General features: G+C 43.1%; 1 protein-coding gene across 1 annotated transcript; it reads right to left on the minus strand.

Annotated features, from left to right (window-relative positions):
• Nucleotides 1-8,528: 8,528 nt before the first annotated feature.
• LOC118387814 (AF4/FMR2 family member 1-like) lies at nt 8,529-49,668 on the minus strand. Its single transcript, XM_052504645.1, has 12 exons — nt 49,470-49,668; nt 43,404-43,521; nt 39,300-40,157; nt 24,511-24,552; nt 23,940-24,026; nt 21,937-21,973; nt 18,827-18,887; nt 14,221-14,383; nt 13,063-14,013; nt 11,527-11,621; nt 8,838-9,072; nt 8,529-8,637 (listed from the first exon to the last, which is right to left on the minus strand). The coding sequence occupies exons 1-12, from the start codon at nt 49,484-49,486 to the stop codon at nt 8,545-8,547; spliced, it is 2,757 nt and encodes a 918-aa protein (XP_052360605.1). The 5' UTR covers nt 49,487-49,668; the 3' UTR covers nt 8,529-8,544.
• Between the last annotated feature and the right edge of the window lie 1,948 nt (nt 49,669-51,616).

Consider the following 51,616-nt stretch of genomic DNA (forward strand, 5'->3'; position numbering starts at 1 on the left):
TCCATTAGGTGATGTTTTTCACTATAGAATCTTATTGCAAATGCACGTGCATTGTTGTGCAACTGGTAACCCAAAAATAAAAATATGGTTGTAAATGCATTTACCGGTCATTCTGATATTAATGCTCGCTATGGGAACACAGGATGGCCGGGCAGTGATAGTTGTACATTTCCATCACTCGTTGTGTTGATTTCATCATGTCCATTAGGTGATGTTTTTACACTATAGAATCATATTGCAAGTGCGCGCATTTGCAATATGTTTCAATGTGCATTTACCATATGAAATTTGACATGCTCAAAAATGCAAAATTGACTGGTCTGATGGACACAGGATGGCCGAGCAGTGATAGTTGTACATTTCCATCACTCGTTGTGTTGATTTCATCATGTCCATTAGGTGATGTTTTTACACTATAGAATCATATTGCAAGTGCGCGCGCATTTGCAATATGTTTCAATGTGCATTTACCATATGAAATTTGACATGCTCAAAAATGCAAAATTGACTGGTCTGATGAACACAGGATGGCTGAGCAGTGATAGTTGTACATTTCCATCACCTGTTGTGTTGATTTCATCATGTCCATTTGTTTATGTTTTCTCACTTTGCAAAGTCACTGTGCATTTGCAATATGGTTCAATGGGCAGGTACCATCACGAATTTGTCATGCTATAAAAATCCTGCAGGAATGTGAAATTGACTGGTCTGATGAACACAGGATGGCCGAGCAGTGATAGTTGTACATTTCCATCACTCGTTGTGTTGATTTCATCATGTCCATTAGGTGATGTTTTTACACTATAGAATCATATTGCAAGTGCGCGCGCATTTGCAATATGTTTCAATGTGCATTTACCATATGAAATTTGACATGCTCAAAAATGCAAAATTGACTGGTCTGATGGACACAGGATGGCCGAGCAGTGATAGTTGTACATTTCCATCACTCGTTGTGTTGATTTCATCATGTCCATTAGGTGATGTTTTTCACTATAGAATCATATTGCAAATGCACGTGCATTGTTGTGCAACTGGTAACCCAAAAATAAAAATATGGTTGTAAATGCATTTACCGGTCATTCTGATATTAATGCTCGCTATGGGAACACAGGATGGCCGGGCAGTGATAGTTGTACATTTCCATCACTCGTTGTGTTGATTTCATCATGTCCATTAGGTGATGTTTTACACTATAGAATCATATTGCAAGTGCGCGCGCATTTGCAATATGTTTCAATGTGCATTTACCATATGAAATTTGACATGCTCAAAAATGCAAAATTGACTGGTCTGATGGACACAGGATGGCCGAGCAGTGATAGTTGTACATTTCCATCACTCGTTGTGTTGATTTCATCATGTCCATTAGGTGATGTTTTTACACTATAGAATCATATTGCAAGTGCGCGCATTTGCAATGTTTCAATGTGCATTTACCATATGAAATTTGACATGCTCAAAAATGCAAAATTGACTGGTCTGATGGACACAGGATGGCCGAGCAGTGATAGTTGTACATTTCCATCACTCGTTGTGTTGATTTCATCATGTCCATTAGGTGATGTTTTTACACTATAGAATCATATTGCAAGTGCGCGCGCATTTGCAATATGTTTCAATGTGCATTTACCATATGAAATTTGACATGCTCAAAAATGCAAAATTGACTGGTCTGATGAACACAGGATGGCTGAGCAGTGATAGTTGTACATTTCCATCACTCGTTGTGTTGATTTCATCATGTCCATTTGTTTATGTTTTCTCACTTTTGCAAAGTCACTGTGCATTTGCAATATGGTTCAATGGGCAGGTACCATCACGAATTTGTCATGCTATAAAAATCCTGCAGGAATGTGAAATTGACTGGCCCGATGAACTCGGGATAGCTGGGCAGTGATTCTGGTTCATCTCCATGGCTCGTTAGGGTTGATTTCAGAATGTCACTTTTGGTGATGGTCCCTCTCCGTTTAAACATATTGCTAATGTACAAAAGTCAACTAGCAAGTCAGTGTCCATCAGTCAATTAGATGTCATTTTGACACCAAACTGATACCAATTGACACCAAACCCACTTTTTCCAACTCATTTAGAAGCCAACTATCATATATGTCAGAGCAGGCCCATAATTCACAGCGCCTTTAGTTTAAAACATAATAAAAACGTAAAACACATAGTTACGTTCTAGCTGCGGGTCCAGGTCAGACATTATGTGAAGGCCTATGTGAGGCGACCCCGAATCCCGAGTTTCGGCTCGATAGGTCCTTCGGTGCCCGAGTAAAACCCTAATTGGTGCTGAAAATCCACTTTTTTCCATGCCTTGCTATGGGGTCCTTGAATGAGCTATCGGACCGAAACGTTGGGGTCCGTCTCTATGGGCCGAGCCGGTTCCAATGCACCTAGTCTTGTGTCTCTGAGACTTTTCTAAATGTCGCCATTTTCGTAATGGTCAAAATGAATTGAAATCATTGCAAATGTACGAGGCTATTTCTCGGTCCGAGAACCTTCTAGAGCCACCTAACTCACCACGCACTATCGACCCGAGGTCTAGAACAGGTTTCTAAAGTTTCGGAACTCTAGGTCTGACGGTTCTTTTTTAGCTCGAACAAAGCTAACTATTGGAGGCACTGTCTGTCTCTACAACCCCCAATACGTCCCTCCTTCCAAGTTGTGTGTCTGTGTGATTTAGTTTTCCTTTGAAATTTTATGGGAAAAATGACTGATTTACAGTTCATGGGGTTGCCTAATCACACATATGAAGTTTTGGACAGATCTGACTTTTTAACCCCTCGAAACAGCCCCTGAGACACCAATTAAGGCACTTCCGGTTGGCACAGGAAGCTATAAGTCAACACATATCCTCACTGGGCTATGCTTTTACAGAATCCTGTGTTTTAAGTCCTTACGTTAAGAATTGACTGATTTACACAGGGTTGAATGCACTATGTCTATCAAACTGCAGGCAGGTAATGGAAAAACACTTTTAGGGTGATTTTAACCACTTCCGGTTGGTCCAGGAAGCCTAGAATCAACACAGGTAGACCTCATACTGGCCTGATGGACTGTTATCAAAGACAGGTTCATACGGCATTCATAACCCATATAGACTTCAGGTTGAATTTAGGGGTGCAGGCAATGTATTCCTATGGGGAGAGAAGTCAATGCAAACTATTTGAAGTAAACACCTTCTTTTAACTATTAAGGGTTAATGCCACACGGTCAACGTTAGGCTTGCACGGATCGGAAGGACCTTAGGAACGTACCTGAGGTCGAATTGTGCTTCTCACCCTAACGGTTCTCTCACTGTCACCCAAAAGCAAATGACGTTGTGGGGCAGGCTTCATTTTGGGCCTACTTTTCTAATGGTCGCTGCGCTCAGACCGAGCGAGCTACGGTCAAGCGGGATATCTCGTTGAACTCGGCACGGCCTAGAGATTATGTTTATGCCATTGCCTGCTCTCTGTGTCTTTGAGAACCGCACTTTTCACTCCAGCCTTGCTGTGTGTGCGTGTAAGAGCTTTTCTTTGACATCTGTTGGGAGAAATGACTGATTTACAGTTCATGAGGGTTACCTAGTCACACATATGAAGTTTTGAAAAGATCTGACCTTTTTAACCCTTGGAAACTGCCACTGTGACATCATTAAAGGCACTTCCGGTTGGCACAGGAAGCTATAAGTAAACCCATGTCTTGATTGACATAGAAACTTACAGAATCCTGAGTTTTAAGTCCTTACGTTAAGAATTGACTGATTTACACAGGGTTGAATGCACTATGTCTATCAAACTGCAGGCAGGTAATGGAAAAACAATTTTAGGGTGATTTTAACCACTTCCGGTTGGTCCAGGAAGCCTAGAATCAACACAGGTAGACCTCATACTGGCCTGATGGACTGTTACCAAAGACAGGTTCATACGGCATTCATAACCCATATAGACTTCAGGTTGAATTTAGGGGTGCAGGCAATGTATTCCTATGGGGAGAGAAATCAATGCAAACTATTTGAAGTAAACACCTTCTTTTAACTATTAAGGGTTAATGCCACACGGTCAAGGTTAGGCTTGCACGGATCGGAAGGACCTTAGGAACGTACCTGAGGTCGAATTGTGCTTCTCACCCTAACGGTTCTCTCACTGTCACCCAAAAGCAAATGACGTTGTGGGGCAGGCTTCATTTTGGGCCTACTTTTCTAATGGTCGCTGCGCTCAGACCGAGCGAGCTACGGTCAAGCGGGATATCTCGTTGAACTCGGCACGGCCTAGACATTATGTTTATGCCATTGCCTGCTCTCTGTGTCTTTAAGAACCACACTTTTTCACTCCATCCTTGCTGTGTGTGCGTGTGAGAGCTTTTCTTTGACATCTGCTGGGAGAAATGACTGATTTACAGTTTAGGAGGGTTACCTGGTCACACATATGAAGTTTTGGAGAGATGTGACTTTTCTAACCCTTCAAAACAGACAGTGTGACCCAATTAAAGGCACTTCCGGTTGGCACAGGAAGCTATAAGTAAACACATGTCTTGATTGACATAGCCACTTACAGAATCCTGAGTTTCAAGTCTTTAAGTTAAGAATTGACTGATCTACACAGGGTTGAATGCACTATGTCTATCAAACTGCATGCAGTGTATGGATCAACACTGATAAGGTGATTTCAACCACTTCCGGTTGCTTCAGGAAGCTTATAATTGGCACAGGTAGACCTCATAGTGGTCTGATGGACTGTCATAGAAGACAGGTTCATAAGTCATTCATAACCCACATAGGCTTCAGGTTGAATTTAGGGGTGCAGGCAATGTATTCCTATGGGGAGAGAAGTCAATGCAAACTCTTTGAAGTAAACACCTTATTTTAACTATTAAGGGTTAATGCCACATGGTCAAGGTTAGGCTTGCACGGATCGGGAGGACCTCAGGAACGTACCTGAGGTCGAATTGTGCTTCTCACCCTAACGGTTCTCTCACTGTCACCCAAAAGCAAATGACATTGAGGGCCAGGCTTCCTTTGCGCCTTTTTTTTTCAAGGTCGCTGCACTCAGAGCGAGCTACGGTCAAGCGGGGCGTCTCGTTGAACTCTGCACAGCCTGGAGACTATGGTGATGCCATTTTTTGTGTTGATTTCAGAATGCCATTTTGGTGATGGTCCCTCTCCGTTTAAACATATTGCTAATGTACAAAAGTCAACTAGCAAGTCAGTGTCCACCAGTCAATTAGATGTCATTCTGACACCAAACTGATACCAATTGACACCAAACCCACTTTTTCCAACTCATTTAGAAGCCAACTATCACATATGTCAGAGCAGGCCCATAATTCACAGCGCCATTAGTTTAAAACATAATAAAAACGTAAAACACATAGTTACGTTCTAGCTGCGGGTCCAGGTCAGACATTATGTGAAGGCCTATGTGAGGCGACCCCGAATCCCGAGTTTCGGCTCGATAGGTCCTTCGGTGCCCGAGTAAAACCCTAATTGGTGCTGAAAATCCATTTTTTCAATGCCTTGCTATGGGGTCCTTGAATGAGCTATCGGACCGAAACGTTGTGGTCCGTCTCTATGGCCCGAGCCGGTTTCAATGCACCTAGTCTTGTGTCTCTGAGACTTTTCTAAATGTCGCCATTTTCGTAATGGTCAAAATGAATTGAAGACATTGCAAATGTACGAGGCTATTTCTCGGTCCGAGAACCTTCTAGAGCCACCTAACTCACCACGCACTATCGACCCGAGGCCTAGAACAGGTTTCTAAAGTTTCGGAACTCTAGGTCTGACGGTTCTTTTAGCTCGAACAAAGCTAACTATTGGAGGCACTGTCTGTCTCTACAACCCCCAATACGTCCCTCCTTCCAAGTTGTGTGTCTGTGTGATTTAGTTTTCCTTTGAAATTTTATGGGAAAAATGACTGATTTACAGTTCATGGGGGTTGCCTAATCACACATATGAAGTTTTGGACAGATCTGACTTTTTAACCCCTCGAAACAGCCCCTGAGACACCAATTAAGGCACTTCCGGTTGTCACAGGAAGCTATAAGTCAACACATATCCTCACTGGGCTATGCTTTTACAGAATCCTGAGTTTTAAGTCCTTACGTTAAGAATTGACTGATTTACACAGGGTTGAATGCACTATGTCTATCAAACTGCAGGCAGGTAATGGGAAAACACTTTTAGGGTGATTTTAACCACTTCCGGTTGGTCCAGGAAGCTTAGAATCAACACAGGTAGACCTCATACTGGCCTGATGGACTGTTACCAAAGACAGGTTCATACGGCATTCATAACCCATATAGACTTCAGGTTGAATTTAGGGGTAAAGGCAATGTATTCCTATGGGGAGAGAAATCAATGCAAACTTTTGAAGTAAACACCATCTTTTAACTATTAAGGGTTAATGCCACACTGTCAACGTTAGGCTTGCACGGATCGGAAGGACCTTAGGAACATACCTGAGGTCGAATTGTGCTTCTCACCCTAACGGTTCTCTCACTGTCACCCAAAAGCAAATGACGTTGTGGGGCAGGCTTCATTTTGGGCCTACTTTTCTAATGGTCGCTGCGCTCAGACCGAGCGAGCTACGGTCAAGCGGGATATCTCGTTGAACTCGGCACGGCCTAGACATTATGTTTATGCCATTGCCTGCTCTCTGTGTCTTTAAGAACCACACTTTTTCACTCCATCCTTGCTGTGTGTGCGTGTGAGAGCTTTTCTTTGACATCTGCTGGGAGAAATGACTGATTTACAGTTCACGAGGGTTACCTAGTCACACATATGAAGTTTTGAAAAGATCTGACCTTTTTAACCCATGGAAACTGCCACTGTGACACCATTAAAGGCACTTCCGGTTGGCACAGGAAGCTATAAATAAACTCATATCATGATTGGGGTATGCCTTTACAGAATCCCGAGTTTTAAGTCTTTACGTTAAGAACTGAGTTATTTACGGAGGGTTTAGTGAGTGTGTGTTATTTCAGAAAATCATAGAAAATCACAGAAATCTCGCAGAGCTCCGCAGCACACTTTAAAAAGATTCGTAAGAACAACCTGCAACTGGATCTGTAACCGTTGAAAAAAAACACCTATCCGTGAACATCACCAAGGTGTCGTTGTACGATTTCTCTTAAATGACGATAGATAAATGGCTGGTTCTTTTTTATTGACACCGGAGGCTCCTTGACTTTGACGTGAAGTGGAAAAATAATTTCTCTATTTTCATTTTGGACCTTTAATCCCAGATAAATGGCCATAACTCAAAAACCGTTGAGGCCTAGACGCCATCTTGTTCGGGGCCAACTGCCCATTATGCCGCCCCTACGCTCACCGAGTTTCGGCTTCTAAATATTTTCAGTTTTCGAGATAAGGCCCCGTCGTGAATCGTGATGTTTTGTAGCAATAGCCATATGATTGCTTATGCCCTCTTGTGGGAATTTCCGGGACATGGGAAAAATGACATAAATCTTATTATTTTTGTAAAACGGAAACCGAATGTCCGACAACGTTCATTTGATGACTTCCTGGTAGGTCCGGCCCTGCCGCTCGGCCCGACGCCGTCCGCGAATTTTACAAACGATTTCGGACGTCTAGTAAGGGACCGTACATTTGCAATATGGACTTTCTCACTAACCATACAGGTACTGCCGAATTCTTCCCTTAAGGTATGGTAGGATAGTCTCGAAGTGAATTCTCCAGTGATTGCACGTTGGCCAATAGAACGAATGGATGGTGGGTTACCCAATTGCTGACAAATTTCTCACAAGGCACACCTATCTCCGCACCCTGTATTTCTGTCTTTTCTTCATGCGAATGACTGGGATTTGGCCGGTTCTCGGAGAAGCTGTATATCTTTCGCGTTGGACTCATTAAAGAAAAAGATCTTTGTCCAGTTCAAGGTGTGTAATCGCTGGTCTGATATCCAGAAGCTCTTTTTGGGCATAAGAGTCGGTAGCAGCAACATTAAATACAAAGTAAGTTACAAACAATGTGAAAAAACACAAAATACCATAGTTGGTTAGGAGCCCGTAAAACGGCAGCCATCCCCTCGGGCGCCATTACTGGTGGTGGTAGTGTGATGGTTTGGGGATGCTTTGCTGCCTTAATAGAATGAACCATGAATTCTGCTCTGTATCAGAGAATTCTACAGGAGAATGTCAGGCCATCCGTCTGTGAGCTGAAGGTGAAGCGCAGCTGGGTCATACAGCAAGACAATGATCCAAAACACACAATCAAGTCTACATAAAACATCTAAAAAGCAACAAATTTGAAGTTCTGGAATGGCCTAGTCAAAGACCTAATCCCAATTGAGATGTGTCAGGACTTGAAACGAGCAGTTCATGGTTTAAAACCAACAAATGTCGCTGACTTAAAGCAGTTCTGCACGGAAGAGTGGGTCAAAATAAGAGGGCCACTGATCAACTACAGGAAGTGTTTGGCTGGAGACACTGCAGCTAAACCATTTATTGAGTGTAAGGGGGCAACCATTTTTTCACAGGGGCATAAGGTGTTGTATAACTTTTCTAATGAAATAAGTATGTAGTTATGTAAAAGGAATCTTACCTGTCCTCGACCTTGAGCAGGGGTCTGGAGGACAGGGAACCCCCGGTGAGCTGGGCAGGCACAGAGAAGGCAAAGCTGCTCTTGGGGGCCTTCAGACAAAACCAGAGGAGACAGCATATCAACACCTATTTCTCATTATTTCAGATAACCTTTATACAGGCAATTAACGATAAATACTGAGCTTCATCCTTTGAATAACATCTAACACTTCTGACGCACCTGCTGAAGCAACTCTCAGATGTGTGACTCAATTTCACATATAACATACATATTGACTCAAATCTCTTGCCTTGCCAGTCTTGGAATGCTCTGTGTGTCGTTTCCCAGTGCCCTTCTTGTGTTTGACGGGGGTGGAGGCCTCCCTGTCCTTGCTTTTGGCTGCTGAGGCAGCGTTGGGCTCTGGGGTCTCCCCTGCATGCCGCTTGCGCCTCCCCGGCTCTTTCCCAGGGTCTTGCAGAGGGACAGAAGCCCCCTTCTTCGACCGCTTCCTCTCCACCTCCTCCTCTCCAGGGTTCTTGGGCGTTCTGTGAGAGAAAAGGCCAGATGGCAAGTTAGATCAGAATGGGACAGAGGAGATACTGTGAAAGGGGAATTTCTTCTCTGAAGGGAGAATGCCCAGTCAGCAGGGTGTCGGTAGGTCCTTAAAAAAATCGTACATTCTAACAACAAAATGCGGACAAAGTCAAGGGGAGTGAATACTTTAAGGCACTATAGCTGTGTGTTTTGCCTTCCCACTTCTTCTCGTGGTAAATTAAATAGCATATAGCCTAGGCCAATATGCAAATTAATCTGATCTGATTATTCTGGATCCTATTCTGACATTTTGCACATCAAAATATCCATCATGCATTTCCTGAACATGTTAGATGAAATAGCTTACTTGGCACTTGAAAATTTCAGTCTAAGGTCTCCCGGGTGGTGCAGTGATCTAAGGCACTGCATCGCAGTGCTAGCTGTGCCACCAGAGACTCTGGGTTCGAGCCCAGGCTCTGTTGCAGCTGACCAGTGCGGCTGGCTTCCGGGTGTGGCTGGCTTCCGGGTTGGATGAGCACTGTTTTAAGAAGCAGTGCGGCTTGGTTGGGTTTCGGCGGACACATGGCTCTCGACCTTCGCCTCTCCCGAGTCCGTGTGGGATTTGTAGCGATGAGACAAGACAGTAACTACCAGCAATAGGATACCACAAAAAAGGGGGTAAAATATTTATTTTAAAGAAAATTTAAAAAGTTCAGCCTAAGCCCTCCCGCTTAGATGGCTTGCTTCGAAGTAACTGATTCACTTACCCTATATTTTTTTACCCCCTTTTTCAATCTTGTCTAATCACTGAAACTCCAACGGGCTTGTAGGCGAAGGTTGAGTCATGCGTCCTCCGAAACATAACACCCACCTGCTTAACCTGGGAAACCAGCCACACCAATGTGTCAGAGGAAACACTGATCAACTGACGACTGAGGTCAGCCTGCAGGAGCTGACCTGCCACAAGGAGTCGCTATAGATTGATGAACCAAGTAAAGCCCCCCCGGGCCAAAGCCTCCCCTAACCCGGACAATGCTGGGCAAATTGTGTGCTGCTCTATGGGACACCAGATCCCGGCCGGTTGTGATACGGCTTGGGATTGAACCCGTGTCTGTAGTTACGCCTCTAGCACTGCGACGCAGTGCCTTAGACCTCTGCACCACTCGGGAGGACCATGAGGGAATTATTTTATTAGACTTTTTGGTTTTAGGCTAATGTTTGAGCATAATAACTCCAGGAGAGCTAATGGGCATGCAGACTTATTCCAGCCCCATTCGCCAGATTCTACAAATCAACTGCTCAACAGGAACTTGACTGACACGGCCAAAATATCATATTTTTCACATTTTTGATGGTATGAGACAGAATTTTATGTTTTTGAATAACAAAAGGTTCTAAATTTGCTTAGTACGTGACACTAGGGTGGAAATACATTTGGAGGGATTTAAAATGAGTCTCTCTCCATTCTGATTGTTTTATACTGTTCAATTCAACCCCCCCACCCCAAAAAAATCAGCATTTTCATACATTTCTGCATTTCCTGCACTCATTTGAGATAATTTACACGTAGGGCTGCACAAATAAGGGCAAACATTTACGGAGGGGAATGAATATTAGCAGGTATGTGGTGCACGCAGACCTCAACATTGATATTAAATTGCATTCCAAGTGACATTAAAAAAGGTATTAACCCCAGAGTCAATTTCACAGCAAAAATCAAATTAGCAAAATAAAAAAATCCCCATCAAAATCAGTCTGTTTAAGCTAGAGATAATCAGCCATTTGCAAGGGCTCCGTCACAATCTACTGCATCCGCCAACAGAGGCAGGGGGGTATTTTAATGGCTAAAAAAGGGGTTAAAAAAAAGGGGTTAAATGTGTCCCCCAAAAATAGTTTCTTATATCTCTCAGAAATAGCACAGACACTTCAAAACAAAGTTCCGTGAGACATTTTTTGGGGACCATCTGTTTTTCAATGTATGAATCGTTTATTCAAGGTGTTGTCTGTGCAAATAGCAGTAAGCCCAAATTAAATGTTTCTGCAAATTGACATTTTTTGACCTAAATGGGTACTAAATCAAAAACCTAAATTATTCTTGGTATGGCCATCTTAAAACAATTCCATACGTTAGCTTAGTAGAACTACACCCCCCTTTAGAGGGTTAAAAAGTCTTACATTCAATTTCATGGAATCTGCAAATAGTCAGACACCCAGTCTGATACCCAGCCTTGTCTCTAGGGTGACATCCGGCCAATGGACAGCTTAAGGTGCTGGGGAAAATCACCAAACATTTTGTTTGATACATCTCTAATATCGTTGTAATGTTATTAGGTATACCAGAAGAATGTTATACCAGAAGTAGTTTGCAGCACTTTGGGGCAGAGAAGCTATGGATGGATATGCTGCAGAGCATTGAAGACACTAGTTAGGAGGAGTTAAGAACTGAGGAGTGTAGTGTTACTCACACAGACTTGCAGGAACCAGGACATGAAGAGGAGTGTTTGGGATCTTTCTCCAATTTTGGCTTCTTCCTTGGCAGGGATTTCGCATCCTTCTCAGCCTGAAAAAAAATTATAATAATAGTAATAAAAACTATACTTGCGACAGGTTTGCTGTTCTTCCCATTTAAAAAATAAATTCAGCATCTGTGGTCAAAGCACTTTTGTTACTTCTCCATGTTCACCCTCTCAAGCAGACCACGAGGTCTATAGTACTACTACTTTCACGATCTAACGCTAGTCAACCATACAGGTTGGCAGACCTCTCAGGGGCAGTGACGCACAGCCTAGATAAGAGCCTTTTGAAGGAGAACAGGCTGCCCTGAATACCTCAACAGAAGAGAGCCAAAGAAAACAAGGATCAGACATATACTGTACAAATTATTTTCAGGCAAATCTAGAATTACAGCTGGGATACTGCACACTTAGCACATAATGCAAAACAGGATGTTTGATTCAATGAGGGAACTAAAATGCTTAAAATACACTGAATACATGACTCAACATACAGGAAGCAGGACAGAACAGCAGCCTCTGGCAAAACAACGGATGGGTGCCTATGCATTTATGTAAACAGTTGGTGCACGATATCTAAGGAAGTCTCGAGGTTTTGCTCGCCTGAGGTAGAGTATCTCATGATAAGCTGTAGACAGCACTATCGACCTAGAAAGTGTATCTGTATTTTTCATAGCTGTCTACACATAGTTGAAGTCGGAAGTCTACATACACTTAGGTGGGAGTCATTAAAACTCATTTTTCAACCACTCCACAAATGTATTGTTAACAAACCATAGTTTTGGCAAGTCGGTTAGGACAGCTACTTTGTGGATGACAAGTAATTTCCCAACAATTGTTTAAATTCAGATTATTTCACTGTATCACAATTCCAGCAACTCAGGAGACTGAAAAGATTTGGCATGGGTCCTCAGATCCTCAAAAGGTTTTACAGCGGCACCATCAAGAGCATCCTGACGGGTTGCATCACCGCCTGGTATGGTAACTGCTCAGCCTCCAACCGCAAGGCACTACAGAGGGTAGTGCGTACGGCCCAGTACATCACCGGGGCCAAGCTTCCTGCCATCCAGGAACTCTATACCAGGCCGTGTCAGAGGAAGGCCCTAAAAATTGTCAAAGACTCCAGCCACCCTAGTCATAGACTGTTCTCTCTGCTACCGCACGGCAAGCAGTACCGGAGTGCCAAGTCTAAGAGGCTCCTAAATAGCTTATACCCCCAGGTCATAAGACTCCTGAATAGTTAATCAAATAGCTACCCAGACTATTTGGGTAGCCATAGACTTGTCACACAATGCAATCGTTAAGTGATGTAACAGGAAGGTGACATTGTGTATGGGACATGGCTATGAGTGGGGACAAGGTAAGGAGTGGGACATAATATTCCTGTATAGAAGAGCTGCTGAACCCAAACCAGTTCATAAAAACAAAAACCTGCTAATATCCGCAACAGTATGCATCCTATGTCACAAAACAAACAAAAACACTCACCGGTCTCTTTTTGCAGACTTTGGTAGTGATGGGGGAAGCAGGGTCCCTGTCTCCCCTCTCTGGGGCTGTGTTGGGTCTCTTCCTGCTGGTTGGTTCCTGGCCTCCATGAGAAGGCCTGGAGCCCTGGGGAGGGACCCTGGACAGCAGATTGAGCTCAATCTTCACCAGCAGGGCATGTGGAGGTCCCTGGGGGCCCCTGGAAGCTTTGGCTGAGGACTCCCGTTTGGCCTGGTGTGCTGCAGCTGCAGAGTAGCTCCTGGGCGTTTTCTGGCCCTTCTGAGGGGCCGGGAGGGTCTCTTTCCTGACACTGACGGAGGTTTCCACCACCCGGGCAGGGCTGGGACTGCGAGACCTCTCCCTCTTACAGTCCAGCATCAGAGTCATCTTGGGACCACTGCTTCCAGACTCTGGTTGTTTAGTCTTCCTCTTCTCCAAAGAGTTGCGCTTGGCAGGCTTCTTACTGTCCGTTATGGCGCTGCCACTCTTGCTGCTGTGCCCGGTTTTCGTTTTGACCTTTGGCCTGTCTGTGAACGAGGGGTCTTTGTCGCGGGGGGCCACCTCCACACTCTCCACCCGCAGCCCAGCCTGGGAGTCCTCAGAACGGGGAGCCTTAACTGGTCTGGAGGGATGTTTGTTCCCCACAGTTTTTCTCTGGCTGCTGCTGTCCCCAACAGGTGAGACGGCCGGGGACTTGTGGCGGACATGCTGTTTGCAGGCAACGTCCTCACTTCCTGGAGGCTTGGCTTCACTATCGCTGAACTCTGGGTATTGTGGTGGTGTGTGGGATTTGTAGTCCCTGGGAGGAATGGCCTCCTCCTCTGAGTCATGGCTCTGCTGCTGTTTCGGTAAAGGGCTTTGGACAGTGTCACTCTGGCTCTCTGTGATGGGGTTCTGCTGGCTCACTCTGATCCAGTTATTCAGCTGCCAGTTAGTCACCACGGGGCCTTCAGCCTGGACAGAGACAATATATGAACAATGTAAAGAAACATATAGGACCCGGTATAAACCTTAAGCCTAGTCCTGGACTCCAAAGCCATTTGAATGAAGATTCTGTGTACAGGGAAACTGGCCCATGGTGAACGCATGATCAATCAAAGACAAAGCAAGTTATTTAAGTGTTCCAAGTGTATGACTAAGTAGTGTGCTGTGTGTTTGTACCTTGGGTACTGGTGGGCTGCTGCTCCTGATGGGTTGTGGGGCCTCCTCTGTCCCACTCTCACTGCTCTCACTGTCTGAGTCTGACCCTGAGCTGCTCTCAGAGTCACTGGAGCTGGCTGACTCCACCCCACTGGAATGTGTTGCTACAACCGTACTGAAGGACCTGAGAGACAGAAAGCATAGTTATTACAACCAGAGAACGCAGAGACAGAAAAGTGTTAGAAAGCAGTTCAGTTAATTTATCTGGACTTTTACAGGAATGTGTGAGAAAATAGAGAAAGGTGTAAAAGCAGTAACTATTAACAAACTGTATAATAATACAGGTGAATAAATGGTTTAGATGGAGAGTTGTTCTCTATCACAATACAACATCACCCTCCCTGCCACATCCCTATAATCCCTCAGAGGTTAGGCCTCTTTACACACACACACACACACACACACACACACACACACACACACACACACACACACACACACACACACACACACACACACACACACACACACACACACACACACACACACACACACACACACACACACACACACACACGGCCCGAGCAGGACCCCTTCCAAGCTAAACACAGCAGCCTCCAGGATCGCTGAGCTCCTTTCTCCTGCTGTAACACTCAACCAGATGTGCTCTCAGAGCCACACACTCACCAGGCAGGGCAGGAGGAACTATTACTATCATGGCTTTAACTACTATGCTAACAAATAGGCCAAGCTGTTCTGTACTCCTGATAATATCGGTGGTGTGAATACATTAGAAGAGAGAGAGGGTCGCACATTACATGAACTAGGCATAGGCCTTGCTTACATGTGTCTTTCAAACAAGGATATCAGTTTGAGTGTGACTGACTACGTCTTAGCTTTCCGTTTGTCCAAAATATGTTTTATATTGTTGTTCTACTGTACACTGAAACGGCCTTGTTAACACCAGAACCGCCATTGTCAAAACGGCCACTGACGTTTGATATTGTACAACAACAAAAAATAAGATTCCTACCTTAACGGGCCAAGACAAATGCGTTGTAGGACGTTGGTACGAAGCCAGGCGCTAATGTGTCTTTCTCTTCCCTGAATGACGTAAATTGGGCACGTTAATTCACAACATAATTTGAATTAACTGAATGATGAGGTTGAAGAGGGTGATTTAATTTAAATCGAAATTTACACAATTGTGTAATGAATAATTGTGTCCACTGTGGTGAGGTCTAATTATTGGAATTAATGGCATGTAATCTCTCCTTGGCGAGATTCCAAATCAGACAATACAGGGTAGGATTCAATGATTAAAATTACTTTTCTGAACTTTTTATGGATATATTTCCACTAATATTTCTTTATGAAATTAATTTTTTATATTTGTGTTATGCACCATTTATCAAGCATTTTTTGAAAATTATTTGACTGCCTGCCTTGCGGGTTGATATCATTCCCTTTTCCACTGAACAAAAATATAAATGCAAAATGCAACAAATTAAAAGATTTTACTGAATTTATAAAAGAAAGTAAGTCGTCAGTCAATTGAAATAAATTAATTAGGCCCTAATCTATGGATTTCACATGACTGGGAATACAGATATGCATCTGTTGGTCACAGATGCCTTTTTTAAAAAGTAGTGGCGTGGATCAGATAACCAGTCAGTATCTGGGGTGACCACTATTTGCCTCATGTAGCGCAACACGTCTCCTTCGCATAGAGTTGATCTGGCTGTTGATTGTGGCCTGTGGAATGTTGTCCCACCTATATTCCAAGATGGCATAGCAGTTCAGACGTCTTTTGTCCTCGTCTTGTCGTGTCCCGTATATATATATATATTTACAACTTTTTATATCATCTTCAAAACACTCTCCTGCAACCCGCCTCACCAATTTATATTTATTTTTTAAAATTATTATTTACCTCAAATCTGTAATCCTCCAAGAAGCTAACCAGAAACTAGCCAGAAGCTAGCCAGGAGCTAATCCAGAAGCTAATCCAGAAGCTACTCAGAAGCTAGTTAGCTTCTTTACTGGCTAATCGTTAGTATTCAGCTAACCACGGTTTGTGGTCATCAGCTATCCTTTAGCTCGAAAATCTATCGCCAGTTTTGTACGGCGCAGCGCGGCTCGGAACGGAACATACCGGACCAATTTTTCTCTCCATGTCCCTGGATTTGAACCGTTAACTCTGGACATTCATACCTGGATCTCACAGCTAGCTAGCTGCTATACGTTTGAGTATCGGCTTTCGTCGATTCCGGAGCAAACATAAATTATTCCGGAGCAAGCCAGCTGAAGAGTTCCATCAATCACTCCTGGGCTACAATCACCTATCCGGACCCGTTTTACTGCCTACGCGGAGCCCCACCGGGCCTTCACAACTGGACTGCCGACGTTATCTACCCGAAGGAGTTATCCGGCTGGCTCCTCCGCCGCGACGTTACCTGAACGCCCATCTGCGGCCCGCTAACCGTTAGCTGTCTTATCGGCTGCTATCTGAATAGACAATCGGACAATTTATTTATTTTTATTATTATTTTATTTTTTCTTCTTGGGCCTCTATAACTATATCTATTGTTTTTTTGTTGTTGTTGTGTGATTTGGATTAATCCCCTCTACCACACGGAACCCCACTAATCTACTGACGGAAAGCAAGAGGTGGCTAATAACAGACCTCCATCCTATGCTAGCTTGCTACCGATGGCCTGGCTAGCTGTCTAAATCACCGTGACCCCCAACCAACCTCTCTACTCACTGGACCCTTTTGATCACTCGACTAAGCATGATTCTCCTTAATGTCAATATGCCTTGTCCATTGCTGTTCTGGTTAGTGTTTATTGGCTTATTTCACTGTAGAGCCTCTAGTCCTGCTCACTATACCTTATCCAACCTATTAGTTCCACCACCCACACATGCAATGACATCTCCTGGTTTCAATGATGTTTCTAGAGACAATATCTCTCTCTTCATCACTCAATACCTAGGTTTACTTCCACTGTATTCACATCCTACCATACCTTTGTCTGGACAGTATACCTTGATGCTATTTTATCACCCCCAGAAACCTCCTTTTACTCTCTGTTCCAGATGTTCTAGACGACCAATTCTTATTTCTTTTAGCCGTACCCTTATTCTACTCCTCCTCTGTTCCTCTGGCGATGTAGAGGTAAATCCAGGCCCTGCCGTGCCTAGTTCCACTCCTATTCCCCAGGCTCTCTCTTTTGCCGACTTCTGTAACCGTAATAGCCTTGGTTTCATGCATGTTAACATTAGAAGCCTCCTCCCTAAGTTTGTTCTATTCACTGCTTTAGCACACTCTGCCAACCCAGATGTTCTAGCTGTGACTGAATCCTGGCATCTGTGCATTCAAATGATTGATTGATAAAAATGTAATTGTGTTGCTTGTCCGTAGCTTATGCCTGCCCATACCATAGCCCCACCGCCATAATGGGGCACTCTGTTCACAACGTTGACATCAGCAAACCACTCGGCCACACGAAGTCATACACGCTTTCTGCCATCTGTCCGGCACAGTTGAAACTGGGATTCATCCGTGACGAGCTCACTTCTCCAGCGTGCCAGTGGCAAGCGAAGTGAGCATTTGCCCACTGAAGTCGGTAATGACACCAAGCTGCAGGCAGGTCAACACCCTGGTGAGGACAACGAGCACGCAGATGAGCTTCCATGAAACGGTTTCTGACAGTTGGAAAACCCACAATTTCAGCAGCTGTCCAAGGTGGCTGGTCTCAGACAATCCTGCAGGTGAAGAAGCCGCATGGGGAGGTCCTGGGCTGACATGGTCTGCAGTTGTGAGGCTGGTTGGACATACGGCTTATGGCATAGAAATTAACATTAAATTATCTGGCAACAGCTCTGGTAGACATTCCTGCAGTATGCCAATTGTACACTCCCTCAAAACTTGAGACATTGGTAGCATCGTGTTGTGACACAACTGCACATTTTAGAGTGACCTTTTGTTGTCCTGAGCACAAGGTGCACCTCTAACGCTCATGCTGTTTAATCAGCTTCTTGATATGCAACACCTGTCTGGTGGATGGATTATATTGGCAAAGGAGAAATGGTCACTAACAGGAATGTAAACAAATTTGTGCACAACATTAGTGAGAAATAAGCCTTGTGTGTATGGAAAATGTTTGGGATCTTTTATTTCAGCTACAATACATAGGAAGGATTTTAGATAGAAAATGGTGAAACTGTGCTGTGATATGATACAGTCTGCCGGTGACTGTGTAATAGGAGAAAAAGCGACACGAGACTTGTCTGTGGCACGCATGTGAAGAATACAACCACACAGACACGTGAGTAGACTTCTGCTATGTGTCCCTGCTGCTGCAGCCTCTCTCTAATCTGATAGCAGGATGATATCTCTGAAGAGTCTATGAGGTAATCTAATACACAGTCTGCACTGATCTGGACTAACTGCATAACGAACGCACACACACTACCTCCACCACCTGGATGTTCTTTCAGGCCAAAAGGGTCACTGCGACCTTTTCAATACCAACGGGAGACAAAGGCTTGGGGTGCACTATGGCCCCTCTTTGGGGACATTAGTACACATTAGGGACATGACAGAGGGTGAAAGGATACTCACGATGAGCTCTGTTGACAGATGAGTCTGGAGGAAGAGGCTAGCGGAGGTGATCCATAGTGTTCTGGGAAGAGAAAAAAACAACATCTTTACTAAAACAGATGGGACACACCCCCTTACCAATATTCCCTCTAAACTGGGCACACTCGGGACTGCCCTGCAGAAGAAATATCAGCCTGCGCACAAGATTGGAAGTCAATTAAGGGGGAAAACTCTGGAAAGTTAACTTGGTCAACATTTCCCTTTACTGTGGGAATTGTGATCGAATCAACACAATATTAGCCACTTCCAATGCAACATACCGAAACTAACAAACTATGCAATACTTAGTATGTAAAAGATTTTGCTGTAGGCAGAATGCATCCGAGTAGGATTCTACTGCACGAGCGGTCGTGAGTAGAGCTGCATGAGCGGTCGTGAATAGATGTGCTGGTTTTTAGATCAGTGCGAGAGCTGCATTTAGCCATGTGTGCACATTTGTTATTTTTGTTTGAAATTAAAATGTAACCTTTATTTAACTAGGGCAAGTCAGTTAAGAACAAATTCGTATTCACAATGATGGTCTATCGTTCATATTCTTTGCTACTTAGCCCAGTTATAAATACACCACATGGACAAAAGTACGTGGACACCTGGACGTCGAACATCTCATTCCAAAATCATGGGCATTACGATGGAGTTGGTCGCCCCTTTGCTGCTATAACAGCTTTCCACTAGATGTTGGAACATTGCTGCGTGGACTTGCTTCGATTCAGCCACAAGAGCATTAGTGAGGTTGGGCAATTAGGCCTGGCTCGCAGTTGGCGTTCCAATTCATCCGAAAGGTGTTAGATGGAGTTGAGGTCCATGCAGGCCAGTCAAGTTCATCCACACCGATTTCAACAAACCATTTCTGTATGGACCTCGCTTTGTGCATGGTGGCATTGTCATGCTGAAACAGGAAAGGACCTTCCCCAAACTGTTGCCACAAATATGGAAGCACAGAATCATCTAGAATATCATTGTACGCTATAGCTGGTGATGACACCTTTCCAACAAGTCACAGCTGATTCCCAACTAGTGCGGTTAGAAGAGGGAAAGAATAGGTCAATAAAACCTTAATAAAGAGAGGCCCAGAGCCTAGAGCTGAACTCATCTGGGAGGTTTATTATTTATTGGCAGGCCAGTTCAATGGATGGGAGACGAATAACACGGCTGTGACCAATGACTTTCTAACTCTGGGGGACGAGTGGCTCGAGTGTTTGTGACGGAGTCTGGTGGAAATGAAGAGAAAGAGAGCGATGGAAAAAGATAAATTGACACAGAGTGCCACTGAGGATAACAGCGGACGATATTGCCACTCCTATTTGTCATATTTTCAATTTAAGCCTACTAGAATGTGTGTGCCTCCAGGCTTGGAGGGAAGCAAAAGTCATTCCATTACCTAAAAATAGTAAAGCCCTCTTTACTGGCTCAAACAGCCGACCAAATCAGCCTGTTTGACAAGATACTACGCTACTTTACAGCAAACAAACAAACTTTCAGCATGCTTATAGGGAAGGACATTCAACAAGCACTTTCACAAATGACTGATGATTGGCTGAGAGAAATTGATGATAAAAAGTTGTGGGGGCTGTTTTGTTAGACTTCAGTGCGGCTTTTGACATCATAGATCATAGTCTGCTGCTGGAAAAACTTGTGTTATGGCTTTACACCTGCTGCTATATTGTGGCTAATGAGTTACCTGTCTAACAGAACAGAGGGTGTTATTTAAATGGAAGCCTCTCCAACATAATCCATGTAGAATCAGGAATTCCCCAGGGCAGCTGTCTAGGCCCATTAGTTTTTCAATTTTTACTAATGACATGCCACTCGCTTTGAGTAAAGCCAGTGTGTCTATGTATGCAGATGACTCAACACTATACATGTCAGCTACTACAGCGACTGAAATGACTGAAACAATTAACAAAGAGTTGCAGTAAGTTGCAGTGGGTAGCAAGGAATAAGTTAGTACTAAATGTTTCTAAAACTAAAAGCATTGTACTTGGGACAAATCATTCACTAAACCCTAAACCTCAACTAAATCTTGTCATGAATAATGTGGATATTGAGCAAGTTGAGGTTACTAAACTGCTTGGTGTAACCCTGGATTGTAAACTTTTATGGTCAAAACATATTGATACAACAGTATCTAAAATGGGGAGAAGTATGTTTATAATAAAGTGCTGCTCTACCTTCTTAACAGCGCTATCAATGTCCTACAGGCCTTTTGTCACACCTGGACTACTGTTCAGTCCTATGGCTAGGTACCACAAAAAAAATACTTAGGAAAATTACAATTGGCTCAGAACAGAGCAGCACGGCTGGCCCCTAGATGAACACAGAGAGCTAATATAAATAATATGCATGTCAATCTCACCTGGTACAAAGTGGAGGAGAAAACGACTTTCTCACTACTTGTATTTATGAGAGATAATGACATGTTGAATGCACCGAGCTGTCAGTTTGAACTACTGGCGCACAGCTCGGACACTCATGCATACCCCACAAGAGGTCTCTTCACAGTCCCCAAGTCCAGAACAGACTATGGGAGGTGCACATGGAACTGATGCAAGCAGTAAAATCTGATTTCAAAAACAGATAGAAATACACCTTATGGAACAGCGGGGACTGTGAAGCAACACAAACATAAGGCACAGACACATGCACACACACGCGATAACCGACGCACTATACACACACACACTTACGCATGGAGTTTGTACTGTTGATGTGAGTGAGTGAGTGAGTGAGTGAGTGAGTGAGTGAGTGAGTGAGTGAGTGAGTGAGTGAGTGAGTGAGTGAGTGAGTTACACATAGAAACAAATGTAGACAGAAAAAGCGAGATGGAGAGAGAAAGAGATACTAAAAAAAGAGTGAGAGCAAGCCCAGCTGGCATTTATAGCACAATCATGAAAACGGGGCTGCAGAGAGAGAGCGACCCTCATCAACTGTCACATTAGCTAATAAATCCTAATTTGAGAGGCCAGGGGGCAGTTTGTTCTCAGAGAAACACTCCTAAACTAGTGTTTTAAACTTGATGCATGTAACATGATATAGTGAGTGTAGACTCCCATTCCCCCACATTAACTTACTTTGTCCTGGAAATGCAGGTGGGACGTGCTGTGCTTCCTGTGAGGGGACAAAGTAGAGGCAAACAGCCTTAGTGAACACACACACACAGTGAACACACTCACAGATATGATTTTCCACACAGGATTTACAGTAAGTTGTCTGTGAAAAAAAATATATAATAATTTAACTGGGAAATGTTTATAAGACCTTGTTTCAAACAGTCCCATTTTTACCACGTTCTTTCCGGCATAAGCCTTTTATATCCTGTGCGCATGCACCATTGAAGAGTGGAAGTAGGGGTGGGCGTTAATTTTAATAATTCCATTGAATATACACCATCACAATGAAATCCATTAATTATTTTAGGCAGGTCGTAAGAAAGATCAAACTAATCAAATGTATTTTCAAAATAATAAATAAAGCTTAATTACATTTTTTTTTTAAAGAAAAAAAACTTTTCTGTGCAGCCTATAGGCTTAGATGGCTGAGCTATGCAAACAAAATCAATAGTTTGTATCTGTCAATCATCACGTAAGATAGTTAAAATCCCCTGCAAGGATCATTTATATATCCTGAAATATACATTTAAGTCTATGAATCTCCTCTTTAAATTCTTGACATAACAAGTTGTTGTTTTGTTTGTTATTGGATGCATAGATATTCCCTAATAAAAAAAAAACATTTCCAAAATAAATACAAAAAAAACAAGATTATTCATCTACATTTAGATATGTGGGCCATACTTTTTTAATGGTAGGCTCAGAGTGTGAACTTTCCAAAAGTCGTTATGTATTACAGAGATTGGTCCTTTCAGGAGACCAGATAATCTGTTTACAAATTCCCATCATTGGATGGTTCGACACCCGAGTTCCCCATGGAACTCAATAGGCCAGCATAGCTGACATAAACTGTAGATAAAACAAATAAAAGAGTTACTTAGTAATATAAATGCTTCTTTAAGATCTTGGAATGTCTCCAAACCATTAATATCCATGATATTGCCATTGGTTGATGTAAAAGGCCATCCTCCAGATGGCAAGGCATTATTGGAGTCTGGGCATGCCAGTTGCATCATTTTTCAATTTTGCACCAAATAGAAATCGTGTGAGAAATAACAGGACCCAAGTATAGTTTAAAATTGTTTAAGAGCTGGATCAATGAACACTACTTCCACCATATTCCTCTTTATTCTCAGCCAAGGAGTGGAAGAGTTATATCTAAACCAACTTATAAAATTGGTCAAAATGCTAGAGCGTGGAAATACAATTTAAAGTTTGGAACGGATAGCCCTCCAGCTCCTATAGGCTAAGTTAGAAACCAATAACTTATTAGCTAAATATAAGGGCCTTAAAATATTTACCTGTCAAAGTCAAAATGAAAAGGCTTTGTGCAAATTGCCAAAGCTAAATGCCAAAGCATTTCTGTGACAATAGACAACAGCTCAAGGATAGAACTACATAAATGTAAAATAATTGCATCTCTGTAAAGCTTTCTGATTGCCAAGGAGGAGTTTGACGTCAGAAAACAATAGAATGTTCATGATTTAACACATGACAAAGCCGGTAAAATGAAAGGCAACCTTTTATACTGAGGCGTTGGCGGGACTTTTAAACATAATACCGGTTGGCGGAAATAGAAATACAGGCTTTGTTCCCGGCAATACCTTTCAGATGTAAAGAAAAGTTGGTGACATGCTAAAATTGGTGGGTTTTCGTCTTGGTATGAACGGGATAACAACAAACACAGTGAACGCACATACAGTAAACACAGACACAAAGAGGTGTTTTATGCATTCCCTTGTAATCTATGACAACACCGATGATTAATGGACATAATGCATGTGGTGTAGGTGTTGTGCAACACTGTTTGACTAAGTGGAACATGCGTAAGACAAGGGGAAATTTATTTGGGGAGTCTAAGTTGCTAATAGGCAAATACCTAAAGCTCAAAATGGAGTATAGAGAAACAAAAGGAGCTGAGTTGTAAAGGTTTTAGCAGCTCAGTGAGCTGAGAGGGACCTCACCTTGACTGGGAAGGAGAACTTGGAGGGCTCAGCTGTGCTGGGTGTGTGGATGGCAGTCAGGAGAGGAGGCCAAGAGTGGGTCATTTCCTGAAGGAGAGAGAGGCAGAGAGAGCTCAAGCGAAAGAAAGTTGTGAAAATAAGTATTAGCTAGGCCATTAGAGCCCCATAGTAAAGACAGATGGCCAGGTCTCTCGTGCAAAAATAGATTTTTAAATCTCAATGAGACTCACCGTTGTGTACTAAAGTTCACCATGCCCTCCTACCAAGTCAATGTCTAAGACCCAGAGAGGAGGACTACTACACAGCAGAACCTTTATGACCGATTCATATAGCACATTAAGCGCTCTTCTGTCCTCAATGCAGAATGCATACTACAGTAGCTAGCTCTGTAAACTTGGGTTGGCTTTAACACAGGAATGTGAAAAGCAGCTGTGTGCTCAGCGACCGATCCCTCTTTAGCAACCCAACATTCATCATGATGATAATAACACTAACAAACAAATTGACCAACCACCACCTCAACTCTGTAGGATTGGTCACAGCTGTAAGTAAAGATTTAGGAACAACTTACCCTCAGAATGTCCTCCACACAGTGAGCTTTATTTGACAGAGTCTGGAAGGCAAAGAGAGGAGCAGAACACAGTTTGAGTGACACAGAAATCAGCCAAGAGGTGAAGCTTGAACAACACATACATAACATAGGCATGGTGGTCTATACTATGAAACCACTATGACCATGTGACTTTCACATGCCCACACACACACACACACACAGAGCCGCCCTCCAACAGAAGCAGAAAGGTAGGCACAGAGTGAACCCTTGTGTGACCTCACACCTGATACAGTCCAGTAAGCTTGAGGAGAAGAGCCTTCTCAGAGGTTAGACTGAGGCTTGAAGAGTGTGTGTGTGTGTGTGTATAAGTTTGTGTGTGTGTGGTCACAGAAATTCAGTTCAAGTTTGATGAATCACAGAATCTGCCCTTTTGGGTGTAGGCTTATTTTTCATATTTTACCAGCCTAAATGTCCATTTCATTCTGTTAATTCTTCAAATACAAAAATCATGTGAACAATCATTAAAACAATTACCAGAAACCTTTTCAGTTGCTAATCATTAAACAAATGTTTTTAGTGCACAGAAGTGTCAACTTTATGGCCCATATATTTATAGGAATGTGAACAAGGCATACATCCAGGAATGATGCCGTGTGATGCCACTTCAGCCGATAGTCAGCTGTGCAAGGCAGTTAAGTGAAACATTTGAATTTAAACTGATGTATTTCAGTAGCCTTATACAGTACAAACTAAGGTCATGCCTACACTTGACACTTACAGTGGTTGCTCAACTTAAAGTTGTGCGATTTTGCTGCAGGACTTTGTGGTTTAGTACAGTACCCTGTGTCACTACTTTATTGCTCCAGACCAGCGCAAGGGGGAGTTAGAGCACAGATTATGCTTTTGGGTCCCAAGGCACTACAGTGTCTCTGACAATGAATGGGCGACATAAACCAAATAGATAGAAACTGATAATTATGCACGACTTCAGTGTTACTTACTAAAACTAAAGCTTTTATTCTAAGAGAAAATTAGACTACAATTAGGGTGTGGAAATGTTAGGATGATTTTGCTCTTACTGTAGCCTACTCCCGACCGGTCATGTTGTACAGCGCCTGAGAGGTGCAGCGGTCTAAGACACTGTGTTGCTCCAGATGCTGGTTCAATACTCGTGCCGGCCTCAACTGGGAGACCCATGAGATAACTGTAGGCTTTTAGTTTCTCTCCCTCTAAAAACAGAAATAATTCTAAATAACAAAATGGCTTTATTTACAACTATGTCTCTCCCCATGTTCAAGAACAACCTTTTTCCTTGCTCAATTTACATGATTTGAAAACAAAATAATCTCCAAAACATTTGTTTTAATGCGATTATTATTATCATCATACATTTAGAATTATATAAAAGCTCTTTGTCTATTCTCACAGATATATTAACCCTGTTATTAGCAGGACAATCTAGATTTGTCATGGCTCCCGAGAGGCGCATAATGGGATTGCCTTGCAGTTCTCTTGAAGATGGACCTAGTCCATGGGGAAGGGAGGAGGTGGACCCTCACCCGACCCCACTGGGTAGCACAGAGCAACACTAAGGGACATTGCACTAATGGCGCTGAAACGTTCCTGCTGTTCTTATTGCCAGTCTACACATCCAAACTAAAACGATGTAACTAATAATGGTGTGAAAAATGCCCCTTAGATATGAATTTGGAGGACAAATCTTAAATATTAAAGCATTAGACCTCTCACTAAAAGGCGTCAGTAAAAAGTTATACTTAAAGCCGAACTGGATTTAATGAAAAATGACATGAAAAGCGCACATTTGTAAATCCCAAACTATCAAAGTATTTGGAACGGTAGATACAAATTATTTGTGACATTGTGGTTACAATAAAGAATGGAAAAAAGAGGCTGTGTTTTTTTATTTGCAGTAGTGATGGACATCTGGAGGCATTTTGCATTTCTTCATCAACATCTTTCAGCTTCGTTAACAAAATAAAGAGAAAAAAAAGACATTCAAAATGCAAGAAACAATGTGGTCCCAGAAACACCTCTCTGACATAGGGTCCAGCATATCTCTTGATGATTTCTTCCCCAAAGAAATCTCGAGCCGTGAAACCTGAAAAAGGAGGCAAAAGACAATATAGCAGTCCGTGAGGTGTAGGTTACAATATTTTATTTACCTTTTGCTTGTAAATAGCCAAAAAAAATCTAAAAAATTAATTATACATATATTTTGAACATGTCTTACCGAGCCTTTCCATAAGTCCACACAAATTTCAACTGAATTCTGACTGTGATTAGAGCGATGGCGATGTGCTGTGAAGCCAGCAGATTACATATGACCTTCGCCGATCGCTCATCATCTTCACTCATTGGTGGAAATTCGGGCGACAGCTGATGCATTGGTCCAGAGCCAGGCAGTATTGGCATGTTTACTACAGTACATACTGTAGGCGGTTTACTTGTCAGACTGCACAGTAACCTAATAAACAAACGCAGGCAGCTTCTAGCTTCAAAATGCTTTACTATACAAAATGTTTAAAATGCGTATGGTTGCCCTCATCCAACCGCAAAATGTTGGATAAAGCTGTACATTACTGTATTTCTTCATGCTTTCGTTCATAAAATTATTTTAAAAATAATCTTTCAAAATGCAGATGTTTATTTAGCTATGGATCCATAATGAATTACTATGGGAATAATATCACAGAATTACAGAAATATTGTAACAAAGTTGTCTAATGAAGGTAAACAAATTGTTGCTTACTGGAAAATACTCTTTCAAAACACACACGGTTATGTTGTACAGCGCCACTATGGCTATTAGCAGAACAATAGACTTGCCTAGGAGGGTAGGGGGAGAATTCTTTCATCAAATGTATTTCTTAGTTAGGGTGGCTGTATCACAACCGGCCATGATTGGTTGCAATTTCAGCTTAATCCACCATAAAAGACAGAACAAATAATACAACAAATAATGTGTTGAAACACAAATATACTAATTGATTTTAAAAAATTATGAATTGGAACCTTTACCATGTGGAAGGGGAAAATGTATTATTAACCCTGTTTTTCACAAGCATGGCAGGCTGTGAATTCTGTAAACAACGTTTCTAGGATGGGCTATTAGCAGGACAATATACATTGGTCATGGCTCCCGAGTGGCGCAGTGGTCTAAGGCACTGCATCTCAGTGCAACAGACATCACTCCAGTCCCTGGTTCGAATCCAGGCTGTATCACATCCACGCTGACCGTGATTGGGAGTCCCATAGGGCGGCGCACAATTGTCCCAGTGTCATCCGGGTTACGGAAGGTTTTGGCTGGCCGGGATGTCCTTCTGTTCCTCTAAAAACATTTTGGCCTTTATTCAGATTACAAAATGCTCACTTTCGGGGTTTTTTGGAAAACAAAATCATCTTAAAAATATTGTTATATATAGCCTACCCGCTGTGGATGACTATTTCAGCACCGTTCCCCGCTGTTCTGAGGCAAGCATGGAGAAACAAAAAAAAAACAAATATATTCCATGATATTTTTATGATATGTGTTGACTGAACATAAGCAAGTGATGTCTGCTAAATAATCAAGTTGATGCACAGTCATATAGCCTCAGCACCTACATAAAGCTACGTGTGGGCAACCTCATGAAACCGCAAAATGTTGGATGAAGCATATACAGTACAATTTCATCAGCATCTTTATGCTTTTGTTAACAAAATGATACAAATACTCATTCAAAATGCAGATGTTTATTTCCTTATGATCCATAAATTACTGTGGGAATAAATATCACTGAATGACAGAAATAATGGAACATAGTAGGCTAATGAAGGTAAACAAATTGTTGCCAACTGGAAAATACTATTATTTTGGCCTTCATTTTAATTAAAAATCGCGGACTTTCGTTTTTTTGAAAAACAAATATCGTTATACACTGCTCAAAAAAATAAAGGGACCACTTAAACAACACAATGTAACTCCAAGTTAATCACACTTCTGTGAAATCAAACTGTCCACTTAGGAAGCAACACTGATTGACAATAAATTGTGCATGCTGTTGTGCAAATGGAATAGACAACAGGTGGAAATTATAGGCAATTAGCAAGACACCTCCAATAAAGGAGTGGTTCTGCAGGTGGTGACAACAGACAACTTCTCAGTTCCTATGCTTCCTGGCTGATGTTTTGGTTACTTTTGAATGCTGGCTGGCAGTGCTTTCACTCTAGTGGTAGCATGAGACAGAGTCTACAACCCACACAAGTGGCTCAGGTAGTGCAGCTCATCCAGGATGGCACATCAATGCGAGCTGTGGCAAGACCATTTGCTGTTTCTGTCAGCGTAGTGTCCAGAGCATGGAGGCGCTACCAGGAGACAGGCCAGTACATCAGAAGACGCGGAGGAGGCCGTAGGAGGGCAACAACCCAGCAGCAGGACCTCTACCTCCGCCTTTGTGCAAGGAGGAGCACAGAAACAGACTCCATGAGGGTGGTATGAGGGCCCGACGTCCACAGGTGGGGGTTGTGCTTACAGCCCAACACCGTGCAGGATGTTTGGTATTCGCCAGAGAACACCAAGATTGGCAAATTCGCCACTGGCGCCCTGTGCTCTTCACAGATGAAAGCAGGTTCACACTGAACACGTGACAGACGTGACAGTCTGGAGACGCCGTGGAGAACGTTCTGCTGCCTGCAACATCCTCCAGCATGACTGGTTTGGCGGTGGGTCAATCATGGTGTGGGGTGGCATTTCTTTGGGGGGCCGCACAGCCCTCCATGTGCTCGCCAGAGGTAGCCTGACTGCCTTTAGGTACCGAGATGAGATCCTCAGACCCCTTGTGAGACCATATGCTGGTGCGGTTGGCCCTGGGTTCCTCCTAATGCAAGACAATGCTAGACCTCATGTGGCTGGAGTGTGTCAGCAGTTCCTGCAAGAGGAAGGCATTGATGCTATGGACTGGCCCGCCCGTTCCCCAGACCTGAATCCAATTGAGCCCATCTGGGACATCATGTCTCGCTCCATCCCCCAACTCCTGGACAGTCTGTGGTGCAACGTGGTTAGTCCAGGTCTGGTAGGAGATCCCTCAGGAGACCATCCGCCACCTCATCAGGAACATGCCCAGGCGTCGTAGGGAGGTCATACAGGCATGTGGAGGCCACACACACTACTGAGCCTCATTTTGACTTGTTTTAAGGACATTACATCAAAGTTGGATCAGCCTGTAGTGTGGTTTTCCACTTTAATTTTGAGTGTGACTCCAAATCCAGACCTCCATGGGTTGATAAATTTGATTTCCATTGATAATTTGTGTGATTTTGTTGTCAGCACATTCAACGATGTAAAGAAACAAGTATTTAATAAGAATATTTCATTCAGATCTAGGATGTCTTATTTTAGTGTCCCTTAATGTTTTGGAGCAGTGTATATTATCAAGTTGATGGCACAGTCATATAGCCCCGGCATCTAAATAAAGCTGAGTGACTCACTCATTCATGGCTTTGGATTAAAAATAAATAAGTGCAAATATTATTTCTGATAGTCTTTAACTTTTTATGGCTGCAGGGGCAGTATTGAGTAGCTTGGATGAAAAGGTGCCCATTGTAAACGGCCAGCTCCTCAGTCTCAGTTGCTAATATATGCATATTATTAGTATTGGATAGAAAACACTCTGAAGTTTCTAAAACTGTTTGAATTATGTCTGTGAGTATAACAGAACTCATATTGCAGGCAAAAACCTTCGTCTCAGCTTATTACATGTGTTACTTTTTCCGTAAAGTTTTTTTTTTTTAAATCTGATACAGCGGTTGCATTAAGGAGAGGTATATCTATAATTCCATTTATATAACTTGTATATAACTTGTTTAATCCGTCTTTTGGATTAAACGGGTGTCCTGACTCTCTGAGGTCATCAAAGATCCCATGGCACTTATCGTAAAAGTAGGGGTGTTAACCCCGGTGTCCTGGCTAAATTCCCAATCTGGCCCCCAAACCATCACGGTCACCTAATAACCCCCAGTTAACGATTGGCTCATTAATCCCCCTCCTCTCCCTTGTAACTATTCCCCAGGTCGTTGCTATAAATGAGAATGTGTTCTCAGTCAATTTACCTGGTAAAATAACAGATAAATAAAATCTACATTTATGATGAGTATTTCTGTTGAATGATGTGGCTATGTGAATTTGAACATGAATTACGTGCCTATTTAAGATAACTCTGTTTTTCGTACGATGTACCCAATGACTAATGAAAACTTATTATGTCCTCATTGTGGTTTTACCGACGTGTTTCATACGTCTTATTTATACACTTTTGTCATATTTATGAAATGCATATTGTACAGCAATTATTGAATGCTTCTCAAAGATGCCCTCTGGTGGTCAAACTAGCACTAACTAGCATTAATGGTAACAGTGGCTAACAAATAACATGCCTTACAATTCAGCGGCACCATGCAAGCTATGCTGCAGTACGCTGCAACTTTTAAAGGAAGAACCACATGTCGTACACGTCGATATAAAGCCTCCAAAACATGGGACATTTTCAGCTTCCAGGAATTGTGTACAGATCCTTTATAATGCTGAAACATTAGATGATGGCGGCAGATGAAGACACGACAATGGGCCATTCTCGTCGCGATATCTATGCATTCAAATTGCCATCAATAAAATGAAATTGTGTTCGCTGCCCATACTATAACCCCACCACCACGGGCACTCTGTTTTTAAAGTTGACATCAGCAAAACGCACGCCCACACAACACCATACACGTGGTCGGAGATTGTGAGGCTGGTTAAACGTATTGACAAATTCTCTAAAACGTCATTGGAGGCGGATTATGGAGAAATCAATTAACAGCTCTGGTGGGCATTCCTGCAGTCAGCATGCTAATTGCACGCTCCCTCAACATTTGCAGCATTGTGTTGTGTGACAACTGCACATTTATTTTATCCCCAGCACAAGGTGCACCTGTGTAAGGATCATGCTGTTTAATGAGCTTCTTGATATGCCACACCTGTCTCGTGGATGGATTATCTTGACAAAAAGGCAAAAATGCTCACTAACGGATATAAACCAATTTGTACACAACATTTGAGAGAAATAAAAATGTTGTGCTTATGCAACATTTCTGGCATCTTTCATTTCAGCTCATGAAGTATGGGACCAGCACTTTATAATTCTTTACAGTGTATATAAACCCCCCATGCATTGGTTGTGCCCTCCACCCCTTTACACATAAGTTAGTCAATTGCGGCAGTACTTTTAATTAAACTGCCTCCACATACCGTATTATATAGGGCCATTAGTGCATGGAATGCCATTCCATCTCATATTGCTCAAATAAAACAGCAAACCTGGTTGGGATAAAAAAAAAAAACAGTTGAAGCAATTTGACCTATATAGTTTGTGTATATGTATTGATATCTAGGCTGCGTGTGCCTTTAAAAAAATTGTATTTAGTTCGGCCTTTGTCTATTAATGTTCTGTATTACGTCATGTTTCATGTTTAGTGTGGACCTTAGGAAGAGTAGCTGCTGCTTTTGCAACAGCTAATGGAGATCCTAATAAAATACCCCAAATTTGTCGACCAGGCATTTTTTTGTTTAACCAGGGCCTTATGGCCCGCAGGTCAAAAGTAGTGGGGCGGGGAGCAATTTGGGACACAACCCTAGTCCCAACCTAGAACAGCAGAACTGGCAAACAAGACTTCTCCTTTCCCCTTCTCTCTCTCACCTCAGACTACTGCACCATAATAGCCTAAGTAGTGGTTAATGCCTAACAACTAAAGTACTCCAAAATAAAACTGTTTATAAACTGCCTGGATACGCTACTTCTTTCCAACAGCCTCAGAATGCAAAATAGTGTGATATAATGCTTTTTTCCCCTCAGGGTTCTGTGTTTCAGATAAGGACTTTGAAGTCATCCTCAGTTCACAGCAGTAGTTATGTAAGCTGGTGACAAAGCTAATGTATTTTGCTGCTGTAGGGAGGACTGAGTGGAGTGTTGACTGAGTGGGCTCTGAGGCAGCAGTGGTCACTATAGCTGCCTGCCTGGCTGCCATACATACGCGTGTGTACGCACGCACACACACAGCACTAAGAGTGGAGGTGTGGGGTGGCATTGGGCGGGAGGAGGGTATGGCTTTTCTCTCCGTTTCTCTGCTAGGAACAATACAATTCTGTAATGCTACAATGCACCAATCACAGCTAGGAGAGGAGCGCCACTTATTACTTAATCAACCAGTGCTGACTAGGTCATTAGTCTAATTTAGACCCTGACTCTTTATAAGCAGGGTGACACACAGAAGGCTAAAAGGAGAACTGTGTGGACTCAATGGCTGCTTCTGCTCTGAGACAGGACAACACTACCTGAGGCTAGGTGAAGAGAAAGAGTGTGGTGGCCCAACGAGTGTGTATGTAGCAGCCTTTGGTAGAGTATCAGCCAGATCCAATTTGCTCCTTTCCCCATATCCCTTGGGCTAAACATTCAATGTTTGCAGATCTGAATGGTCTGGATTGTAGCTTTAACCATGCATAAAATAAAACTCCACCACAGCACAGACAGAGCAGTTAAAATCTATAAAAACCCCAGAAAGGGGAGGATCAGAGCTTGTTATGAGCATGTTGTGACAGAGCATTCCTCTAGAGCACTAACTCTCTCTCAACACAACACACCAATCTTTCCAAACCCCATACTAATGTACAATCCTCCACCACACACAGTAACCAATGCTGGTGACTTAGTTTGGGTAGCCTACAACAGCATTGACCATTTCCAAACAGGAACCAGAGGGGTATCCTATGCATCAGGTTTGAGAAGTTAAGGAGGTAACTTTGGTCATACAAATATGGCTCACTTTTTAGTCAGGTCAATTTATATGGCAACAAATCCATCAGAACTAACCTGCTCCTGGGCAGGCTAACTCTGGGCTGATTTTGTCACAAATGAAAATGTAGCATGGACCTGCCCATGGATTGATGTTTCAGCATTGTCTCAATGAAGAGTTTGGCGCTCAAATAGCCAAAATACATGCAAACGCAGCTGCAAGCCTGCTGGATTTAGCAGCAGGTGGACGAGCAATATCTAGCTTGAGTTGTAGGATACGCCTCTGGACTGGATAACAACAAACATCAACATAACACCACAGTATTGCATTCCTTATGTGTAGCAGCCAGATAGTCTAGCTACTTTGAGCATTGCCTGTACAACCGTCTAGAGTCTGGTTTGAAATGTAATCACACCGTCACACCAACGGTGTGATTACATTTCAAACCATTTACCTTATATTTGGCCAGTGCCTACAGAACAGCTTCCACAACTATGTTGTATTACTACTGACTGATTGTCTTCTCTTTTAGTGTGTTAACAGGCTGATGACTGCTGGCCCTGATGACAGTGAATACATTTGGGCATTTCGCTGAAGTGCAAAGGCACACAAACATTTCTCGGTGCATTCTTACTGTAGGCTAGTCACTGACCCCGAAAGACTTTCCTGACTTTCCCCACTAGTCAAAGAGTAGCCATGAGTTGAAGTAATGGACACAATGTCTGCTACAGAACCAAAACATAACTATGTTTAGTCCTGGCTTTATTATAAAGTAAATTTATTTAAACAGCAAACATTTCCTGAGCATACTGAAGATTGTGACAGTTCACTAGCAGGCATGCATGTAGTTTAGTAGATCTATGCGGAAACTTATTGAACCAAAAAGTTCCTCCCAGTACCTTCACTCTAAGGTCCTGGGTATATCTGAGCAGCCCATGCAAACAGGATTATTGTGAATTATTAACATTTCAGTTCTGTATGGTCAAGGCAAGGCATGGACAGCAGAGACAGCAGGGTAGAGCAGAATGCTTCATGTAGCCAGGGAGGGAGAGCTCAGGTAGCTTCAAGCTTGATACAGTGCCTTGCGAAAGTATTCGGCCCCCTTGAACTTAGCAACCTTTTGCCACATTTCAGGCTTCAAACATAAAGATATAAAACTGTATTTTTTTTGTGAAGTATCAACAACAAGTGGGACACAATCATGAAGTGGAATGACATTTATTGGATATTTCACTTTAAAAAATCAAAAACTGAAAAATTGGGCGTGCAAAATTATTCAGCCCCCTTAAGTTAATACTTTGTAGCGCCACCTTTTGCTGCGATTACAGCTGTAAGCCGCTTGGGGTATGTCGCTATCAGTTTTGCACATCGAGAGACTGAAATTTTTTCCCATTCCTCCTTGCAAAACAGCTCGAGCTCAGTGAGGTTGGATGGAGAGCATTTGTCAGTTCTCAGTTCTTTCCACAGATTCTCGATTGGATTCAGGTCTGGACTTTGACTTGGCCATTCTAACACCTGGATATGTTTATTTTTGAACCATTCCATTGTAGATTTTGCTTTATGTTTTGGATCATTGTCTTGTTGGAAGACAAATCTCCGTCCCAGTCTCAGGTCTTTTGCAGACTCCATCAGGGTTTCTTCCAGAATGGTCCTGTATTTGGCTCCATCCATCTTCCCATCAAATTTAACCATCTTCCCTGTCCCTGCTGAAAAGCAGGCCCAAACCATGATGCTGCCACCACCATGTTTGACAGTGGGGATGGTGTGTTCAGGGTGATGAGCTGTTGCTTTTACACCCAACATAACGTTTTACATTGTTGCCAAAAAGTTCAATTTCATCTGACCAGAGCACCTTCTTCCACATGTTTGCAGTGGTCTGATACTCCTTACATTTCAATATTATCGCTTGCACAGTGCTCCTTGGGATGTTTAAAGCTTGGGAAATCTTTGTATCCAAATCCGGCTTTAAACTTCTTCACAACAGTATCTCGGACCTGCCTGGTGTGTTCCTTGTTCTTCATGATGCTCTCTGCGCTTTTAACAGACCTCTGAGACTATCACAGTGCAGGTGCATTTATACGGAGACTTGATTACACACAGGTGGATTGTATTTATCATCATTAGTCATTTAGGTCAACATTGGATCATTCAGAGATCCTCACTGAACTTCTGGAGAGAGTTTGCTGCACTGAAAGTAAAGGGGCTGAATAATTTTGCACGCCCAATTTTTCAGCTTTTGATTTGTTAAAAAAGTTTGAAATATCCAATAAATGTCGTTCCACTTCATGATCGTCGTTCCACTCCACTTCATGTTCAGCAGGACAGAATGTTGTGGGAAGTTCAGATATTATCTAGAAGTTCAGATGTACCTCTCTGACATGTCAGCTCTATTTGTGGCATTTCTATGTGGACCCTTCAGTTTGTTGAGGGGGGAAGGGGTTATGAGTCACTGCACAGCTATCCTGTGCTGGATTAGCCCCGGCGGTGGGTGAAAACACCAGCCTGCCTATTCAGCACTGCTGGGTTTATGTCCACATGTGCAAGGGACAGCAGGAACTCCAACAATGAGCAGAGCAGGGCAGGGCCGCTGCAGGTGCAGCCTGGGCTGTGGGGAGGGAGGGTGAGGGCAGGGGATAGGCCACATTCCTCATAGAGGCTTTTTAATATTTTTTTTAATTGTGGACAGCCTTGCTGAGGCATTGCAGAGGCATGGTTAATACAACTATGAGCTAACTGTCTGCTCTCAGAAGCTTTCTGTCCTCTTCTCTCTGGATGGGGCAGTGGGGAAAGTTTAAGCTCTTAGTGCGAAAACAACCAGAGGGTCCTGATGAAGGTCCAAAACATCAAGCTTGTAATAGTCGTTTAAATAAAATAATAATTTAACAGAAAGCGAGTGTTTCACCTTTTCAATTATGATTCAAAAAATGCTGGTTGCGCCTCAACTCTCGCCCTCTTTAAGGGAAATATAATATATTCTGATCTGCAAGTATGTTGAGGGACTTGAGGTGCTTGAAAGTGTAACAATCCTGGCAAATAAATGAATGTCGAAATAAATGCATTGGATTACTTTGGTTCGGCCTACAAAAACACAGTACCCTATTAGCATAGAGAATAACTAACCAGGTTAATTATGTAAACATTCACCCATAGAGAAATTGTCACCCGTCTGTCTCAGTCAACAGTAATTATCATTTGAGACTATTCTAACAACCATAATTACAGAAAACAGATGTGCATTAACTGACGTTACAGGACAGATTATTTTCCTGTTGGCGTCCTCCCACAGGTACACAGGCAGGATGAGGTCTCTTCTCCAAGTCCCATCAAAGCCAATTATGGAAATATTCACCCAGAGAGAATAGGACTATACTAGAGCATGCAAATGGATTGACGACAATGGGTTGTTCTGCTTGACTTCCACTGGGTTTGTGTTAATAACCTACATGCAATCTTTAGCTGAACGCATTGGGCATGTGTGAATACCCAGACTTACATTCAAAATAGGCTGATTAGGTATGTGGATTTCTTAAAAATGTAGTACACTTTAAAATACCAGGATGTCATCTAGGCTTTTCATTTAGTAGAATTTGATGAACATTGAGGAAGATAAGCATCTTTACAGACCCATGTTTGACAACAGCTGATAATCAGATAAGAGGACAGGGTAAGTAGTAGGCAAGACAGATTTAGGATAGTCGGCAAGAGATTTTAAAACCACAGACAGCTGCCAACTTTATCCAAAAATCAGTCTATAGTTTTAAGATGTCTGGAGTTTGCCAAATATTTAAGTCGCGAACGTCACAGTGATACTTTCCAGATCAAAACAAGGCAGCCAAAAGTTATATACACCGTAATTGCTGGACTATTAAGCGCACCTGAATATAAACCACACCAACTGATTTAAAAAATATATATATATGTATTTTGTACATAAATACGCCGCACATGTCTATAGGCCGCAGGTGCCTACCGGTACATTGAAACAAATTAACTTTACACAGCCTTTAAACGAAACACGACTTGTAACAAAAATTTAAAAAGCAGCCTACCAGTAAAGTCATTGGTCACCATCTTCCTCCTCCTGTGCACTGAAACCACTGAAGTCATCTCCTTCGGTGTCGGAGTTGAATAGCCTCAGAATTGCTTCATCCGATGTTGGATCGTTTTCATTGTCGCTCTCGTCACTTTCATCCGGAGGCAAATACCCCGCTGAGCTGCCCTCAACAACACGCAGCAGTCCAGCCTTTCGAAACCCGTTGATGATAGTGGATTTTTTGACAATGCTCCACGCTGTCAGGACCCACTGGCAGACTTGACCATAAGTGGCTCTTCGCATGCGGCCCGTTTTAGTGAAGGATTTCTCCCCACTTGTCATCCAAGCCTCCCACTGAACACGGAGCGCCACCTTAAATACACGATTTACACTGATGTCGAGTGGCTGCAAATACTTTGTTGTGCCCCCAGGAATCACAGCTGGAATTGAGTTTGTCCTCTTGATGGCTTCTTTCATAGAATCTGTTATGTGGGCCCTCATGCTGTCCAACATGAGAATCCTCCCGGTCGCTTGCCGTAACACTCCGTATGCCATTCATGCATTAGGCCTTCCATCATCAATCCTTTCTTGTTGACTTTCATAACAATTCCTCTCGGGAATTTCTTTTGGCATCGTCATGCGTTTAAAAATCAACATCGGTGGAAGCTTTTCTTCCGATGCGGTGCAGCTCAGAACACAGGTGAAGTGTTTTTTAATGCCCAGTTGTTTTCAGCGTGACGGATGATTCGCCTTTCCTGTTGACAGTCCGAGTGAGAGGCAGGTCAAACGTCAGAGGAACCTCATCCATATTTATGATGTCGTGCGGGCCGTTGGAATGCTCCTCTATCTTTGCATCAGTGAATTTGCGGAAGTTTGAAACTTTTTCCTCGTAGTCGGGAGGGAGCTGCTGACAGACTCGTCCGTACCCTGATGGACAGGCCCTTACGTCTCATAAATCTTAAGACACCATGATGGTCCACCTCTAAAATCCTCAAACTTCATTGCGGTGGCGATTGTTTTGGCTTTCAGTCGGATCTGCACAGTTGAAACACCTCGGCCGTCTGCTCTCTGTGTGTTGACCCAGTCTTCAAGCTCATTTTCTAGTTCGGGCCATCTGCTTTTCTTCCCTCTGAAAGCTTTTGTCGTCTTTTTGCACTGAGTCAGTTCCTCATGCTGCTGTTTCCAACGTCTTATCATTGACTCATTAAGGCCAAGCTCCCGTGCAACAGCTCTATTCCCTTTTCCAACAGCCAGATCGATCGTCTTCAACTTGAAAGCTGCATCATATGCATTTCTCCGCGTCTTTGCCATGATGAGGGTGACAAAATGACTACCGTAATCAGAATGATGGGAAGTTTGAGCGTGCTCTATTTACGTCACATTATGTGACGGTGCTCAGTTCTTTGGCGGCAAAATCTTGTGAAAGCCGGAAAAATCCATAAATTAGCCGCGTCATTGTATAAACCGCGAGGTTCAAAGCGTGGGAAAAAAGTAACGGCTTATAGTCCAGCAATTACGGTATTAACCAGCAACTAAGAAATGGTACTGATTTAGAACTGGTTCATGTTCAATTTGATGGTATGTTCAAGGTTTGTTGCATTGATGTTTATTTTTTTTTGCGATTGTATCTAAAGTGTGCCAACTTATTTGAATCTAAAGTCCAGTGTGTGTGGTATAAACTGATATTTCTCACAGTTTAGGCCATGTGTACTCAACTCTTACCCTATGGGGTCTGGAGCCTGCTAGTTTTGTGTTTTACCTGATAACTAATTGCGCACACCTGGAGTCCCAGATCTAAATCAGTCTCTGATTAGAGGGGAACAATACATTTTAAAAATGCACTTTAACTGGCTTCGCGGTTCAGAATTGAGTTTGAGGGGTATAGGCTATTCAAAATAAGGACCCACACACACAACCATGGTTAAAAACAAAACAGTGCGCTGCTTACCTCTATAGACTGTGATGGAATCTTCAGTTTGGAAAGGCTGGGCTTGGTGCTTTTCAAGTCTGGTAAGGGTTCATGATAAGACTGTCCATGGAAGCCTTCAGGAGAGGGCTTGAGGTCCGGAGACTCGCTGGTCACCTGGTCCTGGCCGTCCATGGGCCGGACGTAGGCTGTGGGCTTCTGGGGCATGACCAGATTTGGTTTAGAGGCCAGTGGTAGAGGGAATGTCTGAGAGGGCAGGGTTGTTGCTCCCTCGATGGCCAGAAGTGGAATATCTCTCTGGGGGTCATCCAGAGGGGACCCCTCCATTGGGACAGGGGAGTCGGGGTGCAGGAGGGAGGCCGGGTGCCTCTCGGTGTGCAGGGGGGATCCTTGGTGCCTGTCAGGGGTGTCCTGGGGCTCAGAGTCACTGGGGTCACTGGAATGTAGGGGGGATAGGGGCTCAGCTGGGGGGGACAGGGTGGAGAGGACCGGAGTAAGACTGGCACACTCCCTCAGGTCTGGCCAGGGTTCAGCTTTCCCCTGGAGGGGATCAGGGCTGGCCTGGCCTTGACTGAGACCCAGTGAGGACTGGGTGTGGGAGGAGGGAACAGGGAGCCTCTTCAGAGGCTGAGAAGTTTGCCTGCTAATGGAGGGACCACCACTACCATTCTGGCCTGCCCCGTACAGAGGAGTGTGCTGGAATGCAGGCTTCACTCTGTCTCGGCTGTGAGATGGCCGCCTATATGTTGTGGTGACGTGAGATGGGGGGTCATTAGAGAAGCTACTGTCCAAACACAGATGAGAGTTGGAGATTTTCACATCTTCATAACTACCCAGCATCCTCTGTATACGGCTGGAAAGCTCATCTCCTTTGTTTGTCTGAAACAGAAAATGAAAGTTTAGGTTCTGCAGACAATGTTGGGACAATTGATTATAACAGGGTTCTTATCAGATCTGCAATGGTTGTTGTTAGCCTTGAAAATGAATGATAGAGAGTAAGACGAGAATAACAATAGCATCTTGTTACGTGCTCTTTCTTGTTATAGAAGTCGACCCTAAACTGCTAACGCGTACTTAGAATCGCTAGTCCAGGCCTACCTTTTAACTAAACCGAGAGCAACATGCAGTGAGGGTGATATTGTAGTTCACAAATAAAACAACCACGTCAGTTTAGGTGAGGTCCTGATATAAACAGATTTCTGGCTCTCACAGACCTGTAACTTCTTCTTTAAGAGGCTCCTCTGTCCTCCACTCGTTACCTGTATTAATGGTACCCATTTGAACTTGTTATCAGTATAAAAGACACTTGTCCACAACCTCAAACATTCACACTCCAAACTCCACTATGACCAAGACCAAAGAGCTGTCAAAGGACACCAGAAACAAAATTGTAGACCTGCACCAGGCTGGGAAGACTGAATCTGCACGGGGGGACCTAGAGAATGACCTGCAGAGAGCTGGGACCGAAGTAACAAAGCCTACCATTAGTAACACACTAATCAAATCCTGCAGTGCCAGACGTGTCCCCCTACTTAAGCCAGTACATGTCCAGGCCTGTCTCAAGTTTGCTAGAGAGCATTTGGATGATCCAGAAGAAGATTGGGAGAATGTCCTATGGTCAGATGAAACCAAAATATAACTTTTTGGTAAAAACTCAACTCGTTGTGTTTGGAATGCTGAGTTGCGTCCAAAGAACACCATACCTACTGTGAAGCATGGGGGTGGAAACATCATGCTTTGGGGCAGTTTTTCTGCAAAGGGACCAGGGCGACTGATCCGGGTAACGGAAAGAATGAATGGGGCCGTGTATCGTGAGATTTTGAGTGAAAACCTCCTTCCATCAGCAAGGGCATTGAAGATGAAACGTGGCTGGGTCCATCAGCATGACAATGATCCCAAACACACCGCCCGGGCAACGAAGGAGTGGCTTCGTAAGAAGCATTTCAAGGTCCTGGAGTGGCCTAGCCAGTCTCCAGATCTCTACCCCATAGAAAATCTTTGGAGGGAGTTGAAAGTCCGTGTTGCCCAGCAACAGCCCCAAAACATCACTGCTCTAGAAATCTGCATGGAGGAATGGGCCAAAATACCAGCAACAGTGTGTGAAAACCTTGTGAAGACTTACAGAAAACATTTGACCTCTGTTATATACCCTTTGGCAATGACAAAGTATTGAGATAAGTATTTGGTCAATAACAAAAGTTTATTTTCCACCATAATTTGCAAATAAATTCATTAATAATCCTACATGTGATTTTCTGGACTTTTTTTTCTCATTTTGTCTGTCATAGTTGAAGTGTACCTATGATGAAAATTACAGGGCTCTCCCATCTAAAGTGGGAGAACTTGCACAATTGGTGGCTGACTAAATACTTTTTTGCCCCACTATAACTAAAAGTACTGTTGCCTTTTGAGTCTCTGTGTATGTATCGCCCAAAATATCAAATATTGGCTGACTATTTACGGCAACCAACCAATGTGACCTTACAAAATGGTAGACTAGACAAAGTTCTCTCTGTGACAGTAGCTAGCTTACCCCCTGGGGTTGGATTCCATGTATGGGCTCACTAGTCATGCCAAACAAAATCCTCAGAAAAGGGCAATGTTGGGTTGAGGCAGAAGGATGTGTCCTAATTCGCCAACCTTCTCCCAAATCGTACACTTGCCTCACGGCGGAGCGTGCTATGCCACTGCTTATAAGTGTAAGAAATCAAAGATGTGTCAAATAAATATCCAACACCCTTTGTACACATTCGCCAATACTGTATACCCCAGTATAGTATAGAAACATTATGACACTCTGGATACCGCCCAACCCTATTTTCAGCTGATAGGAGTGGAACCCGGTGTGGGGGGTCTGCTGCATTAGCCCAGCTGTGACAAGAACCGATGAGTTGTGCGTTCCGAGATGCCATACTGCACACCACTGTTATTTGCCCATTTGTGGCCAGCCTGTTAGCTTGCATGATTCCTGCCATTCTCCTTCGACCTCTCATCAACAAGCTGTTTTCGCCTATAGGACTGCCGCTGATGTTTGTGTTTGTCGCACCGTTCTCGGTAAACCCTATAAACTTTCAGGCGTGAAAAGTGCAGAAGGCAGGCCATCTCTGAGATAGTGGAACTGGCACCCCTGGCACTGACGATCATATCATACCACACCCACGTTGTTTAAGTCACTTGTTTAGCCCATACTAGTGTTCAATGGAACAGTAATTGAATGCCTCGATGACAGTCTGCCTGCGTTATATAACAAGCCACGGCAACGCGACTCAATGTCTGTAGGAGCAAACTATAAACCACCGAGTTTATTCCATGTCCATGCTGTAAGACAACTCCATCAGACCCAATAAGAATGCACCGTGGTTTCAATGGTTCTTAACACCCGAGTCACGCGTTTCAGCTGAAAACTTCCTGGACATGTTATTTGATGGATCTATTTATTCTGGAGCCGCCCATAGCAGCAAGCCTGTGCAGTAGACCGGAGCTCTAGAGTTGTTCAATAAAACGTCTCTAATGTCTGAACTACAGTTCAATTATGACCTATCTTGGAAAGCTTAGACGCTCATGAACACGCACGTGTTGACGTTTTTGCTCTACGAAACTCACAAGCCACACAGGACTCATTAGAATGCAAGTGCTTGTGATAAGGAAAAACATCTGGAATTAACTTTGTTATAGCTACCAGACATGCATCAAACACTTACAAACAGATCCCAGACATGGGTATTAGACAATGGCAGTCTGGAATGATTTATTAATTAACTGCGCAAACCAGTTATATGGGGTATCGCAATATTTGGAGTATCATAGAAGAGGTCTCCCCAGATATCACACAACCCTCCTAATAAAGGAGAAAGGCGAGAACTGCCGTGAGCCTGGAGCTGGCTTCAGTTACTACTAGACATCGACCACATTGGGATTACAGAAGGGTATGCACACAGGTGACCACTTCCTGAGCAAATCATAAATACATCAAGAAGCTCTGAAGAGTTTCTAATAAAAAGGTTGGAATCGAGTTAACAATACCTCTCTTAGGAGCAAACAGCAACGCAAATAGTACACAGTTCTACATGGTTATTAGAACTGAAGGAGGACATAGGCCTAGAGGTAAACAGGAACCAAACTCGCCTTGTAGGGTTCCCCAAAAAGGGGAACGTTCTCCTGGTAGAACTCCTTCTCCTGGAGGGCTTCCTGGTTCCGCCTCTCCCACTCTCGGATGCGAAGGAGATTCCGCTCTTCATTGTGGCTGCAGTGAATCAGACAGACACAGGACATAAAAATTGACGCCACTGTTTACTCATTGGCCAAATCATAACTTGAAATTTGTGCGCAAGTCTGAATTTCTGTAGACATCAATATGATTTACACAGAAGTCTGAGTACACACCTAGTCAAGCTAGGCGTAGTACTGTCCAGGGGGATGTCATCATGTGTGCCCATCATAACTGGAGATGGGTGTAATGTGGGTATGTGTTGCCATCATATCTGGAGACAGGTGTAATGGGGGATGTGTGCTTATATTGGAAACAGGTGTAATTATATACAAACACAGTTCTATGGGGTTGCCATCACATTTGGGGGAGCGATAAGATAGGGCTGAAATATGATTTTAAGTGTAAACCACTTAGGCTTGGGCGGTATCCAGATGTTCACGTCGGCAAAAAAGTTATTTGGCTTCTATTACAACAATACTAACAAAATGAACAGCGAAATCACACAGACGATGTTAGCTAAAAGGCTAACGAGGGAAAACAAACAAACTAATTGCAAAGAATGGCAAATCCAGCTCAGAGTTTAACCGAAAATCATTCTTCTGCTCCCTTAAAATAACCGTGATCGCATTTTTGATTCGTTTTCGTGAGACATGTGGCCACTTTGGTTTGTTTCCCACTGCTTCAATTGAAGGTTGTTGCACCAACCACTCTGTTGCTCCCACTATTCATGACTTTATTAGGTGTGACTGCATCGACCACAAAAAAATCCCCATGCATGCATTCAATTTATTTGAAATGTTTTGTAGTCACTTTGCGCAAGTTGGAACCTGTGTTTTTCCGGATGAGACATTTTGGAGATTACATAAATAGTCATATTAAACATTCATGAAAATACAAGTGTCTCACTTATCGAAAGCCTAGAATTTTGCTAATACAACTGCGTTGTCAGATTTAAAAAAGGATTTACTGCGAAAGAATACGATGGGATTATCTGAGCATAGAGCCCCATAAAAATAAAAAATGTTTAACCAGCACAGGCGTAACATAATCACAAACTGCATTAAAATAAATTGTTTACCTTTGACGATCTTCATCTGTTTGCAATTCTCATTGTTACACAATGAATGATGTTTTGTTTGATCAAATCCGTTTTTATAGCCTAACACAAAACATTTTGTGAACCGCTTGTGTCAGGAATTAGTCTCATTCCATTTGAGACGACACATTCCAGGTAAATAACCCAGACAGAACGTGACTTTTCCAGTCATGTTTGGTTTCACTGGAATCAACTGGTTTGTTTGTAACACAATCAAACCTGATGGGTCATTTCATGGGACGTATTAACTGAAAGAAACCTATTTGAAGACAACAAGTCATGACACCAATGATTTGCCTGCTGTTTCATTGTTTGACTGTATTTTAAGCCAATGACCACTGATCGTCTTGAAATCTAGCTGGGTAGATAGCCAATGAGCTGAGGTAAACGGCAATAGGTCATGTTTATGTGTTGCAAGACCAACCCATGTAGTAAGCGTCGGCGTAAAGAGAGTAATTCGCTATTGAAGTTTCATACCGGAAGGAGAAACACAAATTACGCACAGCGTTGTTTTGCATATTCAGCTGTTTATATATATCAATCTTTATGGCGACTAAGTCAGGGAAAGCTAAATCTAGGTCTAGATATACAGATGTACACACAATTTTTGAATAAATTGATTGGGAAAGTGAGACAGAGATTGTTGTAGGACGATTCATTTAGCGATTATGGAGGAATATGTTTTGAATGGGAGAGGACATCGTTTTGGACTGGTAAGTTCTTAACATGCTAATGCCCTTGTTTGAAATTAATAATATAAAATATGTGATTTTTATTTTATTTTAGAAGCATTATATAAACATGAAATGTCATGAAATGTGAGATGCGTGTGTCTGCCGCCCCACCCCAACCCACATGAAATAGCCTATTTGAGGCTGTTGAGGGGAAGGCAGGCCCACACAACAATGGCCAAAGTGAAATGGAGACAGTAGATACAGCTGGTCTGTTGTAATATAAAATAGGCAGTATATCTAGCAGGTCATAATAATACACTGCTCAAATAGATAAAGGGAACACTTAAACAACACAATGTAACTCCAGGTCAATCACACTTCTGTGAAATCAAAACTGTCCACTTAGGAAGTAACACTGATTGACAATACATTTCACATGCTGTTGTGCAAATGGAATAGACAACAGGTGGAAATTATAGGCAATTAGCAAGACACCCCCAATAAAGGAGTGGTTCTGCAGGTGGTGACCACAGACCACTTCTCAGTTCCTATGCTTTCTGGCTGATGTTTTGGTCACTTTTGAATGCTGGCGGTGCTTTCACTCTAGTGGTAGCATGAGACGGAGTCTCCAACCCACACAAGTGGCTCAGGTAGTGCAGCTCATCCAGGATAGAACATCAATGAGAGCTGTAGGGTTGTTGACCTCCAGCAGGCCACAAATGTGCATGTTCAAACGGTCAGAAACAGACTCCATGAGGGTGGTATGAGGGCCCGACGTCCACAGGTGGGGGTTTCGCCTCCCTACCACTGAGGAAGTACAGTTCCCGCTCAGCCCAGTCAAAACTGTTCGCTGCTCTGGCTCCCCAATGGTGGAACACACTCCCTCACGACGCCAGGACAGCAGAGTCAATCACCACCTTCCGGAGACACCTGAAACCCCACCTCTTTAAGGAATACCTAGGATAGGATAAAGTAATCCCCCCCCCCTTAAAAGATTTAGATGCACTATTGTAAAGTGGCTGTTCCACTGGATGTCATAAGGTGAATGCACCAATTTGTAAGTCGCTCTGGATAAGAGCGTCTGCTAAATGACTTAAATGTAAATGTAATGTAAATGTTGTGCTTACAGCCCATCACCGTGCAGGACGTTTGGCATTTGCCAGAGAACACAAAGATTGGCAAATTCACCACTGGCGCCCTGTGCTCTTCACAGATGAAAGCAGGTTCACACTGAGCACACATGTTATTTTAGTGTCCCCTTTATTTTTTTGAGCAGTGTATATTATTTTGTTCACCCATAATGACAGTGAAAACATGTTGATTTTTTTGTTTTCAAATGTTTTGTAAATACAAAAATATCTAATTTACATAAGTATTCACAGTATACATAAGTATTCACATCCCTGCGTAAATACTTTGGGAGCAATTAAAGCCGTGAGCCTTTCTAGGTAAGTCTCTAAGAGCTTTCTACATCTGGATAGTGCAACATTTGCCCAGGATTTTTTTTTAAATTTTATTATAATTCTTGCCATAGATTTGTTTTAGCAGATTTTAGTCAAAACTGTAACTCGGACACTCAGGAACATTCACTGTCTTCTTGGTAAGCAACTCCAGTGTAGATTTGGCCTTGTGTTTTAGGCTATTGTCCTGCTGAAAGGTGAATTCATCTCCCACTGTCTGGTGGAAAGCAGTTCTTGGCTCCATTACGTACATGTTTTATCCTGAAAACTCCCCAATCATTAAATATTACAAGCATACCCATAACATGATGCAGCCACCACTGTGGTTGAAAATATGGAGTAGTACTAATTATTACCCTCTTCACCCCATCTTAACTTACATCTCTGCTCCCTGTCATAAACGAGGAAGGCACATGAAAACACCAGGCAGAGGACAAGCTGGGTCATTCCTGAGAGCTAGGACTAGTTCTACAGCCATCCAACCCATAGATGGATGGCTATAGAGATTATGTGTAGTTCCTGGCTTTTCAGAAGGGATGCAAGAATAAGCCTAAAGGTACAAAAAATGTAGGCCTATAGCCCAGCATTGCACAATACCAATGTCTGCATGACATCAGTACAATGCAAACTGCATACTAGCTTAGGCCTACAGGCAGAACTTTGGCAAGCGTCTGCACAGAATTTCCTTCAAACCACTAGTGGAATGATGGCAGGCTTTTAGCTTCATAGGAGGCACAAGGCTTTCTATAACAGCAGCATACCAGCCTCCACTAAAGAGAAGGGCTGTGAGATGAGTGGAGCAGGGACACAGACTCCTTCCCCTGCAATGGAGAAAGGTCAACATGTGGGTTACCCTGTATCATTAGGCTACTCAGAACTCACTGACTGATATAGATTGGGGGTGGTGAAAATATATTCAGGCACTGATGGTAAACACAATGGAAGTGAAATACAAAACTGTATTAATTGGCTATGTCATAGCTCATTTCTAAAGATAAATATTGGCATATGACGAGCAAAAAATAGGTATCTGCTATATGACAAGTTATTCAGTGGGTGATGAGGATTTCAGATAAAAAGTGGGGGGGCCAAAAACATAAATTGCCCCCCTAATCTAATAGTGGTAGTGGCTTAGCCTGCCCGATGGCTCAGCTCTCTCACACACACACACATCCAGCTCAGCTCCTGACTAATCAAATCGGACTGAATCATTATCAATATAAAAAAAGTGTATCTTTCCAGCATCGTGTCAGAGCCCATTTATCTAGATGCGTATTGAATCGTGCTTGTAAGGAGAGATGCAATACCAATTTTTGCCATACTTCTCAGTATTGTGGTAAGGAAACAAAACATGAATCTGATTTAACGTTTTTAGAAAAACAGTCCTAATGTTGGAAACAAACATGTCATCCAGAGTCACATTAATTTATTTCACACAATATTGTACATACATGAGGACTTTCCTGCTTCATGTTTTCGTTTTTGCCATGGAAAAACATTGATACTGATATGTCACAGCCCAAGCTAGTAGGCTAGTTATCCTGGGCTACACACCTTTAGGTTTAGTTTCATGAGCAGACATCAGCTGGCTACAATAGTTTCTTCCAGAAGACAGGTCTAATGCCATACCAAAGCAGTAGACCAATTTAACTTTCATATACCCAAACAGGGATGTACTTCTGTGAATATTATTATTATTATTATTAACTCCTGTTTTGAGGTCAGTGTTGTGACACCGAGTGACAGAGCCTCGCTTGTTATTAGTCTCAAACCTGATATGCAAAGTTTCTGATTATCTTCAAAGATTGCTAGAAACGTATAATTAACGGGCACAATGTTAACTTGCATTCCTTCCTTTCCCCGAGTTTGGGGCTTTATTGGAAAACAAACAGGTTGGGAAAACGGTCTCAATTGACACCACTGTAAAAGGCTGTTCATGCGCAGGAGGCGTAGCTAACTAGTTGCCATATTCGATCTCCTGGTTAGCAAATTAGATTGAATGCCAACACGGATTGATTGAATGTAGCTACACTAGTTCTTCTGTAAAACGTTGAACTACGGTTAACGGTACCTAGCTATTAGCTAATATAAGGTTAATCCACAACAGCTAGCTGAAGCAGTTAGCTATTACAGCATGCTAACTGCTAGATACAGTAAAGATTAGCTAGGCATCGATTTATCTAAGCAATTATTTCCATCTGACACTTACAAGTGTGAGCTAACTGTCTAACTAATTGCCTAACGAGCAACTACATTCATGTTAAACAGTTAGCGCGTTTAAAATTACATAACGTAGCTAGCTAACGTTAATGGGCAGTTATTTTACTAAATAAACCGTGCTATCCAAAATAGTTGTTAGCAAACTACACTGTTAATTGAAATACGATGGCATGTTTTGAAGTTAGCCCACAGCCTTATAGTTACCTAACGTTAGTTATATAAACACACACACACAGAGAGAGATCTCGTCGATCAGCTGGTTAGAAGTGGCACAAGCTTGCTAACTAAATCACACTGCACAGTTGTGGTGAGCAGTGATTCCAGCAAAAACGGTATGGTAAACGCAGTTTTATTACGTTTAACTGATAACTTTTACAACAAGCCTCTCTAGCTACATTCAAACGTATATATCAAAGTAACATGCCAAAATTAAACTTTTAGACTAGCTGCTCTTAGTTTGCTCACTATGCTGTGTAAATTGATTGACCTAGCTAGTTCGTAGACTAGCTAACATTATCATTGTCCTCTTACCTTGAGCGAGCTGCCATGGTGCGCGTCAAAAACAAAATTTCAAGTTGCTTGCCATGTGTTATTGACAATCCGTGATTGGATAACCTCCTCTTGATTACATTATTTACCAGTCAAATACCATCGTATTCTTTAAATAACTGTCAATAACAGCGACCGTTGTGAAGCAAGCAAGAATAACTATGCACTTCCGGGTCACGGATTTCCATCTTCGTCTTATTCTTTGGTGAATTTGGTTGGCGGAACTTTTAAGTGCATAGAGCGCCACCTACTGTACTGGCATGTGAGACCATTCATGGCCTACCTACATTATATTCTTAGATACAATAATGCAAAATTGTGGAAAAGGAAAATTACCCTACCACCTACTAACTCTCTCAACAACAACAAAAACACCACCCCTCCACTATTTAACCCTACCTAGTCCTACTCCAGATCAACGGTCTGAGAGGACATATCACTACCACTCAACACCCCCTGCAGCTGTTTTATTTTAGCAATCCCAAATTCTTCTCTGCCGCTTCCACCACAACCTCTATTTTCTGTCTTTCCATCCATTTTACCCCCTTTTCTCCCCAATTTCGTGGGGAGAATCTTGTCTCATCGCTACAACTCCCTTATGGGCTCGGGAGAGACGAAGGTAGAAAGCCGTGCGTCCTCCGAAACACAACCCAACCCAGCCAATTGTGCGTCGCCCCATGGACCTCCCTGTCACGGCCGGCTGCGACAGAGCCTGGGCTCGAACCCAGGGTCTCTGGTGGCACAGCTAGCACTGCGACACCTGGGAGTCCCCCTTTCCATCCATTTCTGCAGTACAATTGACAACCATGGCTATAAATGCTAAAAAAGCACAACTTACTGAAGCACATTTTCTTCCCATCACCCTCTCTTGATCTCTGCCTACTCACAGGAATCCTCTCAGGATCCTCTCAGGATCCAGCTTGGAGAACACAGTGGCCCCATGGAGCGGCTCGAAGGCCGAGGAAATTAGTGGTAGCGGATAACGGTTATTTACAGTGATGTCATTATGTCCCCAGTAGTCAATGCACAGGCGCATGGTCTTGTTCTTCTTCTCCATGAGCCAGCGGGAGAGGAAGAGGGACGGATAAATCCAGTAGCTAGGGAGTCTGCAATGGAGTCCTCCATAGCCTTGGTTTCAGGTCCCGACAGCGAGTAAAGACGCCCCCGGGGCGGAGTAGTGCTAGGGAGAAAGTCAATCCCACTGTCAGAGGGGCGGTGTGGCGGAACGGAAGTGTCCTGGGACTTGATGAACACCTCCCGAAGATCCTGGTACTCCGCAGGAATGGCGAAGAGCACCGGGAAACACCTCCGAGGACCCAGGGCGTCCCAAGGGCATGTTGTGCTGACTTCAGACAATGGCCGTGGCAGAACAGACTCCAGTCCATGATGGCACCCGTAGACCAGTTGATGTCACTGGAGCCAGGAGAATCCCAAAACCACAGGAGTCTGCGGGGCCTTGATGAGCAGTACTGAATGGTCTCACTGTGATTCCCTGACACACGTAGGTTGATGGAAGTGGTGTCATGGGTGACAAAACCTATAGAGCGCCTGTCCAACGCTCTAACATTATATATATAATAATAATATATAATAATAATATATATGCCATTTCACGGGAATGGAGAGGGGCTGAGTGGGGATGTTCAGTTCGGAAGCCAGTGTGACATCCAAAAAGCTCTCATCGGCTCCAGACTCAATGAGGACCCGGAGACATTTGGACTGGTTTCCCCACAGTAGAATGACATGAAAAAGGATGCAAGTAAGGCAAGCAAAAAGGTTCCCCATATGGCCCACTAGAGTACTCGCTCCTACCGGTGAGCCTGGTCTTTTACCGGACACGAGGACACAAAATTAACAAAAGTCCCGCAATATAGACAACTCCTTGTGCTGATCCGGTGTTGCCATTCCGCTGGCGACAGCCCAGCCCTGTCTAGTTGCATGGACTCGGGAAACAGTGCCTCTGCACTCCTCTGTGACTCTCGAGGAAGGTCGCGAAATCTCAGAGGCTCTTGGCCACGGGACTGTCGGGGTCTTCCAGGATCAATCGGAGGCGAGGTGGAATCCCTGAACGTGTGAGTGAAATCAAATATCCTTTCCATCCGCCGTTCCCACATTTGCTCATCAATGCG

Source organism: Oncorhynchus keta, unplaced genomic scaffold, assembly GCF_023373465.1.
Source record: "Oncorhynchus keta strain PuntledgeMale-10-30-2019 unplaced genomic scaffold, Oket_V2 Un_contig_20057_pilon_pilon, whole genome shotgun sequence".
Taxonomy (NCBI): Eukaryota; Metazoa; Chordata; class Actinopteri; order Salmoniformes; family Salmonidae; genus Oncorhynchus; species Oncorhynchus keta.

Excerpts from the sequence above, each read along its gene's own strand:
- LOC118387814 (XM_052504645.1), bottom strand. Across the intron at positions 40,158-43,403 it reads TTTTTGGGGAACCCTACAAG|ACAAACAAAGGAGATGAGCT; the intron begins GCGAGTTTGGTT and ends TTTCTGTTTCAG. Across the intron at positions 8,638-8,837 it reads AGCATTCCAAGACTGGCAAG|GCCCCCAAGAGCAGCTTTGC; the intron begins GCAAGAGATTTG and ends TTTTGTCTGAAG.